The 72,089-nt window shown below is 39.4% G+C and overlaps 1 long non-coding RNA gene across 2 annotated transcripts; it reads left to right on the top strand.

The window, feature by feature from the left end:
- Nucleotides 1-30,154: 30,154 nt before the first annotated feature.
- On the top strand, nt 30,155-43,721 carry LOC132493190 (uncharacterized). 2 transcript variants are annotated; one of them, XR_009532962.1, is made up of 4 exons: nt 30,155-30,906; nt 31,208-32,015; nt 40,556-40,707; nt 40,830-43,721. It is a non-coding gene; the product is annotated as an uncharacterized LOC132493190 (long non-coding RNA). The 2 variants fall into 2 exon arrangements; XR_009532963.1 differs by having other exon boundaries at nt 30,157-30,906; nt 31,337-32,015.
- Nucleotides 43,722-72,089: the final 28,368 nt, after the last annotated feature.

Here is a 72,089-nt window from a genome sequence, read left to right as displayed (position 1 = left end):
CTACTGCGTCCACCGCCGGGTTCCAGCTGTGTGGCTGTCAGGGTCTTGATGCTCCGGCCAGGTGTCAGGCCTGAGCCTCTGAGGTGCGAGAGCCAAGTTCAGGACATTGGTCCACCAGAGACCTCCCGCCCCACGTAATATCAGATGGTGAAAGCTCTCCCAGAGATCTCCATCTCAATGCTAAGACCCAGCTCCACTCAACGACCAGCAAGCTACAGTGCTGGACACCCTATGGTAAACAACTAACAAGACAGGAACACAGCCCCACCCATTAGCAGAGAGGCTGCCTAAAATCATAATAAGGTCACAGACACCCCAAAATATACCACCAGATGCGGTCCAGCCCACCAGAAAGACAAGATACAGCCTCATCCACCAGAACACAGGCACCAGTCCCCTCCATGAGGAAGCCTACAAAACCCACTGGACCAACCTTACCCACTGGGGGCAGACACCATAAACAATAGGAACTAGGAACCTACAGCCTGCGAAAAGGAGACCCCAAACACAGTAAGTTAAGCCAAATGAGAAGACAGAGAAACACACAGCAGATGAAGGAACAAGGTAAAAACCCACCAGACCAAACAAATGAAGAGGAAATAGGCAGTCTACCTAAAAAAGAATTCAGAGTAATGATAGTAAACATGATCCAAAATCTTGGAAATAGAATTGAGAAAATACAAGAAATGTCTAACAAGGACCTAGAAGAACTAAAGAGCAAACAAACAGTGATGAACAACACAATAAATGAAATTAAAAATTTTCTAGAAGGAATCAATAGCAGAGTAACAGAGGCAGAGGAATGGATACGTGACCTGGAAGATAAAATAGTGGAAATAACTACCATAGAACAGAATAAAGAAAAAAGAATGAAAAGAATTGAGGACAGTCTCCGAGACCTCTGAGACAACATTGAATGCACCAACATTCGAATTATACGGGTCCCAGAAGAAGAAGAGAAAAAGAAAGGGACTGAGGAAATATTTGAAGAGATTATAGGTGAAAACTTCCCTAAGTTTTCCTTATGGGAAAGGAAATAGTTAATCAAGTCCAGGAAGTGCAGAGAGTCCCATACAGGATAAATCCAAGGAGAACCATGCCAAGACACATATTAATCAAACTATCAAAAATTAGATACAAAGAAAAAGTATTAAAAGCAGCAAGGGAGATGCAACAAATAACATGTAAGGGAATCCCCATAATGTTAATAGCTGATCTTTCAACAGAAACTGTGCAAGCCAGAAGGGAGTGGCAGGACATACTTAAAGTGATGAAAGGGAAAAACCTACAACCAAGATTACTCTACCCAGCAAGGATCTCATATTCGACAGAGATTCGACAGAGAAATTAAAACCTTTACAGACAAGCAAAAGCTAAGAGAATTAAACACCACCAAACCAGCTTTACAACAAATGCTAAAGGAACTTCTCTAGGCAGGAAACACAAAAGAAGGAAAAGACCTACAATGACAAAGCCAAAACAATTAAGAAAATGGTAATAGGAACATACATATTGATAACTACCTTAAATGTAAATGGATTAAATGCTCCAACCAAAAGACATAGACTGGCTGAATGGATACAAAAACAAGACCCATATATATGCTGCCTACAAGAGACCCACTTCAGACCTAGGGACACATAAGACTGAACGTGAGGGAATGGATAAAGATATTTCATGCCAATGGAAATCAAAAGAAAGCTGGAGTAGCAATTCTCGTATCAGACAAAATAGACTTTAAAATAAAGACTGTTACAAGAGACAAAGAAGGACACTACATAATGATGAAGGGATCAATCCAAGAAGAAGATATAACAATTGTAAATATTTATGCACCCAACATAGGAGCACCTCAATACAGAAGGCAAATGCTAACAGCCATAAAATGTGAAAGCAACAGTAACACAGTAATAGTAGGGGACTTTAACATCCCACTTTTACTGATGGACAGATCATCCAATCCCACTACTGGGCATATACCCTGAGAAAACCATAATTCAAAAAGAGTCATGTACCACAGTGTTCATTGCAGCTCTGTTTACAATAGCCAGGACATGGAAGCAACCTAAGTGTCCATCGACAGATGAATGGATAAAGAAGATGTGGCACATATATACAATGGGATGTTACTCAGCCATAAAAAGAAATGACAGTGAGTTATTTGTAGTGAGGTGGATGGACCTAGAGTCTGTCATACAGAGTGAAATAAGTCAGAAAGAGTAAAACAAATACTGTATGCTAACACATATATATGGAATCTAAAAAAAAAAAGTTCTGAAGAACCTAGGGGCAGGACAGGAATAAAGATGCAGACATAAAGAATGGACTTGACATGTGAAGGGGGAAGGGTAAGCTGGGATGAAGTGAGAGAGTGTCAGGAACATATATACACTACCAAATGTGAAATAGATAGCTCATGGGAAGAAGCCACATAGCACAGGGAGATCAGCTCAGTGCTTTGTGTCTACCTAGAGGGGTGGGATAGGGAGGTTGGGAGGGAGATGCAAGAGGGAGGAGATATGGGGATATATGTATATGTATAGCTGATTCACTTTGTTACAAAGCAGAAACTGACACACAATTGTAAAGCAATTGTACTCCAATAAAGGTGTTTAAAAAAATGAAAATAAGGAAGCACAGACTTTAAATGATACATTAAACAAGATGTACTTAATTGATATTTATAAGGCATTCCATCCAAGAACAACAGAATACACTTTCTTCTCAAGTGCTCATGGAACATTCTCCAGGATAGATCATATCTTGGGTCACAAATCAAGCCTTGGAAAATTTAAGAAAATTGAAATTGTATCAAGTATCTTTTCCAACCACAACGCTATGAGGCTACATATCAGTTACAGCAAAAAAATCTGTAAAAAATACAAACACGTGGAGGCTAAACAACACACTACTAAATAACCAAGAGATCACTGAAGAAATCAAAGAGGAAATCAAAAAATACCTAGAAACATATGACAACAAAAACACGATGACCCAAAACCTATGGAATGCATCAAAAGCAGTTCTAAGAGGGAAGTTTATAGCAATACATTCCTACCTCAAGAAACAAGAAACATCTCAAATAAACAACCTAATCTTAAACCTAAAGCAATTAGAGAAAGAAGAACAAAAAACCCCCAAAGTTAGCAGAAGGAAAGAAATCATAAAGATCATATCAGAAATAAATGAAAAAGAAATGAAGGAAACAGTAGCAAAAATCAATAAAACTAAAAGCTGGTTCTTTGAGAAGATAAACAAAATTGATAAACCATTAGCCAGACTCATCAAGAAAAAAAGGGAGAAGACTCAAATCAATAGAATTAGAAATGAAAAAGGAGAAGTAACAACTGACACTGCAGAAATACAAAGGATCATGAGAGATTACTACAAGCAACTCTATGCCAATAAAATGGACAACCTGGAAGAAATGGACACATTCTTAGGAAAACACAACCTTCTGACACTGAACCAGGAAGAAATAGAAAATATAAACAGACCAATCACAAGCACTGAAGTTGAGAATGTGATTTAAAATCTTCCAGCAAACAAAAGGCCAGGACCAGATGGCTTCACAGGCGAATTCTATCAAACATTTAGAGAAGAGCTAACACCTATCCTTCTCAAACTCTTCCAAAATATAGCAGACGGAGGAACACTCCCAAACTCATTCTACGAGGCCACCATCACCCTGATACCAAAACCAGACAAAGATGTCACAAAGAAAGAAAACTACAGGCCAATATCAGTAATGAACATAGATGCAAAAATCCTCAACAAAATACCAGCAAACAGAATCCAACAGCACATTAAAAGGATCATACATCATGATCAAGTGGGGTTTATCCCAGGAATGCAAGGATTCTTCAATGTATGCAAAAAATCAATGTGATAAACCATATTAACAAACTGAAGGAGAAAAACCATATGATCATTTTAATAGATGCAGAAAAAGCTTTGGACAAAATTGAACACCCGTTTATGATAAAAACCCTCCAGAAAGTAGCATAGAGGGAACTACCTCAACATAATAAAGGCCATATATGACAAACCCACAGCCAACATCGTTCTCAGTGGTGAAAAACTGAAACCATTTCCTCTAAGATTGGGAACAAGACAAGGTTGTCCACTCTCACCACTGTTATTCAACATAGTTTTGGAATTTTTAGCCACAGCAATCAGAGAAGAAAAAGAAATAAAAGGAATCCAAATTGGAAAAGAAGGAAAACTGTCACTGTTTGCAGATGGCATGATACTATATGTAGAGAATCCTAAAGACGCTACCAGAAAACTACTAGAGCTAATCAATGAATTTGGTAAAGTAGCAGGATACAAAATTAATGGAGGGAAATCTCTTGCATTCCTATACACTAATGATGAATAATCTGAAAGAGAAATTAAGGAAACACTCCCAGTTACCATGGCAACAAAAAGAATAAAATAGGAATAAACCTACCTAAGGAGACAAAAAACCTGTATGCAGAAAACTATAAGACACTGATAAAAGAAATTAAATATGATACCCACAGATGGAGAGGTATACCATTTTCTTGAATTGGAAGAATCAACATCATGAAAATGACTGCACTCCCCAAAGCCATCTACAGATACAGTGCAATCCCTATCAAACTACCAATGGCATTTTTCACAGAACTAGAAGAAAATATTTCACAATTTGTGTAGAAACACAAAAGACCCCGAATAGCCAAAGCAATCTTGAGAAAGAAAAACAGAGCTGAAGGAATCAGGCTTCCTGACTTCAGAGTATACTACAAAGCTTCAGTAATCAAGACAGTATGGTACTGGCACAAAAACAGAAATATAGATCAGTGGAACAGAATAGAAACCCCAGAGATAAACCCATGCACATATGGTCACCTTATCTTTGATAAAAGAGGCAAGAACATATAATGGAGAAAAGGCAGCCTCTTCAATAAGTGGTGCTAGGAAAACTGGACAGCTACATGTAAAAGAATGAAATTAGAACACTCCCTAACACCATACACAAAAATAAACTCAAAATGGATTAAAGACCTAAATATAAGGCCAGACACTATAAAACTCTTAGAGGAAAACATAGGTAGAACACTCTGTGATATAAATCACAGCAAGATCCTTTCTGACCCACCTCCTAGAGAAATGGAAGTAAAAACAAAAACAAATGGGACCTAATGAAACTTAAAAGCTTTTGCACAGCAAAGGAAACCATAAACAAGACCAAAAGACAACCCTCAGAATGGGAGAAAGTATTTGCAAAAGAAGCAACTGACAAAGGATTAATCTCCAAAATATACAAGCAGCTCATTCAGCTCAATATGAAAAAAACAAACAACCCAATCCCAAAATGGGCAGAAGACCTAAGTAGACATTTCTCCAAAGAAGATGTACAGATTGCCAAACAAACACATCAAAGGATGCTCAACATCACTAATCATTAGAGAAATGCAAATCAAAACCAAATGAGGTATCACCTCACACTAGTCAGAATGGCCATCATCAAAAAATCTACAAACAATAAATGCTGGAGAGGGTATGGAGAAAAGGGAACCCTCTTGCACTGTTGGTGGGAATGTAAATTGATACAGCCACTGTGGAGAACAATGTGGAGGTTCCTTAAAAAACTAAAAATAGAATTACCATATGACCCAGCAGTCCCACTACTGGGCATGTAGAAAACCGTAATTCAAAAAGAGTCATGTACCACAACGTTCATTGAAGCTCTCTTTACAATAACCAGGACATGGAAGCAACCTAAGTGTCCATCGACAGATGAAATGGGTAAAGAACATGTGGCACATATATACAATGGAATATTACTCAGCCATAAAAAGAAATGAAATTGAGTTATTTGTAGTGAGGTGGATGGACCTGGAGACTGTCATACAGAGTGAAGTAAGTCAAAAAGAGAAAAACAAATATTATATGCTGACACATATATATGGAATCTTAAAAAAAATAAGTCAGAGAAAAACAAATACTATATGCTAACACATATATATGGAACCTTTAAAAAAATGGTTCTGAAGAAACTAGGGGCAGGACAGGAATAAAGACACAGACATAGAGAATGCACTTGAGGACACGGGGAGGGCGAAGGGTAAGCTGGGATGAAGTGAGAAGGTGGCATGGACATATATACACCATCAAATGTAAAATAGCTAGCTAGTGGGAAGCAGCCACATAGCACAGGGAGAGCAGCTCGGTGCTTTGTGTCCACCTAGAGGAGTGGAATAGGAGGGTGGGAGGGAGGTGCAAGAGGGAGGAGATATGGAGATGTATGTATACATATAGCTGATTCACTTTGTTATACAGCAGCAACTAATACAACATTGTAAAGCAATTATACTCCAATAAAGATGTTAGAAAAGAAAAAAGCTCCCATTCTAGTGAGAAGGACATAGATGTCTATAAATGGAGAGCAGATATGATTACTGTTGTGTGGAGATGGGAGAGGAGAGGGTATTACAGTTGTGGCAGAGCGATACCACATCTTGGAGATGAAAAGAACATAACCTTCATGTTATCTAGCCTAAATCTCTGCACTCTAAGAATGCCAGAAAAGTTCCTGTGGTGTCACTCAATCTATATTTAAACTCTTCTAAGTCACAAGAAGTTTATTTCTCAAAGCATCTTATCCCACAGATTTATATCTTTTACTGATAGAAAAAGTTTTTTTGTTCCTTTTTTCTGTTGACCTAAAATTTACCTCCTCCAAACTTTCACCAATAAGTCTAGCTCTTCCCTCCTTTGCTATGTGGGAATATTTCTACTCTCTCTTTTTGGGAGACAGTCCTTGAAAGTAGATATTAAATCCTTTCTTAATGTCCTCCTTTCAAATTAAACATGAGTAAATCTATATACAGATCTTTCACAAGTGTTCATGTATTTGTTTGTCAATTGATATGGCAACCAGAATTGAAAATATTCTGCGGCTTTCCAACCAGTGGAGAACACCATGTAACTAGTCTCTCCCTTATTCTAGACAACATAATTCTATTAATACAGCCTGTGTGTGCTTTGGTTATTTTGAAGGCAAAACTGTTGGCTTGGTTTGTATTTCCCTTATAAATAATCCATGCCCCCTTGAATGCCCTCACACTTATTCTGATCTCCTCCCCTGGAAATATTTTAGAATAATTATTATATGAAATCTCTCCCACACAATTCAGTTGGAGTTTTGAGCCTAGCATTCAAAACTTATTTATTCCTGTCATATTTTGTGCTCTTTATTTTGACTTCCTGTTGGAGTTCTCTTTGAACTTTGATCTTGTCATCTGGCACAGCTTTTATGTTCCCCCACTTTCAATATCTACAGATTTCATAAGAATCAAATCTATTTTTATCCAAGGCTTTAATGAAATAAACAAGACAGGATCAAGAACAGAGCTCTTCAGCAAACCATGTATGTCTGGTCATTTCACAATATAAAAACCTCCCAGCTGGACTGTCATTCAGCCTCCCTGTCTCTCTCTGCAGGGTATGGGTATGGGGGAGAGCAGGGCATGCTCTTTGACAGTGATGAGTCTGACCTAACCAGAGCCCAAGGTGGCATGTCGGCCAGCAGTTTCAAATCAGGTTATACTTCACGGAAGGTGGGTTACTTGGTGTCGTATCCTAAAAGCCAGGAAGAACCATAATTGCTAAAGACAAGAATTCTATAATGTTTTACTGCTTGTGGCGTTTTCACACATGCACGGTCTTGTAAATATGAAACGGTATCAGTTGCCAATGAAGATTTGGGGCTAGGGAATGACAAAAGAAAAACAGAATTTAAAGCAGAGTGTTCTGTTAATGGAACTCCAGATAGATCAGAGGAGGGAGAAACTGGAGGACAGGAGGCTAGCAAGGAATCTGCCAGAGGTACCCAGGAGGTGAAGAGGTGAAGAAGTTACACACACAGTAGTGAAAAGTGAAGAGGAAGGAGAAGATCAAAGACAGATGTTCCACAGAAGAGCAATAGGACTTTGTAACTAAAAATGGATTTGGGGAGGGAGGGGGAGGGACAAATAAAAGACCATTTCCACATTTTATATCTCGAAGAATGACGGCCTAGTTGACAGAAACAAAGGAGCTGGTAAAGGGAATCCTGTTTAGGGTAAGGTTGGTTTTTCTTGTTTTAGTGTAACAACACTTCGGTAAAAACCTAAGATTGAAGAGTCATCATCCACATTAGCAAAGAGAGGGTTTCTGAGGAATTGTTATTCTCATGTCAAAACGTAAATGGCCCCCTGTGTGGCATGGCAGCATTGTAGCATCACCGTGGCTGTCAGCCTCTTTTGGTTTCCTGGTGCACTGGTGGACTACTGTAAAAGTAGTAAATATTGTTTCCAGGTGAACCAAGGATCTCTTAAGCTTGCAGGTGCACTTAAGATGTTGCCAATGGTAAATGTGGTTGTGAAAATCTTGGAAATGGAGGTTAACTAGGATAAATGATGTCCAAATCATAGAATGAGTCATAGGAATAAAATCTTGGATATCTCATTCTTTAACCATCAGCAGATATTTTGACAAAGCTATCTACCTACTCCTAATGGAACATTCTACTTTTTTCTTTCAATGAATGTTCAGTTTTTAGTCTCTTTACACCCACATGCACACACACAAATGAGTGCTAAAGAGAGAGTGAAAAGATATTAACTCTCAGCCCCATTAATCAGCCTTCAGAAATGACCCTGTTATTAAGCTCTTGATCATCATCGTCACCAGCTATTCATTAAGCACCTGATTGTGCTTATGCTAAGGATGTGCACACTGGGCAAAAGTCACAGGGGGGGTGCCCTCTCTGGGCATATAGACGCTGCATACAAGAGCAAGAGAGAAAATAATGTAAAATGGACAAACAAAAATGCTAAGTGAACAGTGATTCAGTTTATCATATTCTGGAGAAAGGGAAATTGGGCAAGACATTTTTGCTTGATTTGATAGGGTACCTCCTTTCTCGTTTTCACAAGCTTCCCTTTAATCAGTCTCCCTAAAGATTTTGGCTCTAATGGGATTGTATAATATGGGGTGGTTTGAAGACCCAGGAGCTAAATATATTTGACTCTCTCTTTGTTCTTTTTTGTTGTTGATTCCTATTATTGAACATGGATATTTTTCTTTTAAGTCCAATGTGTCATTCTTTTTCTTGTAAGCAAACCTCCCCTATTCCTGATATGGTATCAGTGCAGGTATCCCCATGTCTGCATCTAACTTTGTATTATCTAGAAGAGGGGACCATCTAACTTTATCTATAAAGGTCCAGAGAGGAAATATTACAATATCACAGTATGGACTTTGCAGGTCGTATGATCTTTGTTACAACCACTCAACTCTCTCGTAGTGACAAAGAAGCTATAGACGAGAGAAAACAAATGGGCATGACTAGATTCCAATAAAAAAGGGAGTCGACGGGATTTGACTCCAGAGCTGTAGTTTGCTGACCCCTAAACTGAAAGAAAGAAGTTTGTTTACTAAGAAAAAAATGTGTTAAAAACCAACCCACATCTCCCTTTACGTGATGAAGAATTCTGCACCCGTAGACAGAGGAATATGAAGAAATGACAAAACTCGTCGAGGTCTTCAATCACAGAATTTCTCAGCAAATATAACTGCTCTCATCTATAATTTGCCATTTCAGTCAGACATTCCTATGAAGTAGTCTTTGGAAGTTTGATTATATTATCCATTTTATTTGTGGGAGAAGGGATGCCTGTGTTCCATTTACTAAATGTGTCTGGTAGCTTCTTTTTTTTTTTTTTTTTTTTTTTTTTTTTTTTTTTTGCAGTACGCGGGCCTCTCACTGTTGTGGCCTCTTCCATTGCGGAGCACAGGCCCCGGACGCACAGGCTCAGCGGCCATGGCTCACGGGCCCAGCCGCTCCGCGGCATGTGGGATCTTCCCAGACCGGGGCACGAACCCATATCCCCTGCATCGGCAGGTGGACTCTCACCCACTCCGCCACCAGGGAAGCCCTGGTAACTTCTTAAAAACGATCTCCTAGAAATCTTCCTAAACATGCATTTCATCTTCTTAGCAGCTGCATTAAGCTGTCTCCTCCTGCCTTGACTTTCTGTAGTCAGTGCCCTTGCTGTACCCATTATTCCTCTTTCTCCTTGAAATCTTCACACTGGAACCACATATACTGACCATTTGTTTTTTGGTTGGTTTATTCTTTGTTTAGACAGTAGTCTACTCTCCACTGACTGCACCAATAGAGAGCAGTGACATAATTAATCTAGAAACAATGGATAATCCCCAGGTCACTCCAACTTTGGAATGCTTTATATGATTTTTGTGGGGACAAATTTACCTTGGTAATTGTATTCTGCCCAACCTAATATTAAAATCAACTCTCATTTCTAGAGCACCTCATTGACCGAAGTGATTGAAAAGTGTGTCTCTGATTAAGAAAATCATTTGATACGGATAACACTTAGGCAGATAATAAGAGATTTGAGTATATGAATAGCTAGATGACAACTGACATGTCAATCAGCAAATATGTTTAAAAGCACTACTATTTGTCCTGGACATGTAGCATCTACTTAAATATTACTAGGTACTTTTATATGCATTATTTTAACCCTTAGGACAACTGTATTATGGGGATATTATCAGCTTCATTTTTGTTTTTGTTTTTTTTTAAGATTTATTAATTATTACTTTATTTTTGGCTGCATTGGGTCTTAGTTGCAGCACACAGGATCTTCATTGAGTCATGTGGGATCTTTCGTTGCGGCATGCGGGCTCTTTGTTGTGGTGCGTGGGCTTCTATCTAGCTGTGGTATGCGGGTTTTCTCTTCTCTAGTTGTGGCGTGCAGGCTCCAGAGCATGTGGGCTCTGTAGTTCGTGGCATGAGGGCTCTAGCTGAGGCGCGTGAGCTCAGTAGTTGTGGCACATGGGCTTAGTTGCCCCGCAGCATGTGGGATCTTAGTTCCCCGACCAGGGATCGAACCCGCGTCCCCTGCATTGGAAGGCAGATTCTTTACCACTGGACCACCAGGGAAGTCCCTCAGCTTCAGTCTGAAGACTGAAGGCTTTGAGAGGTAAAATGACTTCCTGCAGGTCTCAGAAGGATAAAGAAAGGGTTGGGATTTGTGCTCAGTCCTCCAAGAGTAGTAGATCTAGCACTCTTTAGACAGCTACCTGTGGGTATAGTGAACAGATTCCATGCAATTCAGATACACCATTGCCCTGCTTTTCTCGGGACACTGAGAGGACTGTATACATAATACAAGACAGGGTTGTTACTTGGAGGGAATTTAAAGGCTGTTCTCAGATATTAAGATATATAGGCATTCACATTTCTGTGCCTTTGTTCATGTGCTTCTCTTGACAGTCCCCATCTTTATGTTTAGCAAATTTACTTAGTTTATGTGCAACAGAGTGCATCCAGTTAAAATATATAATTGATGAGTCTCTACAGGCTTACATCCATAAAATAGCCATGACAATCAAGTTATAGAACATCTTCATTATCTCCAAAAGTTTCCTTATGCCCCTTGGCAATCCATCTCTCCTTCTGGCCCTGGCCCTAGGCAAGCACTGATCTGCTTTGGGTCTCTATAGATCAGTTTGTATTTTCTGCAGTTTTATATAAATGGAATCATACAGTATGTACTCTTTTGTGTTGCTTTCTTTCATTCAGTATAAAGATTTTGAGACTCATCCATGTTGCATGTGTAAGTGGTTTGTTCCTTTTTACTGCTGAGTAGTAGTTTATGGTAGTATGGATATATCACAATTTGTTTATTCATTCTCCAGTTGATATACATTTGGGTTGTTTCCAGTTTGGGGCCGCTCTGAACATTTTTGTGTAAGTTTTGGTGTGGATGTATGTTTTTATTTCCCAATAGAATTGCTGGGTCGTGTGGTAGATATATATATTTAACTGTCAGTTGTCCTCCATGGCTTACCATTTTACATTCCCACTAAGAGCATGTGTGAGTTCCAATTTCTCAATATTCTTGTCACAACTTGTTACTGTCAGTCTTTACTTTTTAATTTTATACAATTTTAAAGGTTACACTCTATTTACAGTTATTACAAAATAGTGGCTGTATTCCCTGTGTTGTACAGGACATCCTTGTAGCCTACCTTAGGTAGCTGTTCTAATGAGCATGTAGTGGTTCGGTATCTCCTTGTGATTTTAACTTGCATTTCCCTGATGACTAAGGACTTTGAACATCTTTTCATGTCCTTATTTGTATATCTTCTTTTGTGAAGAGTTTGTTTAAATTTTTATCTTTTTTATTAGGTTGTCATTATTATTCGGTTATAAGAGGTCCTTATATATACAAACTAGATACCAATCTGTCATATTACATGCATGGCAAATATTTTCTCTCAATTTATTGTGTGTATTTTCATTTTGTTAATCGTGTCTTTTAAAGAGCAAAAGATTTACGTTTTGATCAAGTCCAATTTATTGAATTTTTTCTCTTACAGTTCTTTTATTCCTGGAATAAATTCTAATCGGTAATGATGTGTTTTTTTATGCTGTTAGATTTGATTTATTAAAATTTTATTAAGGATTTTTACATCTGTGTTCAGTCTATGTTCATGAACGGTATTGGTCTGTAATTGCCTTGTCATTTATTTATCGAATTTTAGTAAAAATTCAGTTTGAAAGTGTTCTCTTTCTTATCTTTGCCTACCCCCAAAGTTTCAGAGAGTTTCTCCTATATTTTCTTCTAAAAGATTAATAGTTTTAGCTTTTATATTCAAGTCTATTGTTTACTGTGAGATAATTTTTGTATGTGTTATGAAATAAGGGTCAATGTTCTTTCTTTTCTATACAGTTAACTTGTTCTAGCGTCATTTGTTGAAATGACTCCACCCCCTCCGTTGAGTTGCCTTGGCACTTCTGTCAAAAAATCAGTTGACCATATAAAGTGTAGATCTATTTTGGATTCTATTCTGTTCCATTGGTTTGTAGGTCTATTCTATCTTCCAGTACCACGCTGTCTTTATTATTATACCTCTATAGTAAATCTTGAAATAAAGTAGTATAAAACCTCTGTTCTTTAAGAAGTACTTTGAAAATTCTGGAAACTTTGTGTTTTGATATTAATTTTAGGATAAACTTGTCAATTTTTGCAGGAAAAAAAGGGGGGGTGATGACTTGCTGAGATTACTTTGAATCTCTAGCTAGGTTTGCATAGAATTGACATGTTAATGATATTGGAGTCTTCCAGTCTATGAACCTGGTATGTCTCTGCACTTCTTTAGGTCTTTAACTTCTCCCAGTAGTATTTTGCCATTTTCACTGTAAGCTCTTACACATTGTACTAGTTTCCCAGAGCTACTGTTATAAATTATCACTAACTGCTTGGCTGAAAATAACAAATTTATTTTCACTGTTCAGGAGGCCAAAAGTCCAAAATCAAGGTATTGGCAGGTTGGATCCTTCTGGGCACTCTGAGGGAGAAACCATTCCATACCTAGCTTCTGGTGTCTGCCAGACATCCTTGGCCAGTTTCTTGCCTCTGTTTCTCCTGGTGTTCTCCTTCTATGTCTCAGTGTCTTCTCCTTTTCTATCTCTTATAAGGATGCTGTTGTTGGATTTAGGGACCACCCTAATCCAGGATGATCTCCTCTCAATATTTTTACCTTACTTACAACTGCAAAGATGCTTTTTCCCCCCAAAAGACTACATTCTGAAGTTTCAGGTGGGCATATGTTTTAGGAGCCACTATCCAACTCACTATGCACATATTTTTGAAAATTTATTCCTAAGTAGTTTATGTTTTATGATGCTCTTATAAATGGATTTTTTATATTTTATTTCCAATGATTTGTTGCTAGTGTATAAAAATATAATTGACTTATGTGTATTAATCTTGTATCTTGTGATTTTACTAAATGCACCTATTAGTTCTGGTCATAGCTATGTAGATGCCTTTAAGATTTTTTACATCAACAAGCATGCCCCTTAAAATAGAGGCAATTTTACTTCTTTTTCTATCTATGCCTTTTATTTTTCTTGCTTTATTATAAATTGTTAGGATGTCCAATGAAATGCTGGCTAGAAGTGGTAAGCACAGGCATCTTTACCTTGTTCCCAATCTTAGGGGAAAATAATTTTATAATTAACTATCAAAGATGATGCTGACAATAGGTTTTTTATAGAATGCCCCTCATCGGATTGAGAAAATTTATTTATATTCCTAATATGCTGAAAGTTTTTTCTTTTTTTTTTTTTGTCATGAATGGGTGTTGAATTTGTCAAATGATTTTTCTGCACCTATTGAAATAATAATATGCTTTTCTCCATCTATCCTATTACTATGGTGAATCACATTGATTGAATCTTAAATGTATCAATAAAACCAATATTACATTCCTGGAATAAATTCTAATGGTAGTGATGTATTCTTATGTTGTTAGATTTGTTTTATTAAAATTTTATTAAGGATTTTTACATCTATGTTCAATCTATGTTCATGAAGGATATTGGTCTGTAATTGCCTTGTAAGTTATTTATCCAATTTTGGTAAAAATTCAGTTTGGAAGTGTTCTCTTTTTCTCTATTTTCTGGAAGAATTTTCTAAGATTAATGTTATTTCTTACTTGCATATTTGATAGAAATCACCAGTGATACCATTTGGGTCTGGCATTTTCTCTATGGAGAGGTTTAGATGGTGAATTTAATTGCTGTCATAGATATAAGGCTATTTAGATTTTCTGTTTCACCCGTGTCAGTTTTGGTAAGTTGTATTTTTCAGTGAATTTTTCCATTTTATTTACGTTCTAACCTACTTACTTTTATTTATCTAACCTGGATATTTTCTCTTCTGTGAAGCCTTCCCCGATACCTCCAGTAGAAGTGATTTCTCATCCTTTGTGTCACTACTTTATCTAGTTTCATTTGTCCTCTCCACCTTCCTTTGAGGTTGTCTGTTCATGTATCTCTTCCTATACTAAATTAAGAGCCCTGAAGTTCGATGATTGCATCCTATATATCTTTGAGTCTTTGCCACCTTTTATGGTGCTTGGCACATAATAGATGACCCTCCATCCCAATTTAAGTTATCAAATTATTCCATCTGTTGTTGTCTAATTTATAGTTACACAAGCATGGGTCTAATTTCCCCAGTAGACAATGAGCATCTTTTGCAAAAATGGCAAGTATTATTCAATGTTCATATTCCTTCTATGTCTTATATTTAGAATAATTTTTAAACTATTAAATTGAATAGACGCTGCACAGTACAGAAAAATCAGTATTCTGTGAACTCAGAGAAGAGAGGTTAAATGGAAACTTGGAACGCACGCATTAATAAAGGAAGAGAAATAAAGGAACTAACGTTTTTGAGCACTTACTATGTGCCAGACATTGTGATCAACAGTTTATATTCCTTATCTCATTTAACCTTAAGATAATTAGGGATAGAAGATATTATCATCCTCATTTTACAGATCAGGAATCTGAAGTTCAGAAAAGTTAAGTACTTTGCCCAAGCCCACAAAGTTATTAAGTGGCAGATCTGGGTTTCAGACCCAAGTCTGAATGATCCCATCATCCATGCTCTTGGTTTCAGTCGTACTTTTGCCCATTTGGTTTTCTACAAGACACTTCATGGATTTTCCCAAGTTCCCTTTAAACTTCGCTAGAGTAGAATATTCTGTGGTCTCCCTAAATGAGCATTGGAATCATTGTAAGTTTAGAAAAACTACAAAATATTCCCTGGGTACATGTTCCACTTATAGCATGAAATAGACAGAAGAAGCATAAAAGATCCAAAAGAGACTTATCTCAAAGTATGCTGCATAACTCCCTGTGGTCTTCCCACTACTCTTCATCAGCCTTTTGTCTACAGCCCTGTCATTCTTTTGATGATATCAGTTACCACCATTCTGGCTAATTGGAGGCATCCTTGGTTCCTGAGTCCCTACCCAATAGCATAAAGGAAATTAAGAGGCCAAGACCACGATAACTCAAACAATTTCCACGACTTGATGTGAAAGAAGAGGATCTTTCCTGACAGCTGATCTTACCTTTATGGATGTTTCATATTGGTTCTGTTTAGAAAGATCTGTGGGCTATTTTGTGCAATGCAGTCCTTCTCCTTATGCCTTGGTACAAGATAGGTCAAACACCAGATCCAATCGTATAGCGTCTCTGCTGCTGCCAACTAAGATGTTTCTATCTTCAGTCTATTTTCTCTCTCAACACAACAGTACTCTGTAAGTCACCTAGATCTGGATTGCCTATGATAACGCAGCTCTTCCCAAGTAGAAAAATGAATAATGAACCATTTTACCAATACATCTTAGCCAAAGAACTGGGACGGGAAGAAGTTTTTCTGTGATTTCAGCCTGTCAATTGAAACAGGATGTTTCTGACGTCTTCCCAATGTGAAAAAAATAAAAAATAACAATAATAGCATTTGTTTATTTATTTGCATATGATACTGTGTTCAGGAACTTGCTACTTCTCTAGGGAAACTGTTTGCAGCGCATCATTGAGGTGACAACTTAGCAATTCACACTGATCATTCCCTGTGGTCTGCCATGGTGAGGGTGATGCTTTCACGTATTATAATCACCAGACACGGGAGCTGGATCAATTCTCTCTCTTGAAATTCTAGTCTTGGTTGGAATAACTCCCTTAGGCACCCAGAGCTCTAGGTTTTTTTCTGACTAAAAAGTGTAGCAAATCTCTCGGAGCTGTTCACATTAGGAGAAAAAAAAAATCTAAAAAGCATCCCTGCCTTTTAAATGTCAGAGATCAACATGGGTATCTTTCTTGCTTTAAGGAGTAGATAATGGCTTCTTTGTGGTCTGAGCTTCATATTTGTTGAGGGGAGTATGTTGTTGAGACTTAGAATTAGTAATGTCTATCATGAAAACCTGGATCAGATGATATTCCACATGGAGGTAAGAGAGAAGAAAATGGCATAAATTCATGACCCCTTGGAAGCTGTTTTCAGTTGAGATTTTTGAGTAGGCAGTTGAAATCAAGGGAAATATAGGAAGAGTAGGAGCTGGGAAGAAAAGAAGGGCAGAATGTAACCACTTTTTCCGTCCCACCTAACACGATGCGTAGGCAAAGCACAGTCCATAGGAGAGTGTTTTCTAAAATCTTGCTGAATAAATGAAAGAAATGGATGGATAGATGGATGGATGGATGGATGGATGGATGTGAAGTTCTGAACTTTCTTACATGGTAGCTTCAAACTGTGGTGATTTTGTTGTGTTCTGTCTGGGTGCTGCCGAAGCCCAAGAAAGACCTTCCTATTTATTAGATCCTAGAAACTGAACATGTACTCTTCACTGCCTGAACAGGACCAACTTCTGCAGTTCTCTTTATCCAGAGACAGAAGGGACCCTCTTGCCTGCAGCTGGAGTACTGTTGTCAGTTTCAACAAAGAACCTATAATATATTGCCTAAGGAAACTGTTTCCTCTTACAATGTTCAATCTTGGCTACTTTGCCCTGAGGGGGGCTGTTCTTAGAAATGTCCTCCAGAGACTTTCCTATTAAACCAGGATGCAAGTTGCATTGCTATGTAATTCCCCTGCTGAGGCCCTATGAAAGGAATGAGTTGGGACAGATACAGCAAGATGTTAGGACACATTTCCCCATCCTTCATCCTGCACAACACAGAGGTGAACTTGATTTCAACAAGATAACCCAATTCTCAGCATGCTTTTCTACCCACTTTTACCCATAACACTTCTGAATTACTGTCTTTAATTCAAACTGTGCAGAGCAACGAGAAAATGAAAAGAAGATAAACTAGTTAGTCAAAAATAAAATGGCATTTAATTAAAACTTAAGCTTGCAAATGCATGGAAGATAAAAGTATTTTGCTCAAAAAAAAAAAGGTCGTGTGATTAAACCTCAGGGCAGCATCACTGTCCTTTTGTGGTTTTGAGTGTATTTCATTTGTACATTGGAAGTAGATATTTGTCATATTGTTAATAATCGCTCTACTAAATTGTTCGCTCAGCATTGCCATCATTTTAACTTTTTTTAGTCCCAGGCTTTCATCCTCTTTCTGTACTTAAGTTTCTGAGTGACGGTTTGTTCTCATAAGCTTTCAATTAAAAAAAAAAATTTATTGAGGTATAGTTGATTTACAATGCTGTGTTAATTTCTGCTATACAGCAAAGTGATTCAGTTATACATATATTTATATTCTTTTTTATGTTCTTTTCCATTATGGTTTATCTCAGCGTATTGAATATAGTTCCCTGTGGTATACAGTAAGGACCTTGTTGTTTATCCATCCTGTGTGTAACAGTTTGCATCTACGAACCCCGAACTCCCAGTGCATCTCTCCCCCAACCCCCTCCCCCTTGGCAACCAACAAGTCTGTTCCCTGTGCCTGTGAGTCTGCCTGTGTTTCCTAGATAGGTTCATTTGTGTCACAATCCACGTATTTCACTAGGTGTCTTTATTCACTTAAAGTGAAGAATCAGATTGTGATTGTGTTGTAAATAAGTCAGCTCTTCCCTTCACTTCCATGGAAAAGCTGTGGATGCTAAAAAAGAATGGAAAGAAATAAAAATTTGGCTAGTCTCTTATGAACTCAGCCATTAGAGTAAGTAGAGCTAACTCTGAGGGGAAAAAAAGAAGAAAATGGAAAAGGTGTTTTTAGAGCTTTTAATTGAAGCCCCCCAGTGTCCCCTTCTCTGTTTCTTTCTACTACCTTTACCCGACCCCTGTCCCACAGTCAGAATCCAGGGCACAGGCCAGCTCAGAAGCTGAAAGGAGAATAAGAGGCAGGCTCTGGATTATCCTTCCCCAGTAATCTTGAAAGATCGAGGCCAAAAGACTCTGCCTGGAGGAACTCCTCTTTACATTTCTAAAACTGCATCAGGGAAACTTCTAAACTGCATCAACGATCTTAAATCTTTATAAGTAAAGAATTTTCTACATTTACAAAACTTAATCATGTTGGGATCTTTTGCGGTAGAATGATATGAGGAGAAGTAAACATCCCCTATATTCTGATGTATTGGGCATGCTCTTTGAAACGTTGGAGGGACCATTTGCCAAAAAGTCTTGGCAGTTTTCAAAGATGGCTGGCCAAGTCATAAGAGAATGAGGAGAGGAAGAGGTTTATGTAGAACTGAGTCCAGCATTGTGTGTAAAACACAGGTTTCAGTGTAAAGAAATCTGTTGCCTAAAAACCTTGGGAAATATATCATCCTGTCTTGTCTTTACTACATAGATACCGCACACAAGTAGCCTGTTCTTTAAAAAAAATTTTTTTAGAAGATAAGAATATAAGAAGATAAAGATGGTCCTAAAGAGACAAATCTCTTTATTTTAATTTTCTTTTCCTTTTCCTTTTACATTTAAGAGTTAAGACAACATTTCAGCAGAGAAATGTGGAGAAGGGTAAAGGGAAATCAATAAAGTTATTCTGTGACTTTTCCAGGAGGGAGATGTGTTAATCGAGAATGGCTTGCTTGGCTATATATCAAGTCCAAGGAGAGCAGGAGTTGATTTTGAAACAGATTTCCCAGCTAGACTGAAAAAAAATATATATATATATACACACACACACATAAATATGTATATATGTATATGTAAGTATGTATATATGTATATATACACATGTACATACACATATACACACATATATACATACATAGATATATAATTCTATAAGAATGGTGTATTGTATGTGTTAATACTATCATATATATTTTAATATATATTTAAAATGTGTGTGTAAGTATATATGTACACATTTAAAATATATATGTGTTTGTGTGTATATGTCTATATACACACACACACATTTAAAAAGTAGATAAGGGTAGTTTCTTTAGATAACTAGTAATACCAGACAAAGAATTCTTCTCGTAATGTTTTATATACGTTGATTTGGGTCATTTTACACTTTATAAGTTTCTCTGATAAGTCTTTTGACTCCTAAAGAAGGCAATTGGTTACAAGATCCTAAAATGAGGGAAAAAGGAATGTAAACCAGATTTCCTAACCCCAGGCCAGTGGAAGTGTCTGTGACCACAAGAAATCTTCTGAAGAGTCTCTGTATCATTTGTGTGGTCACTTTCTGTACTGACCGCATTACAGAAATGTTTAGCAGGTGTGATTTTAGCATGAAAGTCAAGGTGGCCAGGAGACAGTTCTGCTGGGCTGGGGCGCCATGTTCTCATGTGTATCAGAAGCAGTGGTGGTTTCTTCATGGACAAATTTGAACAACATAATTGGGTGGAGACAGGATACCTGGGAGTCAGGTGTGACTTCCCCTTCACAGTGTGATCTTGAGTGAGTTATCCATCCTTTCTGAACTTTAGTTTCTTTGACTATGAAATGGAATGGATACTGATTCTTGCCCCTTTCCAACAACATGCTTTCTTACTGCCCAAGAATCTTGTCAAAATTTCTTTGTTCCACTCAATGATCAGAAGATTTTGGAGACAAGTTAATGGGCATCCCCTTTTCTCGATCCAGTCTAGTATGGTGAATCCCCCCATACTGAGATTCTTAACATTTTTCTTCTCTTGTTTTGTATATTCAGACTTTAAATTGTTTTTAACATCAGCTAAGATATTCTCTTTCTTTTCTAAATCCAAATCCCATGTATATCATAACCATTAAGACAATATTCTTGTAAGGTAATAGAATCTAGACAGAGAGAGGGACTAGGCAATTCTAGAATTTCCCTGGACGGAACTTCAGAATTCCTCTAATCCAATCCTCTCATTTTATAGTTGTGGGAGCTAATGATCTGAGAGGTGAAATGTCTTGTCCGAGGTGACTGTGCCAGAGGTAAGCAGAGAACTCATGTCTCTTTCACTTTCAATTCTGTATTCTTTCCATTGGTTCATCTGTCTCAGGACCACTATAACCAGAAATAGAACCTGAAGTTTAAGAAAGCAGACCAGACAAGGGTGTGTAAGTCTTTGATTTTCCCCAGGGCCAGATTCCAACTCTGTGTGCACATCTTGGCCAGCAGGGCTTGAATATCCTCACGGAGGATGGAGGAGTCCTGGTTGCCGGAGCCTCTTCTCTGCCCCTTCTTGTCCCCTAAGACCCAGCCCAGAAACTGGATCCAATTGAACTCCCGCCTTTCCATGTTTATTATGGACGTGGTTGCATTTGCACTTTATCCTATAGTTCTTAAATTTTATCTTCCAGTTGACTTTCCTCATTTCATATTCAGCATTGACTGAGAGTTTGCCTTGTGACAGGCATGGTACAGTGGGATAGATACACACAGAGTGTGCACCACAGTCACAGTGCAGCAGGTCCTGGGTAAGACCTGCTCACAGTGCTGGGGGCCACTGGGGAAGGAGAGACTGAAGTCATCCAAAGGAGTCAAGGAAGACAGCAGCTGGGGTGTTAATTCTCCTTTCTCATCAGCACAGAAACGTTCATTCTCTGCAGTGCTATTTTCCAGACTAATCTCTCCCTGGTTTTCAATAGAAGAGGAGGAATCTGTGGGATTTTTCCCCCACCTTCAGGTCCACTCAGGTCTTACCTTGCTTGTTCTCCATGAATTGTCTGAACAGAGCTGTTTCCTGTTTCCTGATCCTTCAATCATTTCTTACTGCACAGTCAAAAATAGTCATCAGGGCTCCAAGATTTTATTTTATATATATATTTTATATATACATATATATATATATATTATATATATATATTTTTTTTTAAGATATGGATTTTGAGTCACTAAGCTCACGGCAGGAGAGGAGAATCATCAACCAGAGGTTGCTTGTCTCTGTATCACCAGTTGATAGGTCTGTGTTACATGACATCATGGCCCTAGACTATATTAAATTCCCAGAAACGTACAGAATGAGCGGTAATTTGTAAAGCACCTATTACATGGTGGGCAGAGTTCGAAGCATAGTAGAAACAAAATCAGCACATGTGCAGGTAAATCCCTTGCAGAGCCGGGCATATAGACCCCAAGGCCCATAAACTGAACAGTCCAGCAGTCTTGGGGTAGATAGTCAAAATATCACAGTGAATCTTTAAAGACCTAGGAAGGCCGAAAGAATTTACTCAACCTCCCCTAGTTTGGGAATGCAGGTTGGCCTCAAATTGTAGTTGGTTTGCTCTGGGCCAGCCTGCGTTGGAGTGCACCATCCAACATTCCTGGAGGGCGAAGCATCAGACCGCAGAAGGCGAGCCGGCTCCCTCTGACTTAGTTCTCTGTGGTCCTCACGTCATTGCTTGTTGTAGCATGGAGAGACTCCTTGAGAAGTGTTGGATGTGCCAAGTTTAAAATCTCTGAGGTAGCAGTTTCCACCCTTAAATTATTCCTCAGCTTCTTCCCAGAGCACTCCCTATTCATCGCTCTCTGTTTTCATCTCAGCAGGAATTCTGATACTGCCGCTGCCCCTCAGTCCCCAAAACGTGTTTCAAAGTGTTTCTGTATTCTTTTAGTTTTACTAATTCTGCACGCTCAGTGCTTTTGAAACTCATCTATTTTACAAATGCTCAAGTAGACATAATCGTATCTTTCGGAAGCTCTTCCTGACTGCGCTGTCATTAGTTAATAATGGGGGAAACCAAGGTGCACAGGGCATGATAATTCTTAACGATACCTTGGATTTACGCAAACTCACTCTGACTGAACTTGCCGCGTGGTTCCTTCTCAACAGCTGGGTTGAGAGACCTAGATTCTATTCTTGGTGCTCTAAGCACCTTCTTGGGGAAGTGTACTGAGCCACGAATGGCCTTGGTTCCCAACTATGAAAGGGGAATAATGGCATGAGGGTATTTGCTTCCCCCTCTCCTTGTCCTAAATCTTTAGAACTTAAACAGCTTTAAAAGTTCCGAAGAGTCTGAACGTGAAGAAGGAATGTGTCTTAGCTTTATGACTATTAATGGAAAGGTGAGGGGCTTTATTAGGAGCTTGAGTGGAAACCTTGAAATCTGAATCGTAGTTCAGTCTCTTCTTGATGATGGGTCATTGCCCTGGATGGATACCTCTCTCCTTTATAGGGAGAAAGTACTGTATAGTACAAAATAGTATACCGGAAAGTGCTCAGAGATCCAGAACACAATAAAAAGGGCCCAATCTTCTAAAGAGCATGACTTTGCTCAGCAAAGATGCCTCTAAGAACCACGGCATCCATGGGACTGAATGTGAGATAAGAACTCTTGGCTTCCAAAGCTTTACTCTTCCCCCACCTTTCTCCTTTCCCTCATAACCTCCAGGCTTTGTAGCAGTTTCCAAAAATATGCAAACTCAAGACCAAGTCCTTAGCCTGTAGCCTTGGTTGCATATCATCTCTAGACTCTCAGCCTAGCAATCTCAATCTTCCAAAGTCTCAGCGGGTGGAAATATGCCTCTTTTCTTGCCAGCCTAAACCTAATGACTGAAGAGCAGGAAGCCTAGACCAAAATAGAACTTAGCTCTTAGATGACACACATAAGCCAAGAATAATGATCTTTGTAATGTTGGGTTCAATTCTCTTGCTGCCCAGGTAATAGGGATCTCGCCTTTTAGAAGGGTCTTGATCCGCTCCCTCTCTCTCTTTCTCAGTTTACCCACTATTAACAGGAATGAAAGATTTTCTCTTTTATTTTTCTAGACCCTAAAGACTATTGAGATGTACTTCCTACAAATTGGGAGAGTTGGGCCCCAAGGCAATGGACAGTAGATTACCTTTCAGAGAACTTCACAAACCACATGGGTCCATCAGATAAACTCCCTTCTGTGGCGTTAAGCTAGAAACCTGGAAAAGTCCTCTGAAACTCACCTGATGAGGCATAAGGAGATGAGAGAATTATTTTATATATTTATATCAAACAATGTTGTTAAATATATATACTAAAGGATTATCTATCTCACCATTGATTTTCCCTAATATCCTAAAAGGCTAAAGGAAAGCAAAAAAAAATTATTTTTTCACTGAGCCAAAATCCAACTATTTAGCTTGACATTACTCAGTCTGAGACCCTTGGAGCTGGTGTGGGTTTAAGGTCTAAAATCTGCCAGATGACTCCTTTTGAGACCTTTTGAGATCTGAACTACAGATTGCCTGTACCAGACACTGCTCCCTACCAGTTCAAAGTGTCATTGCTTTAGGAAAAAGGGCATTGCTAACCAAACAGTGCATAACTAAGCTTCCTCTTCCTCACCTTCCTAGGAAGAACAGTAAGGAGTGTTTTTGTCAATCGACGAGGGACTCTTGCCAACAGAAGTTAGATAGTTCACATCTAAAGCACATTTAGAGTTTATGGGCTGGAGTAGACAAACTCCATCCAGCTCTCCCGTGAGAGGTGCCTCGAGCCCCCAAGGATGCATCTTTAGAAACTGTGTTCTGGGTTAATATAATGGAAATTACCCCAGCCTAGTGAAGATGGTAACTGAATCAGTGGTGCCTAAACCCTGAACATGCATGGATGCCTGTCGAAGGACAGATTGAATGCCATCCTATTCCCCTTGCCTTCTATTCAGAGACAGGAATTCCTCACAGATGAAGACCAGCAGAGAAGCTAGCCTGCCTGGGATACCACTTATACATACTTAAATATTCTTTCCTTAGGCCAAAGAAGGAATTGTTGAATCTCTTTGTCAGCAGACACATTATGAAAAACCCTGGAGCCTTTAGGTCCAATGGTCACGAACCATTTCTAGCTTCTCAACCTCTTTTTCTGAAATGAGGGCATCTGAACTGGGTTGCCAGTCTCAGATCTAGACTTACCCACACCCTCTGAAGTGTAAGAGATGTCTCTCTGCACGTAGCTCAGGATGGTCCTCCACGACCATGTCATCTTGGATGCTTTATCAGTTGATGTTACCTCCTAATCCCCAGAGCAGTGAGATTTCAGATGAAGTACATCTGGCTTCCAACAGCACACCTTTGGAACTTTTAGAATAGATGAAACAGACCAATTTGCTCTTTTTCAGAAACACAAACATGAGTATAGGTGGGACCTCTGCCAGAGTATCATCATGGACAATAAGGCTGCAATTCACCATTTATTAAATGCTACTTTTCTGTAGCATTTTACTAAGCGTTATTCCCAGGGTTATTTAGACATGAATTCCCGCCCCCCCCCCCAAAAGTTAACAATCAGAATCCCATTTACGTGAGTGTGAAAGTTTATTCAAAAACTGCTTGGCAAGCTCCTGCTGTGTGCCAGGTGCTGTATACTGGGAATACAAACGTGACCCTGTCACAGCCCCTGTCTTCATTCACCTTCGAGTTTGGAGGTGGAGATAGTATTTAGGCAGTGCCAATACCAGAGCATCTTCTTCTCTCCTCTAGCTAAGGAAATCACACTGCCCAGCACAGGGCCTGACATATAGTCAAGTCAGTAAATATTTATTGAATAAAATGAACTAAATGAAAAAGAATGAATAAATGCTAAGATAAAGTGGAGGGTGCTATGCAAACTACATAGAAGGAGAAACTAGGCTAGTTTGAGAAGGTTACCTGCAGAAAGTGTCATCTACTCTGAGACAGGCAATAAAAGAGTGTACTGATGCAAAGGAAGAGATCATGCTTATGGAGTTAGACCTGGGTTCAAATCCTAGGGGCAATTCCTAACCTCACCCTTTGCATCTGTAAAACACTGGTGATGGCTTTCAAGGCTGTTTTGAGGATTAAATGAGATACTAGTTATCTGTGAGTGTCTGGCACATCGAAGAAGCCCAATAACAGCTTAGAGGGGTCACAGAGAACGGAATTGCAACAGTAAAGCAAAAGTACCTAAGTAGTAAGGTTAAGAGCACAAATATTTTGAGGGTCAGAGAGCAATACTGAGCTTGAAATCATGGTGGAAGCAAGGGAGAGGTGCTACCTCTTTTAGCCTCCCAGCCCACGCAAGGGTGGAGGGGGCAGGTGACTTGTAGAGGTTTGTCTTCCTCCTCAGAGCCATCCCAGAAGGCTTTCATGTTCAGCTCTTAGCTACAGGACCAGGTATCACCTTCCTGTCGCTGTTCACAGTACGGTAAATACCCTTGCAGGTAATCACATGGTCTTAGGATATTGTGATGTGTGGAAGCAATTTGTGTGTGTGTTTGTGCACACACATGCATACATACCTAAAACTATAATTTTTACCTTATGTTCTCGTAATAATTAGCTTCTGTTGCTTTTATCCTAAATATCACAAATATACCAGATTCCCTTCCTCTGTTCTTCCTTTCACCCATGTACATCAGACCCTTTCCCGCTACATTCATGTAGTTAGATCAATTAACACACACACACCCACTCCCTATTCTCTACTGGCTTCAGATCTTTTTAGGTGACCTTTTGGGAAGTGCCCTGAGATGCATTGGCTTGCTGGCTATGTTAATGTGGTTGGGGAAAGACTGGGTTGGGGGACATGCCAGCAGCCGACTTGTGGTTTGAGTTTTCAGTCCAAGACATGAGATAGGACTGTATTTTAATATGACAAAAAAAAAAAAATGTCCGACAAGAGAGTGAGAGAGGCCAAAGAAAGGAGTTGGTGGTGGCCAGAGATGAAAGAAACTCTAAGACATAAAAAGATTTTAGACCTAAACATTTGGGGAGGGGAGAAGTAGAAATGTTTAAAATGATGATGGGGGAGGGAAGGCAGTTGATTGGGCCTTTGAAACCATGCCAGGGACCAAGAGCCAGGGGCAGTGGCAGAGGAGAAGGCCAGGTAGGACAATTAAAGTGGAAATCTGGCTCCTTACAGGGCAGCATGGAGCAGGGCTACAGAATTTGCTGCAGTGGGAGGTGGGGCCAGTCTGGCACAGTCTGTGGGTTTGAATGGAGCTGGGCGGGTTGGAGAATGCCAGTCCGCCTTTGTAGTTCTGAGCTCAGGGAGGGGGTGACAAATACTGGGCTTCAGGTCAGAAGCCTGGCTTGGGTGGCTTCTGGAGAAATTTTCCCTCTGCTCCCAAACTCTTAAAATGAGCTCAGCACACCACTGGCTTCCAATCACAGCATAAACACGTGTCCTGGAGGCCGTCCTCCAAGCAGAGATTTCAGCAGTGGTACCTGTTGGCCGACTAATGGGGCCCTTTCCCTTTCCTATTCCCTAGAGACCGTAAACTGGGCTGAATACAATATCCTTGCGTATTTCCCATCACCCTCCCAACATGCTTCACATCTCCCAGACTCCTAGGGTTAATCCCCAAGACAACCTTGCTTTGAAAGAAAAAATGTGGTGAGCCTACTTGAAGATTTGGATCCCAGAGGCCTCTTGTCTGTCCTGCCTCAGCCAGACACCGGGCTCAAGGAGATGGACGTTTACAGAGAAAGAAGCAGTAAGTTCTTGTTTGTTTTCAAAGCTTGATTGCTCTCCAGATTTAGGGTCCCTGAAAGCAATGCGTTTTTCTTTTCCTTTCCTCTTTATTTATTTTTCTTTCTTCCTCTGCAGAAATTAATAATATCCTATCCTGCAGATGATTCATAAAAGCAATTGCATTAGAAAGCGCTTCTTCGTTGCCGTTTGTAGCTCGGGTTAAAGATACCTGAAGTTGGTCTGTGTGTGCCTGTTCTCAACACTCTAATATTTGGAACTATATCTGCATTTGTGAAAATAATCTGTACTGCTGGTTCTTCTCCAGAATAGATACTACATAGCCGGCTGATTGATTGTAATTGTGATGAATTTGTCCCAGGACTGGCATGGATGTCTTCTTTGGGGATTTTTGTGCCTATTTGCTGCTCATCAAAAGGGAAGGCTAGACAGACTTGGGAACGAGGGTGTGGTCCGGCTGATTCAGCTTCCTTCCCGGCCCATCTCTGACTCCTGCCTCTGCCCCTCCCCTCCCAGCCTGGCTCCTCTGATCCAAATGAAATGGCAGGGACTTCCCTGGTGGTCCAGTGGTGAAGACTTCGCCTTCCAATGCAGGGGGTGCGGGTTTGAGCCCTGGTCAGGGAGCTAAGATCCCACATGCCTCCGGCCAAAAAACCAAAATATAAAACAAATGAAATGGCATCTACCTTTCTTTTCTCTTACCGCCTGTGTTCCACTCGGTCAGGTCGGAGACCACTCCCTGTAATCAAACTCATCACATTTGTGATCTCAGCATATTTTCAATCCAGTTGAAATCTACTCCCTCAGCTTCTCCCATCCTGGGATTATTCATCAACGTAGTAAGAGCAATAATAATACTGTATTTAGAAGTTCCTTAGCACATTGCATCTCTGAGAGTCTTACAGATGTTACCTAATTAATCTTCACAACACCCTATACAGGAGCAGTAAATATTATTAACCGTAACAGAATACACACACACACACACACACACACATACACATATATGTGCTAAGGACAGCAAAATAGTTCACTTATTTATCATGGTTCACTTGATATAGTAACTGGTATTTTTGAAACACCCATCATAGATACAATAATTAGAAATGTGCTTTTGTTAACAAAACCACTACCCACTTCTAGCATACCCTTGGGTACTAAATAATTACCCACTTTGTGTGGTTATCTAGCTCACTAATTACCCACAGAAATTGGGGTCAGGTGTTAACTGCTTGAAATAAGTATCCTCCAAAGACATGGCTGAGTTGTATAGAGAAAATGATGTGTTCATAGCAAAACTTTTATAAGTCACATATTTGTATGTCTTGATAACCTGAGTGAGTACAGACAGGGACAAATTAGCTCAGTGTGTGAAAATCATGCTGAACCATTGTTGCAAATATCTAGAGGTTTCAGAGAATCTCAGGAAATGTCATTCTCCATCTACCTTTCCTTCTTGAAGATGAGTACAACCATGATTCCCATAATCTGGACTTCATATACAAGACCACTAAGACAATTGATGATTCTCCTTAGGAATGATTCATTTTGGCGTTACAGGGAGGCACCCAGTGAGTCAAAGATTTTTTTTTGACAGCTCCACCCTTTATGATTATTCTAGCATGTTTCTTTCTCTCCATCAGTCTAGTGCAAACACCCTTTTAGCCAAATCTGAAAAAGATTCTAACCCAGTCTCCAACCCCTGCCAACCATCTCTTTCTCCTTCCCAATAATGAGAAAGAGAAAAAAAAAAGGTATTAAAGGAAACCCAACACCATGATTGTAGGTCTTTCTCTTTTTGCCTCAATTTTTTCTCCTTTCCTCTCTCCTCCTCTCCTCCCTCTCCCTTGTTCTTCTCTCTGTGTCTCCTTCTCGTTTGTGCTTTTTCTTCTCCTTTTCCTTGGCATCCAGCCGTGCTTCTGCAGGTCTCACAGTCAGAGACAAAGCACAATATCTGAGTTGAGCACAAAGAAACTACCTTTTAAAAACATCGACTTGGAAGAAACCTGCATCCTCAGCTACCTCCCTCCCTTCCTTGCTCTTTACAGAGCCCAGCATTATATTTAACACAGCACTGCCTGTTGTCTGCATGATTCTAGCCACGAAAATTGGGTGAAGATGGCAGTATACCCACTGTGTGTACAGATAGGTAGAGACCCTAATTTTCGAGAGCTACCTGCTTTACAAAATCCTCCTGTAGCCGAGCTTTTAAGATGTGTGCCCACAGAAATGATAGGATATGCTCCCTTGGTCAATTCAGGATGTCTTTCATTTTTTTTCTTGCGCCACTTTTTTTTTTTTTTTTTTTTGTCGTCTGAATGATTACTTATCATGATCAAGGGACTTTAGGCTGATCAATGAAGTGTGCACAGAACTGATGGACGTTCGAGGAGAAATGCTTCAGGAATAAGGAAAAATGTCTGCAGTAGAAGCGAAGGGTTGGGATGAGCTACAGTCACTGATAAGTTCATTTCCAAATCCAAGGGAATGTAAGTGGTAAATTAGTACACATGGCAAACAGAGTCAATGCGTAAAAACCCAGCCATTGAAAAGAAAGAGATTTTTAGCATTGTAGTCATCACATGCCTTAATAGAGTGTCTGCGTACTTTAAATATAGATTTGAATCACTGCTCTTTTATCCCTCTAAATGCCGATTTCAAAGAAGTCTTTGGGCATTGTTGACTTTCTGTCCATAAAGAAAACCCACCCAGCTTCCCCAAATACATCACCTGCACTCACACATGCATGCGTGTTTTAAATGCCCATGGGATGTGGAACAATTAGGCAGAGATCTGCACTGTGGTCTCTCGTTTTCACTCCACCCCACCCACCCCCTTTTTTCTTCCCTTTTAGAAAATGTGATACCTGATCTCTGGGTCTAGCAGGGCTGAGGATTTTTTTTTGTATTTGTATAACACAGTGTCTGGTCTTCCCCCTGACCTGCTGGTGTATTTTTGGTCTCATTAGTAGTCAGGCAGAAGCCTTAGTGCATCCGGTGCTGGGAGTCAGGGATGAGACACACGACAGCAGAGAGAAGGAGCGGGCGAGAGGATATTAGAAGAGAGGCTTGCCTCCAAGATATGGAAGGAAGTGAGAAATGACAGGACGACGGCAAGCTTTGTATGGAGGAGCCCGGCAGGGCGGGGGGAGCAGTGAGGAGCGCGAAGTGGGTTCTCAGAAGCCCTAGAAGAGCTAAAGGTGATTAGAGGGGGATATTGATTCCTTACTCTGCCAGAGATTTAAGCAGGCATGCGAGGAATCTGCACCATGGTTGGCAAAAGGAGACCCATTGCCTCCTGTAACCAGACACTCGGGCTTTCCAGGAGCCCAGGGAGAGAACCGAGAAGAAAGGGGGCAGTGTGGTCTAGGAAAATTCAACTTGTCGCTGATTTGTGCCTGATGCTTGCTGTCCGTCAGCAGCCTCCCTTACAATCTTTTTTTCCTCTCTCTCCCTTTTTTTCTTGCCTTCTCGTTCTTCACTGAAGCCTAGGGGAGCCAGTAAAGATTAAATGTGCTTTCTCAAAGGCAGCCACTTCATGCTGCTATGTCGAAAGGGCCATTATTATTATGTTTTTAACAGTAAAAGAAAAAGGGAGAGAGGTTGAGAGAGAGAGAGAGAGAGAAGCTAGGTAGGATGATGACGGACTAGCTTTTCTGAGAGGAAAAGGGAAAGGGAAGGGAGAGAAAAAGGAGAGACCCTGAACTGAACAGAGGATTGTGCCTGCGAAGAACCTACAGAGGTGAGAAAAAAAAGTTGTCTTGAAGATGGGGTGGGGGGGTGGGGGTGGGATGTTGAATAACCCTGTACAGAGGGAAAAGAGACATAATATAGCTGTCTTGCTCTTCTGATTCTATTTTGCAAGGCGGGGTGGGGTGGCAGAGGGGGGTAGATCCTGGAACTTTAACGGTTTTTAGTTGCATATGGAAATATATACAAAATATTTAGCATTTTTCCTAAGTGCCCGAGGCCCCCTCCAGTGCCTTCCTTGCTGGGGCTGCTTTGTCATTCTCTTTGACTAGCCATCCATCCACCTTGCTCAGGCTGGAATAAAAGAAGAAAAAGAAGGAGGAAAGGAAAGGAAACAGAAGGAAAGAAAAAAAGGGGAAGAAAAAAATTTTAAAGAGTCATCTTCCCACCCACTTCCCCTCCCTTTCGTTTCATTTTTGGAGGCGGCACTAGAAGCCATCTCCGCAGAGGAAAGCCCAGCTTCCAGGCAGACGCGGGGAAGCGACGATCTATCAGGTACAGAGCCCGTAGCTGTCTGCGAAGATGGAGGGGAATTGTGCTTCGGATTCCTCCGAAATATTGGCAAACGGCTTCAAAGGATCCGCGGCGGGAGTGGGGCGGGGGAGATGCGCCTCCCCGGCTCGCGCCCACCCCTTCCCACTCGCCTCGACCAAGTGACAGCCTGGTGCTGGCTCGGGGTGATTTGGCCTTGGCTTCAGCCAAGCAGCTGATGCACAGGAGGCCCTTCGCAGGACTGGCAAAGTGCACGCTAAAGAAAGAAGGAGGAAAATTTGAAAAGCAGCCCTGGGGAGGGTTCTCATTCTTCGAAAAACATTTTTTTTGAATTTTTAACTGAATATTCTCAAAATTTAATCAGTCCCATTCCCTCCGTCCACTCCCACCGAATCAACCTTTTTGCCCCCCTCTCTCGTCAAAGCATGAACTACAGAGTTACAGTCTCTAGATTTGGTGTATCGCTTCCTGCCCCCGCCTCCCCCTCCCTGCCCAGTTCTCAGCCCTCTATTGAAACACCTCGCCCAGGCAAGCGCCCTGCAGCTCACATTTCCCCCCCTGGCCCGGACGGTGCTACTGGAGGCTGCAGCCCGACTCCACTTCCAATGGGTGAGTTTCAGACGCTCTTCGTACGTATACTTTCCAAGCCTCCAAATCCTACTGCTTGGTCTTCTCCTTCTCGAAACCTGATTTGGATGGTTTTGCATGCGGCATGCTCGCCCAGGGGGGAAGAGATGCCTCGGATTTTCTTTACCGTCATTGGTGCTAGTTGTAAATTAAAGCTTTGACGTTTAATCTTGATTGTAGACCGTGGTTTGAAAAACGGGGGCATTTCTGAGTCTATTCATATTGTTTTCCATTTTAGTAAACTCTTTTGCCCAAAGCTTCAAAGAGTTTTCTCTGATAGACTGGCGATTGTATGTTCAGGTATGTATATGCGCCCACAGACGCTGCGTACGTTTGTATGTATCTACTATACTTACGTGGAATCCAAATTTTGTGAAGGAAGGCAGCTTAGAGAGCGAGGGAATATCCTGCCACCTGTTTGTTGTCTTTTAGTCGTGAACCTCGAACAGAAATCGCTTGTCATTCCTGTTTTGCTTTGTTTTGTCTCAAGAAAGAACAATTTAGCGCGCTCCTCTCAATCCCTGAGACCCTAACTTGTGATGTTTACCGTTTCAATCCACGGGTTAGGCTCTTGGGAGCTGCGAGCCGTGCCTTTGCATCCTGGAAATTTGGTGGAACTTTTTTTTTCTCTGAAGCAAAAACAAAAGAAAAGAAAGTTTGTCTGAAGTGCTTGAGTGCACCTCTGAGGTTTTCATTGTTAGGTGAGATCAGGTGACCAGAAAAGTGGCAGCTCCTGGATTTCTGTTAAAGTAGGTATATATTGTGTGATAATAGCGTGTTGGCTGCGATGTGTACGCATGTTTATTATTGATGCCTGAGGCTTGTGGAACTCACCTACCCCGGTCTTTTCCTTGAGAGCAACACGCAGTACTACCCGAGCGTAACAAGAACAGCTCAGTACCTGGTGCTTGACCTCAGAACATATCAGCTGAAGTCCCAGCATGCCCCATGCCTCCAACTTTTCAACTCAACAGTTAATCTTAAAATTGTGCCCAATTAAAATGGGCATGTGGATAGAGTATATATTCATTGCCCACATATGTGTATCATATATGGCTGGACAGTGAACACACAGACGCAAATAGGGACGAACCAGTAGTGTGAGCTAAAATATCAGTAGGCTAAAAATTCCACTCTTGCTAGACTTGCAAGAAGGGTGAAATTTATGGTGTTAACAAAGATTAAATTTGTATTACTTGGCAAGATTTTAAAAAATAAAATAAAAGGAGAGGTTATAGCTTCCTTGCCTGACACCTATTTTAAAATGTTATACCCAATGAGTTTAAAAGTAATAAGGATTGGAAATGTATTTTCTAAACATATAAAAGGAAAGAAATAAAAGGAAATATATATTTTTAAACATATAAAAGGAAACAGCGCACGCACACAATTACTGTATCATTTAGAAGTTATCAATGCCTATTTTTTATTTAAAAATTGGAAAAAATTGATCAGGATTTATATAATCCAACGAAGTTATTTATAACACCAAACTGTACAGTTAAAATAATCTTCTCTTAAGGTAATTGTTAGCATTACCTAGTTTGCAGTTTTCTAAAAATGTAACTTTTGATACCACAAGAATCTCGGTGATTTAGATCTATCTCATAGTTAGAGAAGAGAAACAGTAACTTACCTTTTCTTTGTTGTGAAAAATTCCAGTATACAATTTCATTTAAACCATTTTAGTATTCTTGAGCCAGCATTTATCTTCTATTTTTGGAAAATACCTAAGTCAACCCTGACTTCAAATGCTTTCTTCTTTTAAAGACTTTATGTCGGTTATAACCTTGTTTTATACGTTGCCGAAGGTTAAGGAAACTGTTCTTTTCCTGCTTTTCTTTTTTTAAGTGTTTATTGCCATTTTAGTCATTGACTCCAAATCGTAGTCAAGAAACCATTTTGTATCAGAAAACTGAATTGAGAAAACGAATTGTGCAACAATTGCATTGTGCTTTTTGTCGAAACCTCCTAGTAGTTGTAATGTTTAAATATTACTTTCAAGCCTTTGGTAGCCTGAATATGCGTCAGAGAAAAGAGCTATTTGATTTTCAAGTTATCTTTTGGTTTCCATACGATGGATTAATGATTTTCCCCCATCTTAGCTGATGTGCATGCATAGGCATTTGGAAATTATGGAAAGGCATATATTTAACTTATGGATATATAATTACCACTTGATTCATATCAAGTATTTGCCAAACATTTGGTGCTTTTTGAGGTCAAAATATAGCTGCATCTTATTCTATGAAACTGTATGCAGGGATCAATAAAAGCATGCTGGATGTAATTCTTCTGTGATTTTTAAATGATAACAGCATAGTAATTTAATACAAGTGATACAGTTTATATTGCAAGGCACTCTTTCGGTTTTTTTACATGTTTTCACCTGGATTGCTCATGTCCTAAGGTTGCTATCATAGGATTGATCATACAGGCATTTAGGAGTGCGTAACGACACACGAGATTTTATATTTCAGCAGGGAAGTGCTTCAGTATAAGGGCAGATTTCTCAACACCCCTTCTTCCTCACCAAGCCCATCAGTGAAGTTCAGTGAAATGAATAACATAATTGGTGGTTGGTTCAATCACTACCAGTCTAGACTAGCCCAGACGCATCAATTAGAGGGGGCTGTCTTTTAAAGGGAGAGTGCCACCGAAACAAGCAGGGCATTATTGATACTGATCTTTAAAAGTGCAAATCCAGCTTGGCAGATAAAAAAAAAAAATAAGGCAGGGAAATTGGGGGTGGGGGGTGCATTGCGGGAAGAAAAGAGAAAGAAGTGAACTGGAGCTTTCGGACACAGAAGGACAGGAAGCTTGAGAGAAAAGGAGAGGGGTCAGGAGTGAAATGCAATGCAGCACTTCCTTGCAGCACACAGTTACAATTCAGTTCACAGGGTACACTGGTTCACCGTATTTTTAACTAGATTCCCCCCCGCCCCACCTTTTTTTTTCATTCCTTTTTTGCCTCTGTTTCCAAAGAAGTGCCAGCTTAAAACCAATGCAGTTGGAAATTTAACAGCTCTAGGAAGCTCTAGAGAGAATAAAGCCAAGAGTAAGATGAACCAGCCAAAACTCCTTTTGCAACATTTTTCCCCAAAAGAAAAACACAGAAGATGTTTATTTTTCAAGTCTCTAATTCAACCTTAAAAAAAAAATCAACTGTACAAGTGAACAGGACTCATTTTAAACCCAGCACCTGGGAACTAATTTTATGGGCAAGACACCTTTAGGTAAACAGCTCATAGTCTTCTGTTGAATACAGTAAAATTATGAAGCATGTAACAAAAGGCTTTGGTAATTTGGTGGTTGGTTTTTCCTTTTTTCTTTTTCTTTTTTTTTTTTTTTGGATGTATAAAGCACAGATGATTTAGAAAGCGTTAGGAACACATCAAGCCCCAGGGAAAGAAAATGTTTGATTGGTATTAATTAAAACACTGCTAATATATTCTAATAAAATCAAATTTAACATTCTAAACTAATCCTCTTGGTATGTCAAAGGAAAAGAAAAGTATTATCTTATTTGCATCTCTGCAATCCAAATGCATTTGCTCATTCAGCAGAATTAATTTTTATCACCAGTCTGTTTAATCTCCTCACAGATTTAGCCAAACTTATTCTTTCAAACTAAAAAGGATCAGGGTAGGGAATCCATAAAGGTATTCAGAAGACTAGTGACTGTATTTAGTACCGACTTTATTTTATGATTTTTTTTTCTTTTCATTCGCTGTAATGGGGTGTGGAGGAAAACGGTGAGTCTGCAGCGAGAATGATGAATGGTTAATTCTCCCTCTTTCTCTCCTACCTACCGGGTTATTTAGGAAATCCAGTTGCCAAATTATGTGAGTGGCATTTATTTACAGGAGTGTTGTTGGTCTGTTGATTAATACCTCACTTATTTCTAATTTCAGAATCCTATTTTTTTACAAATTCCTAATGAAAAAAAAGGATCTTAAACCAGAGACCAATTGCCTTTTCTCAATTATTTTCAACTGTAGGCCTCCTAAGAGAAAGTGGGAGGTGAATGTAAAATTTTTGTCACTAAGAACTGAGTTCTTTGTTTCCTTTTTAAGTCAAAATTTCTACAGAAAAATTCATACTTTTATGAAACGGCGAGTTTTACGCTCTTTACTGTTAAACTCTCACAATGGATAAAATTGTCCCAAAATGACATCATAGCCAAAATGTTTCTCCTCTCATTAGTCTCCCATGACTATGATATCATATGTAAATATGTGCCTCACACACAAAATGAATGGGCCATAAATATCAAGGACCACATTTGTATATTTCAAAAAAGAAAACAAACAAACGAGGAATTCTGCACACTCTCAAGGAGATGTAAAACCACTGACTCAACCACTGATGATACTGCCTCTTGCTCCACTGCCTTTTCCAGTTCTTGGATGTAAAAGAGCAATCGCAGTTCGGTTTCACATGTATTGTTCTATAATCCAGGCAATAAATGCTAATTAGTAATGCTCAAGGATCCGACCATTCAGAGTAATTATCATAATTTACTTCTTCCTTGTTAAAGACATTCCTTGCTGATTAAAAAAAAAAATTAAGTCGTCGTTTTACCACTGCACTGCAGTGGAAATACACTGGAGAGATGTTCAAGGTATAGGAATATTGCTCTGGCTGCATTTGAAGTCACCGACATGTGCCTCTTAGCTTATTCCAAATGGAATTGCAACTTGATTTTGAAAAAGAAATTCATGTAAATGCACAAAGTTTTGCATGTGCACCAGGAATGTATGATTGTATTTTACAAACCCCAAGGCTCCTCCTTCCCCGCCCACCCCCTTTTCTAAAACCACTTACTGAGCAGAACAAAGGAAACTGCTAACTATAGAGGCATCATTAAATATGAACAGCAACAGCGTGATAAAGTATGTGATATGACAACATATTTCATTGCACAAAAGTGAAGATAATTAAATAATTCAATAGTAACCCTGGTTAATTAGCAGAAAGTTCTTTAAGGAGGAATCAAGAAAATGGATCCAATCAACTTGAATAATATGCTCCATTCTCCAAGATCACAAATATGTATTTGGTTATTTGATGATTGATTGTTTGATACAGAAAGATGAGGACAAAAGCCTATTCTTCAAAATGGAGCTTTGACCTGGTGTCGTCTTTAGGACAAATTAGTCATATGTTTTAACAGAGCAGAATTGAATGTAGGGCAGTCTCTCTTTTCAGTCCAAGGTATAATCTGCCATTCTCTTGCACACTTCTCTTTTAGCGATTGATCTAAAAAATCATCAATCCCTTAGCTTTTCATATCATTGCCTCAGAATATGTATGGAGCCTTCCCCACATTTTCTAATGAGGCTCTTGTTTAAGTTTTTTTCTTATTGCTTGAAGCAAATAAGGATCCTCTGCACAGAAGGAACAGAATAAATAACCATATGCTGAACATTATCTTTGGTGGACCCCTCCCCTCTTGCTTTATCCATCAAGGTAATATTCCCAATGTTCATTGTTCATTGGTCCTTTAAGGAAGAGCTTCAGCTTTTACAAGAGGGCTGTAAGCACATTAGAGGAATAATTCCCTTTGGATACTACACAGAAGGAGCCACCTGCAAAATGTTGATGCTGTTATTGAAATCTCAAGTGGAATCAGCTTTCAAAAAATTAGATATTAGATACATCCGATATAATTTGCAATGTGTAATTATACTAATGTGCATATAGTTGTGTGTTGCTTTACATGTTGCCTACTTGAGATTTCCCCCCCCCCCCCCTTGGGCATTTCTCCTCATTTGAAATGGCTCCTGAGTAGAATGTTTTTAAAGTCAGCTTTTATTTTTTTTAACTCCTTGTTAATTAATATAAGAATCAAAGAACTCTGTGTTCCCATGCAAGAATGAATGTGTCTGACCTAGATGTTGGAAACTAACGATTGCTAAAAGGGTTATCATTGTGGATACTTGCATTATTTGTAAAATACTTGCTGCTCTGTACTGATTTAGTCTTTATCTTGACTTTGGGCAACTCGAAGTAATGGAGAATGTTAGAACAGTAAATCGTATTCATAAGATATCCATTTCCTTTATTAGAATAATGAGATAAAATGACAGGGAAATGGCCTTAGGTAGAGATAATAATCTTAATTTAATCAAAGTAATCAAAATCATAACAATAACAAACAACTTCTTTTCTATTTTTCCTCCACTTTGCGTGGCACATGATGAATAACTGAAACTCTGCCTCAGGTCACTTATGCACTCATATCACTTTCCCTTTTGGTGTCTCAATATGGTGTCTCCTGGACTGGAGACCCCAGCACACCAAGGAGCTGACCCTGAAGATCTAGCCATTAAGGCACGATCCAGGCAGAGCAACAGTGAGGGGATTGGTCAGCCTGGCACTTGGCACTTGCTGTGTGCTCAGTGGGTGGAGATGCTTCTGATATAAATTTAGAGAATCATCCCCATCAGATCACAGAGGGACCTCAAGCAAGGCAATGCCAGGTCCCAATTTATGCTTATACGTTCAGGAGACAAAGAGGATTCCAAGGGAGGCTCATGTTAAGATGATACAAGATATAACTCATTCCAATTAAGTAGTCACAGGCTCCAAAGAAAGCTGATTTGTTAAACTTTTGACTCATAAGAGACACCTGGAGTATGGTGCTTTGCATGTTTATACTATTTATTCCTCAAAATTCACTTTGCTGATGGGGTCCAGAGACATTATGCATGGGCTATATCTATGCAACACCAAAACAATACGTTGATTTACTTTTCATCTGCTGATGTATGCAAGAGCTTTGCATTATTAGCTACCCAAAGGAGTCACAGAAGAATTTTGTGACGCATCCTTCCTTGTTGCATTTTAGTTGATGCACAAATGAGTCTCATACACATGTATCAAAAGCTTAGCACCCCACCCTCCCATTCTATGTTCACAAAATAATAAATTCTAAAATCTGTAAGATGTATATTTAATTACTCATCCAGGATCAGTTTTGCATGCTTGATCAGAACAGAAAAATATCTATTAACAATATTTAACAGTAGGGTATTTTACTGGTTTTTGGAAATATATATATATTATACCTGCCGTCTAGAAAGAGAACCAACATTTTCGATGTGTCCAAAGCGTTTAGTGCAGAAAGAGGGGTGTGTGGTAGTAAATCCCTTTTGATGTACCTAACTCACTATGCATCTTCATTGTGCTAGCGTAATGAAGAAGCTGACAATAAAGGCTTTAGTTAATTTCAGGTCCACCTGCAAAGTATACTGCATTCATAACTTTTGTAGAATGAAAGAAACATTAATACGGCTCTTCCGAAATATCCTTGTCTGTAAAATAAGTGGGTTGGATTAGTTGGTCTCTAACTCTTCTCCAGCAGGGAATTTTTGAAGCGATTCTTATAGAGGTATAAGAACAATTTCAGGACCCTTGAATCCGCAGTCTATTTGCACCAACAGCTGCCCTTTAAAGTTTTATTTGATCCTACTTCCAGGCGCTGTACTTACTACATATTTTGCCTTGATGCTAAAGCAGTGAAGACTGAAGTTTCAGGAAGGGCAGGGACAGAAAAGAGGAACAGGCGAAGAATGAGAAAAGCTACACAGTGGGAGAAGGAATTTCTTGATCTGAGATCTAAGCCCATTTCCTTCAACATTAACATAGAAGAAACCCAGAGGAGCACCTGCCTTTCTATTTTAAGACCATATTCTTTAGTCCTTCTGCCTTCATTAATTGCTTGCAATATCCTTTGGTTTTTTGCCATTGGGTTGACATCTTTGAGTTTCAGTTTCCCCTTTCTACTTGATGCATTTATATCATGTTACTATCCCCTTCAAAAGCCTACAGTCGTCACACCCTTCCCAAATTAAATCTTAACGTGTTCAAAACCTCCTGAAAATCGCCCCGCCCATTTTCTCAAACCATGTATAAGCTCTTCTTGAATTAAGGGAGCCCACTCTTCCAGGCTTCCAGGTCTTTGAATACGCTCTCACCCAAGCTTGTCCTCTCTGCACGCTCTGCCTCTCCACCTCTTCTACATTTCAGAAACCTTTCTTTTCTTTCTCACTTTCTCTTCCTCCCTCCTCCTTCATTCTTTCTCTGTCTCTCCCCTCCCTTTCTCCCTTCCTTCCTTCTCTCTCTCTCTTTTTTTCTCCTTTCCTTCCTCCCTCTCTCCCTTGTTCCCTCCCTTTCCTTTTTCCCTTTCTCCCTCCCTCCTTCCTCCCTCCCTCCCTCTCTCCCTCCCTCCCTTCCTTCCTCCCTTCCTCTTTCCCTCCCTCCCTTTGGTGGTCCCTTTCATTCTTTCTTTCAGGGGGCACCATGTGTCATCCTCTGAGCCAGGCACTAGAAATACAAAGACACATACAAGGAATTGACATCAACTCCTAACCGTTCTAGTGACTCCGTTCACTCCTACATTGCTAAGCACTGATGTGCCCTTACTTATTTTATTTTGCATGTAGTCTTTAGATTTAGTTGAATGTGTCCTTAATGTCCTGTGTTCTTTTGTTGTTTTCCTCCGTGTCCTATTTCAGTAAGTTGCCTGTTGGATAAACCTGAAGTTATTCTTACGGAGCGCATTCTCCCAGAGCGAGGATCGTGGTGCTCTCACACACTCTCAAGCAATGCTGTTGCTTGACTGATTCCTGAACAAGAAGATGAACAATGAGCAAGCTCCGTTTTTCTGGTGATGCAGCATTTCACTCATAGTTAGAAATAGCATGGCTCTCAAAGTATCATAACATTCCTCTATTTGTATTAAAGAGTCAATGTGATAACCTTCTGCGATGTGTTCTGTTATTTTTTTAGTCGTGTTGATGTCCTTTCAGCTGGTCCTATAGTCCCCCCTCCTCAGGAATGTCTCCCCAGTGAAAGGACACAGACCACAGAGACTGCTGTCCTGATGGACGCTCAAGCCGACTGTGAAGTTGAAACAAAGAAAGCGATCACCTGAAGACACCTCTCCTGCCAAGCGACACACCCACATGCTGCAGCTTCAGCCAATAGAATCTCAGAACAAGAGGCAAGCTTTTCAAGAAACAGAAACACTTAAGAGTGACATCTAGATTTCAAAGGAGCCAAGGACTTTCCCTTCGTCATGTGTATTCCTCTCTTTGTATTTAAATTCTGTGTGACATTCATTTTTAAAAAACTTTTTTTCAAGTATGAATGAATATACTTATTAATGCACCAGTTTTTAAAATAGAAAGTTGTTCATGCCGGAAGTAAATTGAATGTTAGCCACACACCAAGTTTGACCTTCAGAGTGACTTAAAGAATATAAAGTTCTTTTGAAATAACGAAATAGTGGGAGGCAATCCAAAGGATAAAATAATGGTGAGAACTCAGACTGTGGCATAGAAATACAAGATCCTGCTGACGCCAACCAACCAACCAACCATTCTTTTTATCAGGCAAGCTAGGTTCTGTGAGATGTGGTCAGTGCCTCTAAAGAGTTTAAATCTAGTGCGGCAGAGGCACATAAACTTTTGAAAAGATAAGTAACAAATCAGGTCAACTGATAAGAGCAAAACCAAAACAAAGCAAAAGATATAAACAAGGAGCTCAGAGGTCACCTTAAGCTGGGCAAACTGGTCTGTTTAGGGAAGAAAGTTCCCAAAGGAGGAAAATACAAGATGAATCTTAAAGGCTGTTAAAGATTTAGATAACTGGAAAGGAAGGAGAAAATAGAGGCCTTTAGATGGATGCAATATTGTGAGAAAAGTCAGAGAGGAAAACGTCTACGTGGTGGTTTTAAGGAATTATGAATATACATGTCTTGTGTACTGCATCCCAGACTTTCAGTGCCAATGTATAGATATATATACGGTGAAGACTTTGCACACACACACACTTCCCCCTCCCTCCCTAGGGGTAGCCTAGAATTATAATCATATTTCTTCCATTAAAGCAACTGATATGAAGATTTGTGATTTTTCTTTTAGCCTAGTAACAATGGATATTTATTGAGTTCTCACTACATGTTAAGCATTTTCTATGTTAACTCTCTTAAGCCTCACAACGACCCTGCCAAATAGATGTTGTTTTTTATTCCCATTTTACACAAAGAAACCTGACTTTTAATGAGATTGAGTAACTTGCCAAACTGCCACATACAGGGTTCACAATCAGAATTGCGATTGCAGAGCTCATGATCTAACGCACGAAGTCACAGTATTGCTACCAACGTTGTAATATTACCGCTTCTATATTCCTCGATATTTTTCTGTAGTAAATAAATAGCAATTTCCTTTAATTAGCTTCTCAAATTTTTCAGTTTTCTGGTTAAACTCACATGATGGAATGTATTTTCATGAAAGAAATTGAAAAAAATTGGGGCGTAGAGTCTTATCAGCATTTTCGACCATTTTTTGGGAGGGGGCCAGACTCTGATGAAACTTCACTTCGATCAGCATGAAATCTCAACTTCTTGAGACTAAAAGTAGGAGGTGGACAGAGCTTAAAGTTCCTTTTCTACAGATGTGATAAATCCATAAAGTTAGAGTGACTTACGGAAGATCACACGTTGAAGTGTAGCAGAGCTAGGTCCGGAAACCATGCCGCCCTCAGAGGCTCTTGAACTTCTCCACTCTGTCTAAATGAAGTGTGAGCTTGAATTTGATCAGTGAAAACATTCTATCTGGGTGACCAGGGAGCATTGTACCTCGTAGATTGCTTCAATTTTGCACCTCTTTGGCTTCTCACCTCAATGTGAAAATTAGCTAGCTACAAACTGACATCTTTAGTTCCAGAAATTGTCAATGATCCATCCACAAAGAACACACAATGGCCCAAGCTACGTGTGCAATGTCTTCAATGATATTCTTAAGTTATTTGGCATTCTTAGTTCACCTAAACAAACCAGATCTTCTAATGAGCATTTTCTTAACCAGTTTTATGGACAGTATATATTTGTAAGAGCTTCTGCATGAATATTTAAACATGACTGTTTCAGTAGTCCTTATGTTTTTTGAAAATATCAATGGTTATTTGCTATTTTAATTGTTACTAACTCAAGAATACTTCAGCCATAAAAAACTAGAAATGGCGCTTCCCTGGTGGTGCAGTGGTTGAGAGTCCGCTTCCCGATGCAGGAGGTACAGGTTCGTGCCCCGGTCCGGGAAGATCCCACATGCCACGGATTGGGCCCGTGAGCCATGGCCTCTGAGCCTGCGTGTCCGGAGCCTGTGCTCCGCAACGGGAGAGGCCACAACAGTGAGAGGCCCACGTATCGCAAAACAAAACAAAACAAACAAACAAAAAAACTAGAACTGAGGAAACCTCACTCTTCTTTACCAGCCCCTTTGCCTTCAGTTGGCATTTAGTAATGATTAATAAAGTGGTCAGCTGGAGAACACAGAAGTTCAAAACGCAATTTTGTCTTGAAGGAGTCAGTTAACCTGTGTCTACTTAAGGGCAAGCATCTAGATGTCTGGAAGGATCTGAATATTTGACTGCTGTAAACTTCTGCTTAGATATCTGGCATTGTCACACTTAGCCCTCCTGGTGGCTCAGGTCGTCCTGTTTTCAAAATGATGGTCATTGGCCATATCTCACACAGTTCTCATTAAGTGGACTCATAAATAAACAGTTTTTTTTTAAGTGTAGCCAAGCACAAAATGTGACTTTGTTGACATTTTATGAGACTTTGTCACATGTCCCCTGAACCCCCAATAAAAGCAGTGTTGCATCAACTGTGAACTCGTGTTGATTTCTTGGAAGAGTATGCTCTCATAATTTGGGTGTTTTCACTAGTGTGTATCAAAGCTAGTTTCAGGATCTATGAGGAGCAAATGATCTGATATGGTGGGAAATTTTTAATTTAGAAGCAATTTCTAAATGATCCCATGTTGCCTTTAGTAAACAGCACTATCATCTACTCAAGTCAGAAACCAAGGTGTGATCCTTGTCTTTCCTCTTTCCACCTGTCATGGCCAATCAGGTAAATTTTTTTGGTTTTTCCTTCTTTCTGTCTTTAAATGTGTCTACTTCTCCCCATCCTCCAACTATTTAAGACAACTCTCATATCACCTGGACTCCTGCCTCATGCCTCCAGTTTCTCCCTTCCACACTGCCAGGTAGCACCCAGGGAAATCTGTCTAAAGCACAAATATGATCATATCATTCCACAGTTTCAAACTTTTCACTGGCTTCCCATTGCCCTTTAAATAGCATTACATCTAAAACCCTTCCTATCCTGTTTCCTGGCCCCAGCATTCCTCTCTGGACTCATCAAGTACCACTGCTTTTGCAGGTTCTCACCATACATCTTTGCCATTTCTTATTTTCTGAGTTTTCTCACACACCTACTCATGCTTGGTACTCTACCACCCCTTCCAGACTCCATCTATTGTCCTTCATGTCTCATCCTAGAGGGCATTTCCTCTTGGAAGTCTTCACCCCAACCATCCACTACCCCGAAGACTAGCTTCTTCACCTGGGTGCTTTCATAGCATTCTGTGCTTACTTCATATTAGTGCTTATCACCCAGATTATGAGAATTTATGTGACAGTCTCCTCCATTTGAATATGAGATTCTAGAGCTGCCTTGTACTGTAGGGTAACCACTCACCATATATGACTACTACAATTTAAATTAATATTGAGTAAAATTTAAAATTCAATTTCTCAGGTGCACTGGCTACATCTCAAGTGCTCAGTAGCCACCTGCGTCTAGTGGCCACCATATTGAATGGCACAGATATGGAACAATTCCATCCTTGAGAAAGTTCTGTTAGATAGTACTGTTCTAAAAGACAAGTACTGTGTTTTGTTTGTCATTTTATCCCCTAAAATTGCAACCTTTCTTATCTCGAGTTTGTCATCTGAACCACAGAGCAAAACAGTTATTTCAGTGACTGTTTTTTCAATTTTCCCAACGATGGTATATAACTAAAATTGTATGCATAGGAAGGAAATTAATTAATTACATGTAAAGATACCCAGGTTTAATTAAGAATTAAGGTTTAATTCTAGCATAAAGTCCTCATTGAGAAAGTCTACAATAGCTTACCACAGTGTTTGGCACAATGTAAGTACTTCTTAAACATCTGCTGAATGAACGAATGACATCTGGATACTCAGATATTTTGTTTTATTTATTCTCACCTAGATGTGTGGGGTCATGTAGGAGACATGTCTTTAGATCCCCAAGAGCCTCTTCTCTAGAGGATATGGAGATGGATGATTTCCTTACATCCATCCCAAGGATAGTTGAATTGTGTCACTGCAACCGGGTTGCCCATTATTTTACTTGTCTTCCTTGTTTTCATTGGCAAACAAAAGTAGAGAATTGGGATCTTATTCAGTAAATAAGAGCAAAGTGAATATGATCAAAGTAGATACCAGATTTGATAAACCCTGTTTTTTTAGGGGTTGGCCAAAGTTCACTGAAAATGATTTCCTGAGCACCTACTCTATTTTTGGTAGACACTTTGTTAGGTCCTGAAGATACAGGAGGGAATCAAGATGCACACAGTTCTTGAGTTCATAGTGACACAACATTAATGTCATTATTTCAGGTCCTCTCCCTGCATTGTGCCCAAAGCAGGAGTTCTCAACCTTGACAGCACATTGCTACCACCATGTGGGCTTAAAAAAATAGAGATACCTGGGTCCTTCCTCAAAAGACTTTGATAATTGGTGGGGGGTGTAGCCTGGGAATTGGGATTTTTTGTAAAGCTCCCTGGGTGATTGTAAGATGCAGCCTAAGTTGGAAACTTAACCTATGGGAACATAATCTTAGAGTGAGCGCAAAGCTCAAGAGCTTTTGGTATTGATGATGGATAGCATATTGGAGACAAAAAGAGAACCTTTAAATCATCTGTCTAACATCCTCATTTTACTCTTTATTCCTCAGAATATAAACTCATACTGAAGAGTCAATGAGCTGTCCAGGTCAAAGGGCCAGTTCATGACTCAGATAAGACTTGACCCCAGCGTTCTGACTCTAACATGACCTTTTTGCTACACTAAGCTGCCTCCAGGAAATGGAAGATACAATTATCTTCAAGAGAAAACCAGCATCCACCATAGTCATAATATTTTAAAGCAATAATTGAATTTGGACCAATTTTAATCCCATGTACTCAAAATTTTCTGCTAATCAAATGTGAGCACTATAGATTCATTTTGTTCAAGTGCAACTTCTTTTTTGAAAAATATACATTATATACATATATATGTAAATACTTATATATTTAATGTGTGTGTGTGTGTGTATATATATATATATATATATATATATATATATATATATATATACATAAAATGAGGTAGAGTTCAGTTTCCCAGGAGACCTCACCACATACTTACAAATTCAAAAATCAATATACATATGTTAAACTCCACACATAACTAGGAAGGACATTTTGCTTTTAAACTTGAACTACTCAAGAGCACAAATGGTAGTGGGAGGAGAAATAAGAGTGCATTGTGCTCCCACATTCTCTGTCTCCACCCACCCTATTACGTGACATTCCATTCAGTTTAACATTTTACATACAGGTAAAATTTGCCAGTCTGTCCCCATGAAAAATGTTGACTTTGAAAAATAACTACTATTAAAGAAAAAATTACTTCTTTTAGCTACCCCCCACCCCCATTTTTAGATTCTCCTCATAGATCGAGAATTCAGGATCCATACATTATCTAGTCCATTCTTCTTTGTCCATATAAGATCATGTAGTGAAAATGTGCCTTTCCATTTTTTAAGGCATCAAAATAAAACTAATGTCCATATACTTCCTTCGAGACATGTTTCAGTGTTTGAGAGCCTACACAGTTGGGAAATTCTGTTTTATTTTGATCCCAAATCCCTCACGCTGTAGTTTAATCCCATTTTCTCTTGTTCCCTGTGGAGAGAAAGAACAGCTGGTCTCCATTCTCTCTAAATCCAATCCCTTCAAGTCCCTAAAGACACCTACCTCCCAGCCTTCTCTTTTCTGGAATAAATAATAACAGTCCCCATCAGGAAAATATCTCTCTTGGATCGTGCATATTCACTTCCAGCCGTATCACGTATCACGTATCACGTATTCATGCTCATCACATAATGTTCATAAGTAAAACAAGCCAAGGCCAAGAGCAAAAACAAGCAAATGTATCATTGTTTTCATGAATGAAGTTTCAGATCCAATAATAGATGCTGAATACATAGTTGTGAATGGTAACCTTCCAATAATTATGTGCCAAAATTATCATAATTTCTTTTAGAAAGTATTGGCAATCTGTTGCCTTTGGAGAGAGGAATTAAAAATTCAGTGATTAGGTTTCAATTTCCTTTATGCAAGTTCTCCCCGTGCCCTGCAATGGAATATTCCATTCAGCATTCCACAGCAGGAGCCACCATTGCTTTGACAAAAATAGATACAGTATTGGAACATTCAGTCAATGGAGTAATCCAATTGTCTGAACATTCTTTTCTGCTTTATCATTTACATTTTAATAAATCCCAGAATATGTCAAGCTGTATCGAGTTGTACCAAGTGTAGCTAATAGCATGCAGTTACCAGATGCAGAGGAAATCATACAGGCAAATCCTGCAATGCATCACATTTGGTTTGTATATATTTTTAGGTTTCTACATTTTAAACAGGGATACTCTTTAAAAAATGGCTATTTAGCAAAATCTTTGCTATTATCAACATTCTGTTAGTATATTCAGTTTTCATAAAGGAAGCTGTGGGGAGGGGGTGCTGTATTTAATTGATCTAGGAATGCTGACATCTGCTAACCCCAAGGATGACACTATATAGCTAGTAAAATGTGGAATGTTAAATGATCACCTTATGCCTATTTCTTTGCCAGTTTATTGTCTCTCCATTCAGGAGGCTCAGATGGTCACATTTTAAAGTCATTTGACATTCCATGATGCCAAGATTCCAGGCAAATCAGTCCTGAAAAAGACTGTGTGTGTGTGTGTGTGTGTGTGTGTGTGTGATTATTATTAACCTATTTGCATAACTTACCTCCTACATAGATTGACCACCTACTGTTGTAACATTTGAGAGATTTGTTGTCCTGGTTTGACAGAGCCCACTGAATTTTCACAGTGTGACAGAGATGTAATGATGGAGTGAGTCTCAGCATGTTGGGGGTCCCTAAGTGGTAGGTATGTGCCTGGAGAGGAAGATTTTTCAAGGACAAGACTATTCAGATTAGTCTCTACTAGTAAAAATCAAACAGAACATGAGGCTTAAACTTAGCTCTGCTTATATCCTTTGTACCTAATTACCAAATTATTTGTTAGCCCATCAGAAAATTCTCACTTTAGACTTCTCCCCAAAGACCAGGGTTATTTCTTGACATCAGGTATGTCTGATTAGTGCTAAGCTTCTAAATAGACTGAAGGACTAAAAAGAATCATTTGGTTTTTGCTCTTGCTTAGAGCAGTGTAAATGTTTACCATGGTGTTTGTGGGCAGCATACCACTATCACTACGTGGGGACAAGTACTGTGCTGAAGAAAGTGATGTCATAGTTTATAGTAGTGGGATGGAGAAAACCAAAATGCACTGGCATTGTAGTGCACAAGTGAGGTCATCATCATTTCTTGATTCCTAGAGTTTTCTCTTACTCTGCCCATAGTATGATAACTGGTAGATTTAATGGAAAAGTATGACCTAGCCCATAGTAGAATGATCACAATATCTTGAAGACCTCTAGAGAAGGACCCTTTACAATTTCCCCATTCACTTAGAATATGATCAAACACTTGCTCTCATAAAGTCCTGCCATGATTATAGAATAATTGTTTATAGTTTTGATGGCACTCAATGAACTTGAATTAATCAACTAATAATCTCAATCAACATCAGGGAGAATTTTAGGAGGAATGTCAGATGGTGAAGGTCCAAAGGCATATTTGAAAGTTTAATTTTTGTGAATCAAATGTTCTGTGTTCTAGATCTAACACTACTGATAATTATTTCCTTTAAAATTTCTGGAGTTGAGTTAGTTCTTCTGTAAAATGAGGAACATGGTAGTCAATGTGTTGTTACTTCACAAAGATATTGAAATATGATAAAATGTTTCAGGAAGCCACTTACTGCTTTTAATATTTTCTCCTTTTCTTTAACTTTTGACATTTCAATTGTAATGTGTCTTGGTGTGGTTATCTTTAGGTCCATCTTATTTGGAACTCTCTGTGCTTCCTGAATCTGGATGTCTGTTTACTTCTCCAGTTTAGGGAAGTTTTCAGCCATTATTTCTTCAACAAGATTTCTCTCCCTTTCTCTCTCTCTTCTCCTTCTGGGATTCCAGTAATACAAATATTACTTCATTTTATGTTGTCCCGTAAACCCCTTAAGCTATCTTCACTTTTTAACTTTTGTTTTCTTTTTGCTGTTCTGATTGGGTGAGTTCTGCTGCCTTGTCTTCTAGTTGGCTGATCCTTTATTGTGATATGTCTAGTCTGGTTTTGAACTCCTCTAGTGTATTTTTCAGTTTAGCTATTGCCTCTTTCAGCTCTGTGACCTCTATTTGGTACTCTTTTCTATTTTCCATGTCTCTCTTGAAGTTCTCACTATGTTCATCCATTTTTCTCCCCAGTTTGATGAGCATTTTTATGACCATTACTTATAATTCTTTATCAGGTAAATTACTTATCTCCATTTTATTAATTTTTCCTGAGGTTTTATCTTGTTCTTTCATTTGGAACATGTTCCTCTGTTTCTTCATTTTTCTTGGCATTCTGTGTTCGTTTCTATACAGATGAAACAACCACCTCTCCCAGTCTTGGAGGAGTGGCCTTGTGTAGGAGATGAACCTTGTTGTTCAACCCTGCCCCAGTTCTATCATCTCTCAAATCCTTGTGCTTGTCCAAGCAGCCTATTATACTTTTAATAGTTCCCAGTAGTTGAGGATGTGCCAAGACCCGTCAGTGTCCCTAAGGGGAGGATCTCGGCACCCAGATCTGGCTAGAAGCCAAACCCTCATACATCAGCTTTTAAAAGTATGCAAATATATACAGTCCTGTCAGACCACAAGTGTAATTCCTACTGACCAGTGCTTTGGTGGTGTCTCCTGGGTGGCAGTCACAAAAATTGGTGCTACAGACAAGTTTACAGGTGATATATCTTGGTGAAATTATGGGTTTGGTTCCAGACCGCTCACAGTAAAGGCAGTCACGTGATTTTTTTTTTTTTTTGGTTTCTCAGAGCATATAAAAGTTGTGTTTGCACTATGCTATAGTCTATTGAGTGTTCCATAGCATTATGTCTAAAAAAAAAAACCAATATACCTACCTTAATTAAAAGATGATGCTGTTGGGAAAATGGCACTGATAAACTTGCTCAGCTCAGCATTGCCACAAACCTTCAATTTGTAAAAAAACACAGTATCTGTGAAGTGCAATAAAGCAAAGTGCAATAAAACAAGGTATGCCTGTGTAAGCTCTTTTCTGGGAGACACAAGTGAGCTAGACCAAGGCAGAGAGGGAGAGCTCCAAGATGATGTCCTCAGTTCATGCCCCGGTCCGGGAGGATCCCACATACTATGGAGCGGCTGGGCCCGTGAGCCATGGCCGCTGAGCCTGCGCATCCGGAGCCTGTGCTCTGCAATGGGAGAGGCTACAACAGTGAGAGGCCCGCGTACCGAAAAAAAAAAAAAAGATGATGTCCTCAGCCTGTGTTCCTTGAGATCCTTGAGAACAGCTTTGTGTCCATCAGAAATGTGCCAAACATGAAGTCTGCCCCTCAGGCAAAAGCTCAAGGGCAAGCAAAGAGGCCTCCTTCACAGAAAGACATGGGGGTGCACCTCAGTCTGCTGTCTTCACAGTGCCCTGGGCATGGCAGCCTGCCAAGAACCATCTCTCCAGTTGCCACAGTCCTGTGAGACCCAGGAACACAAGTCCCACTGGCCACCAGAGCCTGGTGATCAAGATTACATATCATTGCCTTAACTACCCAAGTAAGTAAGAGCAGGGAAGCAGATGTTATAAAAAATTAATATAGTTTTACAGAATGCACTTTTATTATTTTTTTATTTTTCCCCAAAATCTGTTTTATTGAAGTACAGTTGATTTACAGTGTTGTGTTAATTTCTACTGTAGAGCAAAGTGATTCAGTTATATATGTATATCCATTCTTTTTCATATTCTTTTCTATTATGGTTTATCACAGGATATTGAATATAGTTCCCTGTGCTATACAGTAGGACCTTGTTGTTTATCCACCCTATATATAATAGTTTGCATCTGCTAATCCCAAACTCCCAATCCATGCCCCCCACCCCCTTGGCAGCCACAAGTCTCTTCTCTATGTCTGTGAGTCTGTTTCTGTTTCATAGAAACAGAACCACATATAAGTGATATCATATGGTATTTGTCTTTTTCTTTTTGACTTACTTCACTTAGTATGATAATCTCTAGGTCAACCCATGTTGCTGTAAATGGCATTATTTCAACAGAATGCACTTTTGATATTTGCTTCAGCCAGATTTCCTTTTGGAGTCTAAATCCATAGACTTTCAATGACAATGAAGCCATAAAGGCCATCTAGTTTATCCTTTGTCTGAATTTTCCCTGCTAGCCTATAATGGACCACTTCACTAATCAGCAATTCCATCTTTGGACAACTCAGATAGTTTAAAAAGTTTTCTCTCATATCCAATCATAAGAGGCACTTCCATAGTTTCTGCTTTTACCCTTGGATCATACAGTGTAAGTCTTATCTCTTCTACTTATCAGTCCTACAGGTATTTAAAAGAAGAAACCATGTTCCTTCCAGAGTCTGCTTTTCCCTAGGCTACACACACCTAGCACCTCTAAGCACTCCTCCTACGGCATTATTTCAAATACCTTGATTATTCCTGTTAGTCTCCACACTTCAATTTGTCTATCTGCCTTTTTTAATGTGCTACTCAGAATTGAATGCAATTTTCTAGATGTGGACTGACACATGGAGAGCAGAAGGTGATGATCACTTTAAAAAATGCTTCCTAAGTACTGGATTTCTCTGTATAAAACCTCATATTAATCTTCTTGGCAACCAATTAGCAGTGTTGACCCATACCGTCTTACTATCTATTAAAATACTTAAGTCTATTTTGTACGTGCTACTGTCAAACACCATTTCCTTCATCTTTAGATTCAGCCCATTATCCTGTCTCCCAATATCTTTTTTGATCCTAATTAAGATATCTGATCTATTAAATATTTCTCTCAGACTCATCTTATTCACATATTTGACTCAAACTTTCCCAAAAGAGATCATAAAGCCTTGTCAAGTGACTTGTTGAAGTTAGAATCCCAAATGTCATTCACTAGAACTATCCATCTAATAACTGTCAAAGAAAGAGGTGAAGTTAATCTGGAATTTTTGTTGTTGTTGTTTGGTTCAGTTTAGTCTCATATTTATATTAGTTTTTTTCTTATTAATGACTCATGCTGGGGACCAGCCATCTAGATGAATGATAGATGGGAAGGGAGAGTTCATTTGGGTTCAATAGTTTGCTTTAGGTAATCAAAAGAAGGAACATTTCATTTGTGAAGAATTGAGATCACTACTGCATATGTTGATGTTTTAAATAACTGGATTTTCCTCTTTCCTGTTCTCTTTGGGTTGGTAAACAACCCTCCTTGAAAGAGGAGATCTAGGGTAAAGGGAGTTGGAAAACTTTTGCCCACAGTATATAAGAATATTAATATGTCCATAAATCTTTGCACTTATCTATCCCACATAATAAAGTAAAAGTAGATATGATTTTAAAAAACAAACAAAACCTTTGGTTCTTCACTGTAGTAATAATTCTTTGTAGAGGAGAGGGAGTTATATAAGGTGAGTATGGTCTGGCATCTATTCAAGGGGTTTAGTTACCAAAGTGCCAGAAGATACTCATAATAAGGTATTTCAACTCAATTCAAATTGTTAAAATGAATTGAAATTCATGATAAAACAGCTTCACAATCTGGCCCCAGAGGACAGAATTTATAGCAAGGCTCCAGTGTACTGTGCTATCTGATGGTAATGTTATCCAGAAACGTTGAAAGTCCTCTTTTTATTCTTTCTCTTTTTCCTCCTGTGCTGAGACTTGGCAGTTATTTCTCTGTACCTCATTTTCTTTTGCTCTTTCCTTTCTTTCCTTCCTTTCTTCCTCCTTTCCTCCCTTCCTCTCTTCCATCCTTCCTTCCTTCTTACTCCCTTCTGTATTTCCTTCTTGGCTTCCTCCCTCCCTTCTTCCCTCCCTTTCTCCTCTCCCTCTTTCTTTCCTTGCTTTTTTGTTGGCATTCCTTCTCTCTCTCTCTCTCTCTCCTTTTATTTTACTGATTTTCTTTTCACTAAATATGAACTACTTAAGAGCCATTGCTTGAGTTTGGTGTCTGCACATGGCTTTCTCATGCTGCTACTGTCCTCTCAAGACTTCATCTTTGAATAAACCAATGTTAAAATTTTATCTTAGGATAAAACCACATGTAGTTATCAGGGTTCTGAACTCTCCTTGAAAGGAAAAGAAAAGAAAAAAAGAGAGAAAAAAGAAAAGAAAGGAGCCCTCCCTGGATCGTTTCTGTGCTTTTTCCCCAAGTTACTTCCTCACTTTCTTCTATTAGCTCTCTGATTTCTTGGACAGGGGTTAAGACTCAACATTTAAGGACACACTCATCCTTTTTTTTTTCTAACACTACCCATTTTCATTATTCTCCTTGTGACCACCACACCTATTCTCTGAATGGTTCTTAAACTGCAACATGCAACAGAATCGTCTTGGAGAACTTTTAAACCATAGACTGCTGTGTCCCATCCCCAGAGTTTCTGATTCAACAGGTCTGGGGGTAGAGACCTAGGATTTGCACTTCTATCAAGTTCCCAGGTGATACTGCTATTATTGGTCCTGGGACCACACTTTGAGAATGACTACTCTAATTCCAAACCTGTTTCATTCTCCTTCAATCATTTCTTCAATAGAATAAATAATACTACTTCCTTTCATCTTCCTTAGTAACATGTATTTCCAGAACTTTTAATCATCAGGGTGGCTCTTCTTTAAACTATTTCCAAATCCATATTTTGCTGGAGGGCTAGAACTGAATACAAGACTGTAGCTAATTTTGACATAATAAAAATAACAACCCCTTATATTTCTATGATGCATATCTCCCAAAGGGTTAGAGCGGTACTTTCTTATCTATTATCTTGTTTGTCTGTCTAATATCCATGTAATAATATCTCAGTTTGGTAAGAGAGATTGTTGTAGGAAGAGATATTGGGCAATTACCACAAAGATATGCAGGAAAAGACTTGAACTCAGCATTCCAGACTCCTAGTTCACAGCTCTGTTTGAATTCTTGAAGGATTTATTTAATTTCTAAAACCCAGTGTCCAGTTCATCTCATTGATATACGGTGAACCACTCTGATCTATTAATGTACTGTCCAAACAATTAGAAAGTTACTTAATTTTGAGTAGAAGCTGTCATTGGCTGTTCAGATTCAAAATAAGCCTAATTTAAAGAATTCCACTCCAAAAATGTGAAAATTTAAAACTCTTTTACTTGGAACTTTATTTCTATGATCACAAATAATGGCTTTTAACTGTGATCCCACCTTTGGTTTTCAGTTCACTAAATATATTAATTTTGGTGCAGTTTGTTCCCCAGTTTGTCCTACCACAGAAAACTAGCCTTCTACCTGGTTCTACAAATTGGTTTCAACATTGTTTGATTTTTTACCATCTTACTGTTTTACATGATAATTAGAAATTTCTACATTTGTCATTTACCTGGCTTTATGTACTACATGTTTCCAAAAACCCAAGGGAGAAAGAGAGATTAGAGGGAAAGCAGTTTCTCAACATATCAATGTTATTATTTATATATATTATCTCAAAGTTTTTTTAGCTCCTTATGTCCCATGATCCTCTCTCTGCTTTTCTTATATCCTGTTCTGTCCTCTCCTTATGACAAAGAAAATGAAGAGTCTGACAGCTTATGAAACAATAAAGCTGGATTAGATGGGCTTTTAAGGGTCCTATTGTTTGTCCCTAAACCATTGTTGCAAAAGCAAAAGACTCCAACTGTTCACCCGACATACAAATTGCCATCAGCAAGGTATTAGAAGGAATCTCATTTACTACCACCAAGGAAATAAATAACACCAATGGACTGAGTGTCTTTCATCCAAATTAGACTAACCAAATCAATTCAGATCATTAGAATACATTATATCCAATTATATATAAATCTGCCTTGTAAATAGCCACTTACCTGCTTGCCCAGAGCAATGTAATGTCTATGCTAAACCAACAGTTAAAAAAATTATAGAATCGACTGGCAAAATATTTTAATGGGTTGTTACATACTTTGTACTTAATTCATTCAATAAACATTAATTGAGGACCTACTACATCCTGGGAATACAACGATGAATAATACATGATCCTAGTCCTCAAAGTGCTCACCTTATAAGGGGAAAAAGACATGTGAGGAAATGATTGCCCTTCTCTGGCTCTAAACTGCATTCAATCCCAGGGAAATTAATGGTGTGAGTTTCTGCCTGATTTATGCATGGGGAAAAAAAGATGAAGAGACTGGTGAAAATATCTAGAGAAAACTCAGTGATGAAAATTTGCATAAAGGTTCAGGTTCAACGCCTTCCCATGACCTTCTCTAAGTAGATGCAGGTTTAAGGTTAAGCGAAACATAAAGAGGAAGGTGGACGTGTGCAGGAGTGGTGAACACTGTATGCTAAAGTCAAGTAGAAATGACTTGGATTATCTAGAATGCTGTGATTCCATTCCGCCTGTTCCTGTGGATAATTAAGTACATTAAAAACATTTTCAGGGGAATCACTAGCAATTGGTAAACATGCTCATTCTTCAAATTATATCTCTATCCCTAAGATAGTCCATTTACTTAGGTAATAATACGTTCTTTCCTTTATATATCAAGAGGGTTTGACTGACCCCACTTTAGCTGAAAGATGCCCAAAGATGCACATGGATCCACCTACACTTTCTTTAAACAATGGTCCCATCACCTTTAAACAATGACCCTTGCTAGCTGGACCTAGGCTGGACTGAGATCACAGCACTAGTGAAGATGGACAAGTGTTTGTGGAAACTAAAACTGGTTTATTTAGGGATTGAACTTGTAACCTCATGAATATGAAGTCCAAACCAGCTCATTGTAGAGCGCTGTATGGAGCGAGATTATCTTTTTGGTTTTAATTTTTTAGTATCTTTTAAAAGGCACAACCCCAGCACAACACATTGAGATGAAATGCTGATTTGGAGACCCTCAAGGTGGGTGACCGAGGCCTTCCTCAGACCTTTAAGAGGAAAGAGGTTCTGCAGTCTGTAGGTGTCAAGTGCATTACATGCTCAGCCAAGGGACCCTGGAAAGGAAATGATAACCCTCTTAGAAGTAGTGCTGAGAAAAATTTTAGAAGTGGCTTTTGAACCCTAAAAGAGAGTTATACCAAACAAAAATCATTTTTTTTCCAAAGTCACTCATTTGTGCCTTTTTAAACATAGCATGTTTCCATTTTCAGCCTACTCATCATCTTGCATTCTCCAAGATTTTTTGCAATGATTACAGTCCTCTTATTAGCTAATAACCATGAGTAGTTCACCTTATGAACTAATTTTTCGTAGTTGTTTATAAAGTTCTGTTATCAAGAACTTTAAAAGTTTTGTGATCGGGCTCTGAAAACTGGCATTTCTTGTGTCGGTGACCAGTTGGGGATCAAGGCATTGCTGAGCTTTGATTGGCCAATTTGCTTATGGTCTGACTGCCCGTCAGTAATGCCCATTCACAAAAGCATGGGATGAGGTCATCATGCTTGCAGAGAGAAAGTTTTGCATGCTTTTTATTTTGTATGTAGCTTATAATCACTTTTTTCTTGCATCTGGCAAAATATGTGCCTGTGCGAATTCCATGAACACTGAAGAGCAAACACACTGAGTATGTGCACGTTTTTATTTTGACTGCGTGACTATTGCAGGTGTCCTCTCTATGAAAACAGTGACTTTGTGTTAGGCCAGGCGTTGTGTTTTGGGAGCCAGTAGAGGCACTTGTACAATCAAGACCCTGGCTGAACACGTCGTGAAGCTGGATGGAACTTTCTCCAGTGCCTGTGCTCAGTTCCTGCCTCTGTCACCTGTCTCCTCCCTTTATGGTCCCAGGCTCAGCTTTCTGTGCCTAATAGAAAATAACTGATAGATTAATGCTTCTTTAAGGTATTATTTAATAAGGTGGGTTCCTCCCATGGGTATTAGTAAAGGAGCCTTGAACACTGAAAGGACTTAACATCTCAGAGAAGAATTCTCCCATCACAGCCTTTTCTGACGCCATGGAAGACTTGCAGGGTGAAGAGGGGAACCCAGGATAAATCACTTTTATTCATGTTTCTCAATACCACTTGCCTGGGCAAAACTGTGAAACAGACAAAGCTTATCTTTTTTTTTTTTTTTTTTTTTTTTTTTTTTTTTTTGCGGTACGCGGGCCTCTCACTGCTGTGGCCTCTCCCGTTGTGGAGCACAGGCTCCGGATGCGCAGGCTCAGTGGCCATGGCTCACGGGCCCAGCTGCTCCGTGGCATGTGGGATCTTCCCGGACCGGGGCACGAACCCGTGTCCCCTGCATTGGCAGGCAGACTCTCAACCACTGCGCCACCAGGGAAGCCCCAAAGCTTATCTTTTGTACCCACAGCTTCTCCTTTCCACACTCTTTGCTTGCAGGACTCTGAACAGTCAATTTTTTCCACCTTCCTTCAGATCCAAAGCCACTGAAGTTTAAATGGTGATGCCCCAGGAACAGGGTGTCTCTCTTCCATTAAGCATCTCCATCATTGTTGTGTCAGCAGAACTAGAAAAGCTCATTTGGTCCACACGGGGCGGGGCGGGGTATGGAAAATATGCTACCTTTTTGGCACATCCATGACGTCTCCATTCTGTATCCTAAAAAGTTCACTGTGGATATTGAATAGTGAATGCAGTGTCTCAGAGTTCTTGATGTATCTTCTCCCTCTGCTCTTTCAGTTCTTGAGAATTTTGACCACTGGCGTGGACCTTAGAAGTCATCTATCTGCCTTCTCCCACTTTTCCAAATGTAACTTTTAGCCATCCCATTTCTTTTCGTGAGTTCAACTTGGAGCATGTTTACAAATAGATAACCAGCCAGAGGCACAGAGAGACGGACTCCAACCTCTCACATTTAAACCCATGTAACCCCTACTCTTCTTTGCTTTGCGTGCATCCAAAAGGGTGCTAACATTACATCGGTCCAGGACCTAGGCAGAAGCATGCATGTTCTCATAAAGGGCCAACTTAGGATTTCCCTTAGTCAAAATTCTTTCCTTATATTTTAAATGGAAAAAGTTTAACTGCACACAAGATGTTTTTAGGTTAACTGTTTATAGGATTTATTTGAGACATCCAGGATGGAGAGTGATGGTATACTCATCATTTCCTGCTTTTTGCCTTGTGTTTATTTCTCTATTTATTCAGGTTTATTATTTATTCATTGAGCTATTTTTCCCCCTCTCAGCCTTATCTCTCTCCTCCTTTATCATGTTCTCTGGACCATTCTTCTTACTGTCTGCCTACTTTGTTTTCAACACACACTCAAAATTATTAGCACTGATGCTGGACCACTTGTCATCCCCATACAGTCCTAGAAACATCTGATTGCAGGGTAGAAATGCCTTTAAATGGCCATTCTATTCAATCCCCTGCTGTCAAGTCAGTACTCCGCCCATGACCAACTGCTATCATCATTCAAATCTGAATAGAAACATCGATTCCTCAAGGAAGCCTCCCCTGACCTCCCCGCAATTAGATCCTGTTCCTTTGTTTGTGTTCTCATAACTTGCTGTAATGTTTTTCTTTATACCATTCATGGTTTATAATTATGTATTTAGGCAATGATTTGATAAATGTATGGCCCTTCCTTAGGACTGTGTGCTCCAGAGGGGAGAGATGTGTATGTTTCACTCACCACTGCATCCCTCCCTCTTTGTTCAATGCCTAGCTCATAATGGGAATGGATAAATGTTAATTCATAGTTATTATTATTATTACAAATCTCAAGGTCTATGATCAGCCTTGTTTTTTATTATAAAACAAAACCTGGCTAGAGATAAGGGCTTTATAGATTTACCTACATTTTCCTTCACTCATTCATTCATGTATCTATTCATTTAATACAGCTGTCAAACAAATAATGACAAATATATATTGCTTAACTATCAATACTACGTTTAAGCCCCTTTTCAAGCAAAGGGGAGAAAAGGCAGATACAAAATGATTCAATACAAAGCAGAGACTGCTAGGTGCGCAAGCGAGCTAGAGAACACATATGGTTTGGAGGACTGAGGGAAGCTTCATGGAGGAAGTTGCCTTTGCAGAGGCTGGAAGGTTCTCAATAACTTGGACAATTAGAGATGGAAGGGACTGTGCTCTAGATGGCGAGAAGGGTGAGACCAAAAGTTTGTGTCTCGGGCCTCCCTGGTGGCGCAAGTGGTTGAGAGTCCGCCTGCCGATGCAGGGGATACGGGTTCGTGCCCCGGTCTGGGAGGATCCCATATGCCGCGGAGCGGCTGGGCCCGTGGGCCATGGCCGCTGAGCCTGCGCGTCCGGAGCCTGTGCTCCGCAACGGGGGAGGCCACAGCAGTGAGAGGCCCGCATACCGCAAAAAAAAAAAAAAAAAAAAAAAAAAAAAAAAAAAAAAAAAAAAAAAAAGTTTGTGTCTCTATCCTTTGAATGTCCTGTGCAGGGAGAGGAAACAGCCAATGTGTCAGTGACCTTGACAGTGGAGACTGAAGGAAGGTCCTGGAAGAACTTGGATGTTCATCACAGGAGTTGAGATTTTTTATTCTTAGGCCAGTGCTGAGTGATTGGAGGCCAGTGAGCATGATGATCTCATGTACATGGTGTGTTTGGAAGATTAATTTGGCATCACTGTGTCTTGGGGTTAAGTTGGCTGTCGTACTGATCCTGGCAACTCTCATCTCTGATGCTCGTGTTCCTGTCCCTGTGTCTTAGTCCCCGAGGGCCTGGACTCTAACCACTACTGCCCTGGCCTGGGATCAGCTGCTGAATATTCCTGATATTGGTTGCCTACAGTTTGAAACTCTGCTTATCACTTGTGTGGTCTCAATGGACACATTTCATCTTGGTCTCTTAATAAATGTGTCTCACGATACATCTTTTGAGTGAGATCTCAAGTAATCTTCTTACTTTCATTTTTGGGTGATGCTACTGAGACTTGTAAGTGGCAGAACTGACTTCTAACTCTAGGATTTCTGATCCCAGGTCTAGACCTCCTTTCTGTCGTAAGTTCACAGTCTCTCTTAACTAAGAAAAAGAATGAGTGAGTACAAATCAAAGCACAATCGTTAAAAGTTATTAAGTAGTTTCTATGTGCAGGCCTGCTGCTAAGCACTTTTGTATGTATTGAATCATTGAATGACCACCAAAAATTTTGTGAAGTAGGTGCTATTGTTCCTTTTACAGGTGAAAAAACCATGATAAAATTTAAGTAACGTGCCTGGTCATGAGGCTACTAAGCAGAATAGTCTGGATGGAAACCTGGACAGTCTGACTTCTGAGCCCATATTTTACTGCTATGCTACCGTCTCCTAAGTTAAGCGATGTATGTACATGAGAGCACCTGCTCATTGTCCCATAGACAGTAGGTGCTCAGCGAATATTGCCTGAATGTCAGTTCACTCTTTGGTCTCAGCTAATGCTGTGTGTGTCTCACTTGTCCTGTGCCACAGACCAGTTCTGTGGTCTGGGAGTTGGTCTCCAGATGCTTCTACACAGGTGGTCCTCCTGAGATGAATTGTTCTACTGCTGTGTGTTTATGTTTGGTTCTCATCTGCTGCCAACCCCAAGAGTCTGCCTTCACTTTCCAGCCTGATCTTTCCAACCAAATGCAACCTTCCCTCTTCTAGTGAATTATAGATGGTATTCATTCTTCTATACTTGCAATAGACATGGTCTTTGGAATAGGTCCACACCACTTCTTTCTGGGGAATAATCCTTTTAGGAACCTACGGTTTCCTCTGCAAGCATTGATGACCTCCCAAAGATTATCAGGAAAGACCTTTAGGAATGGCAAGCGGTTCACTTAAAAATGCAGCAAAAGGTATTGAATTAAAAAGGTATATGGCATGCTACTCTGTTATGCCAGAAACTATGCATTTTCACACACATGTCTTATTTATTAGTCTCAACAACTATTTGAAGAAGTGTCATCTCCTTTTACAGATAAGAAATCAGGTTTAGAAACGTAAAGATGCCCGTGGCCAGATGAGAGGTAGATCTACAATATAAACATAGGTGTGTAAGAGCTCACAATCCAGCAAGGAAAACAGATGACTGTATAAATAACAACAGCAAGCATGATAAATGCTGTGATGGAGAAAATGTAACCAATGTGTCCTTTCTTTGTATTCCATAATGGCACAATGTGCAAGCCTTAAATTAAAAAAAGAATATATATATATATATATATATATATATATATATATATATATATATATACACACACACACACATATCCCATTTAGTAAAACAATTTTCCCCTTCCCTCAAATCTTTATTCCTCATCTTTTGAAATTACTAAGGAGTTTATCTGAACAACTGAGGGTCCTAATGGTATGTAAAGCACTATGATATTGACTGTTAGAAAATTTAAAAGCATGAACAAGTATGGTCTCAGGACAATAGAAGCTTAGACAGAACTGGCCATAGTAGTGGGCAGTATAAATGCTCGAAAATTCTAGGCAAAGCTCATAAAGAGGGTCAGTTTCAATACGCTAAGTTCCGTTTGCATGAGTGGTCAGGGAAAGCTGGCCAGCTCCAGCCAGGGCTTTGGCGATGGCAGAGCAGCAGGCTGCGCGCCGTGAGAGAACTTTGTGCCCTGGTCTTGTTTACAATTTGTCTGAGGCTTCTTGAGATCAGCCTAGCCAGATGGACTCTTCCTCTCAAATATCAGACCTGATCTTTTTAAATAAAACAGTACAAAGCACATTAAAAGCTTTGATCCAACTGTTTACTTTGCATTTGTGTGTGTTGGGGGAAATGGGGACAAAGGAAGGATTTATTAGGCCTTACTGTGGGTGGCCGAAGAAACCACCGGGCATGTTCGAGAAGAATCGGGAGGGCTCCGAGCTGGCATATTGGATCTGTGTCAGCACCTGGACACCCTGATGTTCCTGCTGAATTCTGTGGACTTGCCCTGTGAGCCTCCTACATTTCAATCTTCTCATCCACAGTAGGGGCAGGGTTCCTGAGATAGGAGCCCTTGTAGTTTAGCTGGTCAGTCCATCCATCCCTCTGCTTCAGGGCAGGTCAGAGTCAGACACCTTCTTTAGGATTCTCCTGGAAAAGAAGTTTCTCAACATCCCTGGGTGAGACCACCTTCCTTTTCCGTGAATGTGTCATACTTTCAAAACATCTCATGTAAATTAACTTATTTGGTCTGCATCCTCCTGAAATAGGTGGTTATGTATTCTGCTATCTCTCTCTCTCTCTCCTCTCTCTCTCTCTCTCACACACACACACAATACAGATGTTTTTTCCTACACAGATTAGAAAACAGTGTTGATTACAGGAAGGAGGAATCTTTTACTCCTCTTATATACCAGAAACTCTCAACAGATGATGTCATTAATCTTCTCCAAAGTCCCATGAAGTAGGTACGATTTGCCCATTTTAGAGATGAAAAATCCTGAAGCTCAGAGAAGTTAAAAACTTTCTGGCTCATTCCTTATAGATATTGGTACTTATTTTCATATCACCAAAGGGTGGAGCTAAGATTCAAACTTGAGTCCGTGGAGTCCAAGGCCGGTTTGTCTGTTCTCGTCCTGTGGGCTGGTCTCTCGTTGCTCAGTGTTCTTTGGCTCCACAAATACCCAATGAAGAGGGGCGATTGCTCTCAGAAAGTTCTCCTTTATGTCTGTTTTCTTTTATATGTGCATTCGTAGGGACAGAGAACATCTAAAAAAAAAGCTGCCCTAAAGGATTTTTGAGATCAGTAAATGAAAGGAAATTACATGGGCAAAATAAGACAGTGTTCCGAATAGGGATTCAGGAACCTTCTGCTGTTCAGGAATGAGAAGATTGCAAAAGAACTGCCGCTTTCTTTTAGCTCAACAGAAGAGCAACTGTGAATACAGTGGATGAAGTATACGGAATCCCCAAGTGTGAAGACAGAATTGTCCTCTTATTTCTCAGCTCTGGTCACCTTTCTGCCCTTACTCCCCCCACCAATTCAGTCCCCAGTTAAAACTGTTGCGCATAAGCTCTGGGTCTCTGGATAGTTCAGGGATGGGCACTAGAGAGGAAAGGAATTTAGAAATTCCAGTACAAACACAGTACAGAAAGCTTCATCAATTGCCGTGTCTAGTGAAATTAAAGCCGCTTTGTAAAAACACAGTTATTCCAAGGTTTCAAAAACAAGTGAGGCATTTGGAAAAATAAAGATAAAGCATGATGGTTACGTGTTTATCAAATAGAATTTTAAAATATCTCGTCGGTGTGTGTGTGTCTGTGTGTGTGTGTGAGTGTGTGTATAAAAGAGACAGAGAGACTAGTACTGTAATTTTAATTGCTTGTAATCTAACTTGCCTTTTTGTTCCTTTTTTCTTTCTTTCTTTCTTTTCTTTTTTTTTTGTATCAGTTAATCTGTTGGTTACATTTTCAGCTTTTCTTTGCTTCTGGTTTCATTTTCAGATGAAAAAATGCTAGGCACACAGTGCTGCTGTCTGGTTGCCATGGCGACCACAGCCTATTATCCTGCCTTGTCATTCATCACGAAAGAATTGCACTTGACAGAGGGAGAGGAAAATGCCTGCAGTCTGCAGCATAGGAGGAAAAAAAGGTTTTCTTTTCTTCTATGTCTGTAAAAGGTCTTTAATGCCCATTTAGTTACATGTTTTATTTAGCATTATTTATTACTTGTAATGACAATCATTGATACCTGTAAAAATGCACCCCCTCCCCCCAAAGTATGTAACTTGCAATTTGTTCATTTGCCTTGCTTTCCCATTTCAAACCTACACCTAGCGTTGCACCTCCATGCCCCACCACCACAAACACTGCTTCCACTGCAGTAACAGAAACAGCCCAAAGATTATATTTTCCACAGAGGATGATCATTGTAAAAGCAGCTAAACGAACCACTTCTTCCTGAAATTGTTTTATAATCAACAGTTCTCTTGTCCTGCTATTCCTAAAACTAATTAGTGGGATACATAATCGATCAATAATCGAATATAACTTTTGATTAAATGACTTCTCCAAGTTGCAATGCCTATGAAATATAGTGTTAGCAAAATAACGCAAAAGTACCACGATCTTTCCATTAGATAATCGAATATAAGATCATGATTGCTCTTTATAAATTTGGACCCATCCCAAATCCATTGTTCTTCAAAGGCAGGGAAATGTAATTACTTGTTATTTAACTATTCTGCATCACGGCCATTGGAATTAGCCTAAATTATTTCCAAAAATAAAAGGTCTAATAAATTTCGTATATTTAAATACTTAGCCTTATTTATTATATTTTAAATCTGATATTTTCCACCTCATTATTTAACTCTTAAAATATCTGTAGCTGGTGGGCCATTTTCAACAACTTTGCTAATTTCTTTGCTCTTCTTGAATTGTTTGACTTTCTTGTTAAGGTGGAGAAGCAGGCAGTATTTTAAGTTGAGATCTAGTGAGCTTGGTTTCTGAATATTTTCTTGCTCTTTTGTCTCAGTGATGAGAGAGAAACTGGACAATAATGACACTTCATCTCAAGTTGGTAAAATACCAGGATTTGGCATAACTGATGTTTGTTTCAAACAAGCCATCCCACCTTGAGAATAAATGGACAACTAGGGTGAGGAATAATGAACTTCTGAAGTTCAAGTTCTAGTCTGTCTGAAGACAACATCCCTACTATAGGTCAAACTTCACCAGCACCCACGGAGACACTGAAATCACACTTCTACCTGTAAGTGAAACAGGGAGTTGGTTAATTATCTGGTCAGTTTGGGGTTTTTTGATGGTTCAGATTCTAACCTTCCCACCACTTCATTATCTGGATAATTTTGGCAAGAGGAGGTTTGGGGGCAGAGAGGGATAATTCTAAAAGAATGAAATAATTACAGCTGTCAGAAAACCTGTCCTGGATTTTAAATATTGCTCCATAATAATTCAAATCTCTTGATTCTCATCACATTGCAGATAAATTCCATTAATGCATACTTGCCAGGATCCTTTATATATCCTGGCTGTGTAAAAATGTAGAAACTATGGAATGTTTTTCTTTAATCTTGACATTTGGGAGAGCAAAAGGAAACAACAAAAAGGAGAAAAGACATATTGAGTTTAGAATTGTGACTATTTCCTATTGGTTCTAACTTTTACTTTAATATGGCAGTAACACCACTCTTAATTTCCTGTTAAACTTCAAGCCTACCTTTTGATTTTCAAATGTCCCCTAGGCTAATGTTTTCACTGAAGAATGAAATGAACAGGCAGAAACAATTAAGCGAGCAGATACAGTGAAAAGGAGCGCCACACTGCACTTTCACAGAAATGGACGTGTATGAAGGAATTCTGCTTGGAATTTGATCCTATAGCAGCAGAGCTTTTGCTTCTTGTCATTTTTCTTTTGCCCACCCCCAATGCACACCACTTCCCCTTTATGGGGGAAAAAAAAAGATCTAGGCACACAAAGGAACTCCTAAATACTCACAGGCATGGGAAATATTTTCTCTGCCTGTTACTAGTACAGGGTAATCTCCAAGAAAAAAAAAATTCATCCAGATATTCTAAACTGCAAATGTCTTCCAAAGCCTGTTAAATGTTTACATATGTCTTTATGAAATTTGTAATATGGATTGTTTATACACTCTTGATTAAGGGCATGGACATCATTAAAAAGGATCAAGTCAGTTTAAAGATGGAAATTTATAAAATCAGATAAAATTGTAACCTACAAGAAAAAGTGTGTACTTTAAAAAAAAAAAAGCTTAATAATCTACAACTCTGTATATAAAAAGATAAATCAACAGCCAAAAGTGAGCTGTTAAAGAGCCTTCGAAGTTCTATCAGGAATTAACAAGGAAGTAATTAACTCTCCCCCAAACAAATCTGCCATCCCATGTTTATAGCATTTTTACCACTCTCTGAAAGTTATATCTTCTTTTTTAGCACCAAACTGAGAGATTTTACATGGCAGGAGCTTGGCATGCCTGTTTTTGGATTTACTTTGTTAAAACAGCACTAAGTCATATGCTGTAATACAGAAGACACTGGGTACAATATAGCAAGGTAAGGAGGCTGACAGCGAGGTATCACTGTATATATTTTAGAAGATTCCATATTATTATCTGACATAAGACCTGCATGACAGGTTCAAGGTTGGTTCCCACTGAAATTTAAACTTTATTTCTAAGGTGGTATGCCATGGGAAACTGCCTTGTGAAGGGATCAGAACACCCAAAACATGCACAGTTTAAACCTTGTGACTCTCCTTTGTAAGACAGAACAATACCTCAGTCATGGATCTGGAAGATGGAGGGTACCCATAAGATTATACTGAGCGGAAGGCCTGGTTTTGTTTTTTATTGAATCCATCCCTTAGTATTTTCCCAATAAAACACTTCTCATAAACCAGGGACTTTGTATTTTTGTTGTTGTTATGGGGATTTAAAAAAAATACCAGTATAATAGTTTTACTCTGCAGTAGTGAAGATTTAAAGACAGCTGCTAGTAAACATAAAACCGGCTATATAATGGCATTACAATGGATTTTTTATTTGAGATTCCAGGATGGGGTAAATTTGTTACCCTAACAAATGGCTGGTTACGTGGAAATTGACTTCACATAATAGGGAACATTTCCCTGGAAAAGAAGGCAATTTATATTGGTTAAAACACCAAGCAAGGACACACTTCCTCTTCTTTGTTACTTATAAAAAAAAAAAACCGACGACAACAACAAAAACAAAAAAACTCCACCTATGTAGTGTCTAGACAAGAGAATGCTCCAGTAAACCATTCTTCTTGTAGGTGTCATGGTACTAGTCCTGGAGCAATTACAAAAGCACAAATGAATTTTCAGGTATCTGTGGAAGTCCTAAGTGGAATAGGACATTTTTTAAAAATCTTATCTACAGTGATCTGTCACCAGCGTCATTTGAACTAAGCAAACTGAGATCACCTGATCTTCTTCCTTGTCTTTGTAACACAAGGAAAGGTAAATCTAAAATATTCATGGGGGCCTCCCTGGTGGCGCAGTGGTTAAGAGTCCGCCTGCCGATGCAGGGGATACGGGTTCGTGCCCCGGTCTGGGAGGATCCCATATGCCGCGGAGCGGCTGGGCCCGTGAGCCATGGCCGCTGGGCCTGCGCATCCGGAGCCCGTGCTCCGCAACGGGAGAGGCCACAACAGTGAGAGGCCCGCATACCGCAAAAAAAAGAAAAAATAAAATAAAATAAAATATTCATGGGTGTATTTACATGTTTTGCAATACCATATTATTTTTCGGATTACAGTGTTATATTTGTTAAATGTCAAAATGACCTTACAAGAAAAATATGGGCAGTGGTGGCTGTCGAGAACGTGTAATTAGAGATATAAAAGAATTTATTGAGATGGATGTCACTAAATCTTGAAACTAGTCCCCACTACAATTTGGGATTCTCTTTTTCTGGCGTGTCATAGCGACCTCTGCCAAAGATATGTCCACCTGTGAATTTGCATAAAACGTTTTGCAGAAATGACTAAGCTAAGGGTCTCAACAGGAGATCATCCTGGATACATGTGGGCTCTAAGTCTGATGACAGGCTTCCTTGTAAGAGAAAAAAAGGAGAGATAACACAAAGAGACACCCAGAGGGAAAGGTCGTGAGTAGACAGAGGCAGAGGTTAAAGTGATGAGTCTACAAGGTAAGGAATGCCCAGGATTGCCAGCAGCCAGTAGAAGCTAGGAGATAGACAAGAAATGAATTCTCTGTCAGAGCCTCCAGAAGGAGCCAGTCCACGTTCTGGACTTCCAGCTTCCAAAACCATGAGAGAATACATTTCTGTTGTTCTAAATCATTCCACTTGTGGTGATTTGTTACAGTAGCTCTAGGAAGCTGATACAAGTTAATGCAAAACAAAACAAAACAGACTCAACAATTAAGGCAGTAAGGGGACATATTAGCACACAGAATACAAGGGAGAATAGAATGACCAAGCTGGCAGGAGGTCGAGTGTGCAACTGAACCCTGGTTGTTTTGGAACAACCAAAACTCAGGGTCCAAATTTTGCCAGAACTCTCCATCCTCCTCCTCTGCATCATTGTCTCGCATTGAAAACTGGCTTTCTTCACTTGGCCAGAAACATTGCCACTCACCTCTCCTGAATTTTCCATTTTATGGTTTCAATCACCTCAGACAGACTGATTCCCTTTCATATTTCCAAATCCTGTGGAAGGATTCCACTTTCTTAATTTGGGTCATGCCTACCCCTGAACTAATCAGCCAAGGCTAAGCTGCCATAGCTTATCAAATATGGCAGTTTCTGAGGAGACCATAGGAATAGGTGGAGGTGCTGGCACCCAAGTGTCCATCACATGGGATCTTTTCTTGTCTATCTGTGATGCCATAGCCATTTTCCTTAAGGACCACGGTGTGCTATTGGCAAAGACATTCAACCTGTGGGTGAGATCTGGAGGTGAATCCAGGCTAGAGCATGGTGTTAGCAATTCACCAGACCTTTCTGAGCTTCTTAATCTGCTTTTGTAAAATGAGGATAGATTCACTGTACATATAGAAGGATCTCAATCGTGTGTGTTAATGATGATAGCAGGAGTAGAGAAATTGAATTGTCCTGAAAGACAGACAAAGTCAATCACTTCATTTCTGTAGCTGAGATTTCAGAAGTTAAGTTGGTAAGAAAACCAGGGCGAGAATTTAGGTTACTTAACTACCAGATGAGTGCTCCTTTGTTATTTTATAGGATCTGTCCCTATCCCTGTGGATATAAAATAAGGTCTCATCTGAAAGGTGTCATTCAACTAAGTCAAAAGCATCTCTCTTAGAACAGACACTGATATTAGGCTTTAGATTAGATAATAACACTGGGGTAAGGAGGTCAAAAAGGAAGGTGCAAAGAAGTGGGTTGGAAGCTAAGATGTGAGAGACCCAGCCTTGGTGCTTGCAAAATTGTGCCTGCCCTGGAGCCTATAGAATGTAATTATTTTGAGACAGCTTTCAGAAAAGAGAGAAATAAGCCCTGGTAGGATCAGAACCCTCTAATTTAAAAGCCATATTGTTTATATCCCTCTACCCTGTGTTTATTTTCCTTTTGCCATCCCTTATCATATAATGAAAACATTTTGAAAGGGCCTACTTGCCTCAGTTTTGCAATGAGGAAACCAAGAGAAAAGTTTTGCCTTCTTTGGGCCAAGGCTGGACCAGAATAAGGACAAATATCAGTATATCTAGTGACTGTAGGTCAGCTCGTTTTTAAAGCTTATAACAACCTAATGCTCATGTCTGTGTTTTAAAGTTTTTATAATATCAACTACATTTTCAGGTTGCTCTGGACCAGAAATTTCTACTCCATTTTCTTCAGGATACTATAGTCATAACCAATGAGACCTATACACACTGCTCCATATGCGGGTACCAGTCTACATTCACATGCACACACACACACACACACACACACACTTGTAATATGCAGCATTCACAGAAAAGAGTATGCTTTTTCAAGGCCCTATTCTGTAAGAAATACTGCTTAAAATGACTACTCTGAGCATAAGAGTATTACCTGCCTTTGTTAGTAAATAGTAAAAAGTTTTACATAGCTATTGTAGGAATATTTCAAAGTTTTCTTGGTAGGTTCCAGTTTTTTTTTTATCAATGATTGTTCAGCAGCTGGTTGTAATTTAGTGTGTGTGTGCTCATGAGAGGAGGTGAGCTCAAGGTCCTTCCAATCCACCATCTTGTCCTGGATTTCTCAAAATTTTCTTTAACATAAAACTTTATGAATACAGTGAAAGGATTACTTGAAAATGGTAGAACATACACCTTGGTATGAAAACCATATGTAGTTAATACACAGTTAGTTTAGGTGTTATTATATATCCAATAAGTTATGGATAATTCAATCTGTGAATATGATCATTAAATTCCACCGCCCTCTCACTAAGTGTTGATGAAACAAACAAACCAAGAAGTTCCATCACACCTGATCCAGTGTGGAACCTAGTCGGCTGTTGCCAGTCATCCTCTTCTTCACTGTCCCTTGCTGTCCTTGCCCCCTGACAGTCGTGCTGAAATGGCTTCCTTGTCAGAACATTTCAGGTAAGTTTCAGTCCCTGGGTCTGCAATTTCTCCATGCTCAGATTTTGTAGCTATAAAGTCACAATTATTTTATTTCTAATAATTTACTTTCTTCAAATGGCCTTTGTGAAATGTTTGCCATTTTATTTTTGCTTCTCTGTGTATAGCTTCTCTGTGTATGTGTGCAGCTCTGATGCTTGTCTCTGCGTGTTTCTGCAGTGCTCTGCAGCAGAAGGAGGGGGTCTTACATATTCAGCCAATCATCCATCCAATCAGCTCATTTGGTGAGTATTTATTGAGTCCCTACTCTGTTCCAGGTGATGCTCTAGGTGCTTGGGATATATAAGCACACAAAACAGACAAAACTAATTGGCCTTCATAGTGCTTATATTTTATTGGGTAAAATAAACCACCCCCCCAATAAGCGTAATAAATAAGCTATAGGGAAAGAATAGAATAAACGTAATCAGAAATGATAACAGAAACAGAGGCACAGGCCGCAATTTTAAATAGGATGCAAAAAGGGGGTCTCACTGACACAACTTTTGAGCAAAGACAATATGTACAAGAAGGAGTTAAATATGTGAATGCATGGAATAAGAGTATTCCAGGTGGATGGAACAGCCATTGCAAAGGCACAAAGGAGAGTAAGTACTTTGCTAGTGGTGGTAAGCATAGCAATGCCCCCAGAGGTATTAAGAGGTCCATATCCTAATACATGGAACCAGTGAATATGTCACCTAACATGGCAAAAGGGACTATGCAGATATGATTAAATTAAGGATCTTGAGATGGGGAGATTATCCAAGTGGATCCAGTATAATCATAAGTGTCCTTATACATGAAAGGGGGAGGTAGGACAATCAGTCAGAGAAGGAAATGTGTGATAGAAAGCAGAGGCTGAAGTGATGTGATTGCTGGTTTTGAAGATGGAAAGATGTCATGAGCCAAGAAACACAGGAAGCATATAGAAGATAGAAAGGGTTAGGAAATGGATTGTCCACTAGAGTTTCTAGAAGGAACGCAGCCATGCCAACACCTTGATTTTAGCCCCTTGAGACCCATTTTAGACTTCTGACCTTTAGAAATGAAGATAATAAAGGTGTGTTGTTTTAAGCCACTAATTTTTTGTTAGTTTGTTCATTAGGAATAAGAGACTAATAAACTAGTTCAAGAAATAGTATATTCATTCATTTATGCAGATGATTTTCAGATAATAGTATTTTGTGCATCTAATACATGCCAAGCGCTGAATGAGGAATGGAGATTCAGGGTTAAAACACACAGCTCTTACCCTGAAAACTATGATCTCAAAGCAAGGATAGATAATTCCTACAAAATGTGGCAAAAACTATGATAAAGTTAGGCACACAAGGCTTTGAGAACACACATGAGAGACATTTAATCAGACCAAGGAGGGAATAGTAGCTAGGAAGACTTCCTGCAGGAAGTGGTATTTTAACTAAAGTTTAAACAATTAGTAGAATTTAAACTGACAAAAATGGGAGAAGGGACCATTACAGATGTAAGTAATTTTGAGTTCAGAAAGCCACAAGAGTACATGTCACATTCAGGGGACTGTGGGTAGTTTGCTATTTACTGAGAGGTAAAATGGAATGCACAAGAAGTCTAGGACCAACATACTCCTAACATGTAGACTTTAAACAAACATAAGTGTGTTAATACTAATTTAATGTTATTATTCTTTTACTGAAGTATCATTTACCTAACAGGAAATGAACACATTTTAGATGTACAGTTTGATACGATTTGACCATTGAATTCACTTGTAC

Source organism: Mesoplodon densirostris, chromosome 7, assembly GCF_025265405.1.
Source record: "Mesoplodon densirostris isolate mMesDen1 chromosome 7, mMesDen1 primary haplotype, whole genome shotgun sequence".
NCBI classification, from domain to species: Eukaryota; Metazoa; Chordata; class Mammalia; order Artiodactyla; family Ziphiidae; genus Mesoplodon; species Mesoplodon densirostris.
This window is presented reverse-complemented; position numbering and strand designations above follow the sequence as displayed.